General features: G+C 49.5%; 1 protein-coding gene and 1 long non-coding RNA gene across 3 annotated transcripts; one reads left to right on the top strand and one right to left on the bottom strand.

Moving 5' to 3' along the window:
- Positions 1–24,767: 24,767 nt before the first annotated feature.
- Positions 24,768–43,018, bottom strand: Ets2 (ETS proto-oncogene 2, transcription factor). 2 transcript variants are annotated; one of them, XM_042687313.1, is made up of 10 exons: positions 42,956–43,018; positions 38,848–38,919; positions 36,715–36,826; positions 34,436–34,555; positions 33,915–34,115; positions 32,025–32,108; positions 30,715–30,939; positions 29,770–30,033; positions 26,831–26,949; positions 24,768–26,176 (listed from the first exon to the last, which is right to left on the bottom strand). In XM_042687313.1, exons 2-10 carry the CDS (start codon positions 38,917–38,919, stop codon positions 25,961–25,963), a joined length of 1,413 nt encoding a protein of 470 aa, XP_042543247.1. In that variant the 5' UTR covers positions 42,956–43,018; the 3' UTR covers positions 24,768–25,960. The 2 variants fall into 2 exon arrangements, with proteins under 2 accessions (XP_042543247.1, XP_042543248.1); XM_042687314.1 differs by having other exon boundaries at positions 42,961–42,984.
- A 786-nt stretch (positions 43,019–43,804) lies between these two features.
- LOC122114299 lies at positions 43,805–45,692 on the top strand. The gene is made up of 2 exons (XR_006148556.1): positions 43,805–43,876; positions 45,400–45,692. It is a non-coding gene; the product is annotated as an uncharacterized LOC122114299 (long non-coding RNA).
- The last annotated feature ends 25,172 nt before the right edge of the window (positions 45,693–70,864 follow it).

Here is a 70,864-nt window from a genome sequence, read left to right as displayed (position 1 = left end):
ACTTTACAACAAAACTAAACCAAGCAGCCGACACTTAACTGGAAATGACTAGGCAGGAAAGGCTGGGGCAGTAGACCTGTGAGTGGGGTGCTGGTGGTGCCCATGGCTATGCCCGGGCATGGCGTGGCTCAGCTCCCAGAAGCACCCGTGGAGCAGGACCTGGGGAGGCAGCCAGGACGAGTCCTGTCAGGCTGCCGGAGCCTTTCCCGAACATGGCTGGCATCACAGAACATGGCTGGCCTCTGGCCGCCTCCCTCAGAGCTTATCTAGGCCTTTTAATCTCCCGGGATCATCAGCCTCTATTTTTATTCTTGGACAAAGATGTGAATCAGAGTTGTGGCCAATACACTGGGCTTGTAGAGGCCTGTCACCAAGCGCCAGGTTCCCTGTAGTTTTAAGCAGATTACGGATAGGGCAGGAGACAGGCCGACAGGATCGGGCTTGCTCTGAGCCAAAGGAGTTTGGTACGTAGTAGGCACTCAGCAAATATTTGCAGGACCAAACATCAAGGCCTTCTATTAATTCCAAGTCGCTTTCTTCCCCCGCCCCGCTGCCCTGTGGAATGCCAGGTGAGAGCAGCCAGCAGGTTGTTTTCTGCATGCCTGTGATTTCCCCAGAACCAAAAGCTTGTGGGCGTGGCTGGCTGTGGAACAGGTCGGCATCCTACCGGCTCAAGACCCTGGCTGTCCTGTCCTTGCAGATGGTTGCTATATGACTTTCCCCTGTAGACCCTGTGAAGGAAGCTCTGGAGCCTCTGCGATATCCATTTCACTTTCCAGTGCTTTCTTGGTGCTCATAGAAATCCGTTCTGCTTATGGTCCAGCTGGGAGGTCAGCCTGTCCTAGATGCTCTGATCTAGCTGAGGTTTACTGGGTGCCAGCAGGACTGTGCAGTAGTGAGAAGATTCTGTCACTGTGAACACCTGCCCTAGCCTAAAAGCTGGGTTTGGACTGTTGGGAAGACGCAGGAGTAATGTGTTCCAAGTGAAGTCCAGAGACTAAGAGCCTGAGGCCTGGGGTATTTGGGCCAGCACCATGAACTCTTCATGGCCTGCAGATCCTGAAGAAACCATGTGATCACACACAAGCCCACTGGTAGGCCCCTCTCCAGTTCCTGTGGCCACACTGATGATGAAGTCATGATTCCCACACCCATCATGGTGGCCTGGTCTCCTGGAACTGGTCACCTACAGCGTAGCTTTGAGAGAAGCAGGAAGTGGTTTCTGTTCTGGGGAAGCCATGTTGGAACTGGCTCATGTGGTGATGGAAGCTGAATAGTTCTGAGACCTGTGGTTGGCAAGCTGGAGAGCCTGGAGGAGCTGGTGTTTCGGCTGAAGTCTGAGGCTGGAAGCCTAGTGCCCCAGCTCTAGTAGTCAGTAGGGGAGGGATTCCCTCCTGGTCACATGCTCCTCCTGTCTACCCCGTGCACCTCGTTACCCCTGAGTGAGTGGCGATGACCCCTGGCATGCACTAAGGAGGACATTTGCTATACTTAGTCCAATTCAAGGGTTAATTTTTAGGGGAAAACCCTTCAGGATATGTTCAGAATGTTTGACTAGTGGTCTTGGCAGCCTGTAGCCCAGTCAAGTTGACACATAAAATTAATCACTACAATGTTCTAAAACATAACTCCCAGTTTTGCAGGGGCTAGACGTGATGTGGGGGCCTGCTCAAAGCAAGGTCATCATTGTAGGCTGTGTGATGACCTTTGAGTGCCAGGGATCCCTAAGTAGGGACCCCAGGAATTGACAAGGACAGTCATACCCCTCCAGTGTAAATGTGAGTAGCACCTGTCAGAGAGTGCTAAGAGGAGGAAGACATCTGGAGAGAGGTGGCAGCCACTGGACAGTCAGAATTTGTGCTAATAGAAGGCCACAGTGCAGAGTCAACACTCGATCTAGGGGTGACAAACAGCTCAGGATCCGAGTCCCCCAAATAGTCTTGAATGACCCGAGGTCTGCTCTTTATGACATTACTATGAAGTTTGTCCTAGGGGTTATTAATCTCAGCACCAGGGGCTCCTTAAACCTCTTTATCTCTCATGACCAAACTAATACCACGATCTTAACCCACTTGATTTTTCAGGTGGATTGGAGTTGAAAGACAAGAAAAAACCCACTCAAATGCTTTGTGTCCACCTCCCGTTGTTAACTTGGTAAGCACTGCACCAGAAGTAGAGGGTGAAGAACGTGACAGGGAACCATGGCCTTTGCAGACACAGCTGTTCACAGATGCCATCGCAGGGAAAAGGAGCTGTGGCCCTTGGCACTCAGTGTCGCCGTTGAGCCTTTCCAGACCACTCAGTGTAGTTTTCCGTGAGCAGAATCACTTTCTACAAATCTCCCCTGAGCTGAGGGGTGAGTGAGTGGGAATGGGAAGAAGACATGGGATGAGGAATCTTCACCAAGGTGTGTTGTAGCTATGACTTAAGTGATCCAGGAAGACATAGAACACACATCTGAGCAGTTACAATGCATCAGGCAGCAGCCTCGGTGCATAAGAGGTGCTGATAAATAAAATGGAGACTGGAGCTGTAGGCACTTACATGAAGAGTGGGTTTCATAAGATAACACTATGAAAGGTAAGAAGTATATTCTAATAAATATACATGCTAAAGGGCTGGGAAGGTGGCTTAGTGGTAGAATGCTTGCCTACTACCATGCATGAAGCCCTGAGTTCCATTCCTCAGTACCATATGAACAGAAAAAGCCATGAGTGGAGATGTGGCGTAAGTGGTAGAGAGCTTGCCTTGAGCAAAAGCAGCTCAGGGACAGTGCTCAGGCCCTGAGTTCAAGCCCCAGGACTGGCAAAAAATATGAAAAATATACATGTAAGTGAAGAAATGCTGTGTTGTGTTGAAGGTGACAGTGCCTTCAGAGCAGGGAAGGATGGCGCAGGAATTGGAGACAATATAATTTTAAATAGGGATGGTCAACCACCCCCCTGAACAGCTGAATCTTCGAGAAAAGGCTGTGGAGATGGGGCGGAGTTGCCCTCAGGACACCGGGGGTAGAGTACCTGGGAGATACACATTCCACAGAGATCTTCAGGCAAGAGTATCTCAAGTGCTCAACAACAGGGTGGCTGGGAGGGAGGGAAGGAGGGAGCAGAAGGCTGAGGTAGTGCTGGAATAAACCGGACTGGAAGTGTCTGGGAGAGAAAGAGAAGAGTCAGAGCATCCTCAGACCTGAGCAAAGGCTCCTAGTGGTCCTCTCCTCGCCTACATGGTTTACCCTCTGGCTCAATCAGCAAGCATCATGGTAGAAGGAAACTGTACATCACAACCCACCCCAACCTCCACCCCTGGATCTTCACACCATTGCTCTGCATGAGCAGGGCAGCCTCATGACACCTTGGGTACTGATGGGTAATGCCATTCCTGCTGCTGGCATGTGTTGGGGCAGAGGCACGCCTGAACTCCAGTGTGGGAAACACTGAAGGTGACTAATGTCTATTATTGCCTAACAGGTGTATCATTCATCATTTGTAATGCTGTAACAAAACTCCTTGGACTGGGTAGTTTATAAACAACAGAGAGTACTGCTCAGAGTTCAGGAAACTGAAGAGTCCAAGGCCTAGACACCAGCAAATGGATAGTCTGGTGAGGGTCTGTTTCCTCCTTCACATGGGACCCCTTCTCCCCATGTCCTTCTGTGGAGAGGGACAGGGAGGGCCTTCAAGCCTCTTTCCTCCCATGAATCACTTCACAGAACTGTCCTCTGGGGGATCAAATTCTAGTATATGGATTTGGGGAAACGCCAGCAGCCAGACTTTAGCAATATGGAAACAGGCAAGCTCTCAAATAATATATAATGATATTTATATATATAATGGTATGTGTATATGTATATCTATATATCTACAGTTCCACGAGGTATGTGGTATAACACTATACTAGGCACCATGGTAAAATTCTGTGAAGTCTCCTAACAGGCAACTACCAAATGCAGCAGCTCTCTGTGGAGCTACTAAACACCCCAGCAGAGCTTCCTGTGTGTTCAGTTGAGGTCACAGGACCAATTTAAATATGTAGACAAGACTGTGTTCTTTCAAGATTGGGGACTATAACCTGGGTAAATGTCTCATGTGAAATCTTTCTGTCACTATTTTATTATTTTATATGTTTGTAGTACTGGGGATTGAACTCAGGAATCCTTTGTAGCTGGGGCATCTGTTATCTTCTTAGAGATGTGTCCTGGTTGCTTTCAGCCATCAGCAATTTGCCCAGTGCCTGATGGTACTTCCATTTTTTTTCCTACTCACCCTCTCAATGAAAGGCTTTTTTTTCTCCATTTAAATAAAACAATGAGCCGGGCACCACTGGTTCACACCTGTAATCCTAGCTACTCAGGAGGCTGAGATCTGAGGATCACGGTTCATAGCCAGCCTGGGTAGGAAAGACGGTGAAACTCTTATCTCCCATATACCACCAGAAAACTGAAAGTGGTGCTGTGGCTCAAGTGGTAGACCACTTGCCTTGAGCTGAAGAGCTGAGGGACAGCACCCAGGCCCAGAGTTCAAGCCCCATGACCAACAAAAACAAAAAACAAACAAAAAATAATGATAAAGACTCTTGCATATATCTTTCTGTAGATGGATGCTTTAGTTTTCCCTGGGTAAATAAAAACCTAGAAATGAAATTTCTGGATTAGGGGCGGATGTGGATTTAGCCTTGAGCTACCCAGCCTTTCCACACAGCTCCTGCCCTGTTCTCCTCCTTTCCTCCCTCCTCGTTCTCCCGGTGCCCCCTCCCTCTCCATTCTCCCCCTCCCATCCTGCCCGGTTCAGCTGTGGGAGTTCCAGTTGCTCTGCATCCTGGCCAACATTTTGTGTTGTCAGTCATCTTTATTTTAACCATCCTAGTGGGTGTGAAATGTCATCATGCTGTAGTTTTGATTTCCATTTCTCCTGCACCTATTAACATTGAGCAAAATTATAATGTGCTTATTCACTAGTTATTTGCTTCTTTACCCCTTGTTAAAAAATTGGTTATTTGGGTTTTCATATATGAGTTATGTTATTTTTTTCTGGCTTGTCTTTTCTCTTTGTTGCTTTCTATAATTTAGAGATATTATCAGTTGTTTTTCTCTAACACCTACTACAATATGAATTCAATATTTGTTAGAATTTTGGCTTAAAGACACACAACCTGATGACTTTATTAAGATAATTCAGTCAGTTTTAGTATAGCTGTTTCTTTTCCTTCTTTCTTTCTTCCTTTCTTTCTTTCTTTCTTTCTTCCTTCCTTCCTTTCTTCCTTCCTTTTTTTCTTTCTTCCTTCCTTCCTTCCTTCCTTCCTTCCTTCCTTTCTTTCTTTCTTTCTTTCTTTCTTTCTATTGGCAGTACCTCTTTTGTTTGGGATTTGACCTGATACTTTTTTAGTATGTTGATTTTTTGAAAACTTCGGGGTATTCACTCACAAGTGTATTAAGCCAATCTGGCATATACTTCTTGAGCCTGGAAATGATTATAAACAGTGCAGTGAATGGGAAGACTTAGAAGAGCTGAAACTTCCACCATAGGTGGTCTCTGCTAGAAAGTATTTACAGCTTTAAAATCTAGAACATTCTGTGCTATCAACTCCCGATGTTTTCCTTCTCTTCAGAAGTTCACAAGACATTTCGTGGGGAATAACCACAGCCCAGGGGCAGAAGGAAGAAACAGAGATACTTTCATTTGAAGATAAAGTTTGTTGGCATCCACAGAGAAACTATTTGAGGCTTTTTAAACACCTTGTTCCCCTTCCAAATTTGTCAGCCCGAAGCATGATAAATTTATGTTCTCTTTGAAAGAACACCTGCAGGGACGTCATCTGCATTTTCTTAAATTAGTTTCTAGGCAGACCAGCCAGCTTGGGAGGCCAGGGGAAACAGCACCGCCACACCATCACCAAGCTGTGTCAGATTCTGTGCTGAGGCGTTACACTGCGTTCTGGAAAAGTCCCATCCTCTGCGTGGCTGAGAGAGCCAACATCCTGAATCTTTAAAAGTATCTACAACCAAGGAATTGTTAACTTTCAGTTGATTAATTTTAAACTCAAGCCAAGCCATTCAATAATATATGTATGTATGTATGTGTGTGTATATATATATTCATATCTAAGGTTATAGGCTGAGTGGTATAGGTCTGTAATCTCAGCTACTCAGAGGAAGAGATGGAGAACATGACAGTTCAAGGCCAGGCCAGACAAAAAGTTAGTAAGACTGCAACTCAACAAACAAGCTGGGTGTGGTGTTGCGTATATATATTTGTTATATTTATTTATTATATCTAATAAATATTGTATTAAATGAAAATTTTCTCATCCATCACAATTATGCCATTTGCACAGAAGCAGATGGTCCTGAAAGAAAAAAAATCATGTTGAGTAAAGGGAGACAGCCTCAGAGAGACAAAAGGAGCACATGCTCTCTTATATGTGGAAGTTAGATGTAAAATGCAAACATATGAAAAATACACAGGACCATCTAACCTATGTGTATACTCAATTAAACTGACCTGCAGGGGTGGAACAATGAACAGACAGGTTAACAAAGTGAACACCAGAAAATATGTTGGGGAGGGGGGGCTTCACAGGGAAACAGAGGAAGGGAGAGGGGAATGGTGGTTGGTGTCAGTCGTATTACCCCATGTACATGAATAAGAAAGCCTGAGGTAGAGCCGGGACAGAGGAGGGGGGGAGGGCGATGGAAGGAGTGACGTGATCAGATGCACCTTCAGAGCAGCTGCGAGTTGCTCTGTGCAGCGGGACCCTCAGGAGCCACCACTGTCTGCTCACCAGCCTTCCTCCTTGGCCACGGCAGCAGATGCTTTCCCTGTGGAGCACTACAGGAGTCCTGGAGGAGGAGAGATCAGTCAGAGCCTTCCCTGGTGTCATGGGAGAAGTCATCATCAGCAGAACTTCTGGGCTAGATCCTATTCTAAGAGTCTTAATTCAGAAGAGCTTCCAGAACCTTCCAGGAGAAGCCAGGTATCTGTGACCAAGTCCACACAGACCTCTAGTCTCCCTGAGCACAGAGAGTGGTCACACTGCCTGGAATCTGCTAGTCTCATGTGGGCATGTGCTTGGCAGTATCTAATCCACTAGTTGTATTCAATGGGTTTGTGTGTGTGTGTGTGTGTGTGTGTGTGTGTGTGTGTGCGCGCGCGCGTGCGTGCGCACGTATGCCAGTACTGGGGCTTGAACCTCAGGGACTAGCACTCTCACTCAGCTTTTCTGCTCACTGGCTAGTGCTCTCCCACTTGGGCCATACCTCTACTTCCAGTTTTTGTTGGCTAATTGGAGATGAGTCTCTTAGATTTGTCTGCCTACACTGGCTTTGCACCATAATCCTCAGATCTCAACTTCCTGAGTAGCTAAGATTACAAGTGTGAGCCATCAGCACCATTAAGTTGATATTTAGTTAGTTATTTAGTTCAGTTCTGGAATCTGTTACACTAGAGTGACAGCTAAGTGGGCCAAATCTGTGGCCCTAAGAAAGTTTAGGTCTAAAGTCCTTTTTCCACAGTGGCCTATTGTACTGTTTTTTCTGGGGCTCTGTCAAGAAGGGATATTTAGAAGTCATAATACCATTTTATACCAACTCTAGGTATTTTCCTACCTTCTCCTTTAGAAATTTATTTTCTCAAATGAAATGTGTCACCAGCAATCTCCCTCTCTCACCAATTAGTTTTTTTTTTAAGTTTACATCTCTAGTGAAAAACACAAGTCCTTGGGGAGAGAAAGGAGAAAGGAATTGGGAATTTTCACTTGGTAGAAAAGCAGCTACATAGCTCCAGGATCTGTACTCAGCCTGTATGTGTGTGAACTGGGGACAGAATTAGGGCAGGGCTGGCTTTGGGAAACCATTTGGCCTGCTTAAAGGAATTTGGAATAAGCTTCCTGTAGGAAGAATGGTAAAGTTAGTCCTAGGAGTTTATAAAATTATAAAACCATTTACGCAGTAGAAGAGGATACTTTTCCTTGGTGAGAGATGAGGAGGATGCAGGGTTGTGTAGCAAACAATATTGAAACAATGAAGAATTACATACAAAAGAACACACTTAGAACTCCACATATCACACAGGAAAGGCAACTCAAAATGAATCACAGACCTAAATGTAAGAGCTAAATAGGTAAAAAGCAAACAAACAGTCAATAAGCACATAAAAAGCACATTAGTTTTTCCAGAATCATTAGTATTTCCAGAAATGCAATTCAGAACCACCCTGTGACACATTTCATAGCCACTAGGGTAGCTGATTGGGGAAGAGGAAGGAAAAAAGACAAAATCCATTCATTTTGTAAGGATCTAGACAAACTTGAACACTTATTCACCGATGGAGGGAATTTAAAATAATACAGCTGCTTTGGAAAACAAGTTGGCAATTCTTCAAAACACAATCGTAAAGTTACCATACAACCTAGCACTTCTGTGCTGAGAGTATTGAAAACACATGTCCACACAAAACTTCATACAGACATGTTTGTAACAGCATTATTCATAATAGCCAGTGAAGTAAATACGTATGCATTGATGAGTGGATAAACCAAAGGGGGCTATCACTCACTAGGAAAGAGAATGGAGCTGCTCAGGAGGCTGAGATCTGAGGATCACAGTTTGAAGCCAGCCCAGGCAAGAAAGTCCCTGTGAGACTCTTATCTCCAACTAACCACCACAAAACTGGAAGTGGCGCTGTGACTCAAAGTGGTAGAGCACTAGCCTCAAGCACAAGAGATCAGAGACAGTGCCCAGGCTCTGAGTTCAAGCCCCCCATGACTGATGAGAGAGAGAGAGAGAGAGAGAGAGAGAGAAGAGAGAGAGAGAGAGAGAGAGAGAGAGAGAGAGAGAGAGAGAGAGAGAGAGAGGGAGGGAGGGAGGGAGGGAGGGAGGGAGGAAGGGAGGGAGTGTGTAGTTATGGTGTATGTTGAGCATGATGGATCTTGAAAATGACAGGGCAAGCAGAAGGAGCCAATCACAAACACTGCTTACTATAGGATTCCATTTATGTCGCAGATCCATGATAGGCAAATCCATCATCACAGAAAACAGGTCAGTCTTGTGGGAGCTTAGAGGAGAGATACCTACACCTGCCTCTGATACTTATAATGCCAGTCCTAAGGCTTGAGCTCAGGGCCTGGGCACTGTTCCTGAGCTTTTGTGCTCAAGGCTAGCATTCTACCACTTGAGCCACACCTCCACTTGCGGCTTTTTTGTGGTTAATTGAAGATAAAAGTCTTATGGACTTTCCTGTCCAGGCTGGCTTTGATCCATGACCCTCTAATCCGAGCCTCCTGAGTAGCTAGGATTACAGGCCTAAAATGGGAGAGGTAAGCTTATGTGACTCTGAATACATAGAAAACCCCCACTGAACTGTGCATTTCAAAAAGATGGATTTTGTGGCATATGGATTATATCTCCATAAAGTGTTCTTTTAAAAAGTAATGTATGAAATCATTTGAATTTTACATAAGCATTGCTTAGTTAACACAGATTTTTCTGTGATATTCTCTTTGAATAGACTCCTAGCTTATTAAGTCAAATACTGATGTTCCAAACTAAAGGCAAAAGCTTAAAAACCAGCCACATAGGCATTGGTCTAGCCTCAAGTTGCTTAGCTGCCCTCCAAAACAAAGCCTGTACGCTGTAAAGGAAGCTGGTCCCTAACTAGACCCAGAAACACACCACTTATGGTGTCAAGCCAAAACCTACAAGATACACAAAAGGTGCCCAATAACTAGGAGAGAAGCAAATTGGAAATGACAAGTTGTAGAATTCATGAGCAGGAACATCACAGTAGATACTATCACTGTGTTTAAATATTTCAAAGAAAACAGAAACATAATGACGATAGAAATGAAACAAATCTGAAATAACTAACTGGAACTTATGGTCATGCAAATGCTGAAACTGGTATAAAAAACAGAGGAAGGAACAGTCATAGGTTAGATACTTTGCAAGTAAATGGTAGAGAAGTAGATATGGCAGTAGAGGATGCGGGGCATGGCTCAGGTGGTAAAGCACAGGAATTATTGTCATCTGAAGTGTGAGAAGGGACGAAATATGGACTGAAGTTCAAAGATTTGTAAAAAAAAAAAAATCCCATCCTAAGAAATTCTAGAAAAAAATTAACAAATTATCTATGTTTCCAAGTTTGATAAAGTATTATCATCAAAAAACAACAATCTAACACAGGACACACACACACAATGGTGAAACATGATGATAAAATAGTTCAAAACAACATCAAAGTCTTGAAAGCGGAGAGGAAATGAGTACATGGGAAGAAAGTAGGAATGACTACAGACTTCTGATGAGAAACTATGAACCCTAGAAGACAAAGAAATGAGGTTTAAAGTTTGATAGCAGATAGATGGATGAATAGAGACTGATAAATAGAATCTATCTATCTATAGTTACATAGATCATGCTAACCAATATTGTATATTCATGGGGAATAATCTTTTGAAAACAGAAATAAAATCTTTTTCAAATACAAGCTGCAGAATTCATTTTCATGGGACCTACTCTATAATACACTTAAGTCACGTCAGCACAGGAATAAGAAACCTGTCACCACATGGAACTTGAGTCTGTAGACAAAAATAAAGTGCTGGAATGATAAATATATGGAAAAATGTGGTGCCTGTACCTCATTAGAAACTTCTTTAAGCAGCATTTGCGTATTTAAGTCAAAAAATATCTAGAGGTTAAACTTGTGTGAGAAAACCCACAGCTATGGTGGCTCATCTCTAATTCCACCTGGTCAAGAGCCAGAGATCTGGGGATAGTGGTTCAAGGCCAACATGAGCCTAAGCATTTGCAAGATTCATCTCAACCAATGGCTGAGTGCACTGTTGTATGCCTGCCATCCCAGCTAGGGGGGCAGCACAGTGGCTCCATGCAGTGGTGCATTCGTGGATGCACAAGCAGGAATATCACAGCGCAGGTCGGGCAAAGTGTGAGACCCTAGCTCACATGTCACCAAGACAAAAAGAGACGGGAAGTGTGATTCAAGTAGCAGACCACCCATATAACAACCACAATCCCACGTTCTATAAGAAAAAACAAACGGAAGAGAAGGAGGACATCATTAACACGGCAGGAAGCAGGCAGACACAGAAGCAGAGTGTTCTGAGAGTTGTACACTACTCACAAAGTGACCGTGTGAATTCTACTTGGGCTATGTTAAATAGAAGTTGAATGTTGTAAAGCTTATAAGCACCACTTTAAGAATAATACAACAAAAGGAGATAGCTTATCACCTACTGGTGAATAAAGTAAACCAGTAAAAAATATAAATAACACCCCCCCAAGTCCAAAAAGTTAGAATTGAGCTAAAAAAAAAGAACTGAAGGAGGGTTGTGTCAAACAGAAAGACAAAACAAGAGGGTAGATATCTAAACAATTTTAAAATTACCTTAAATAGTTGGACCAAGAGGATTCGAGCCAGTGATCAGTGTAAACACTTCCATTGTTTCCCCCATCTTTCCCCATCTTGATTCCTGTCACCCCTTCCCGCCAGCATTCTCCCTCATCTCTCCCAACCCCACCCAGATTGCACTTTTAAATGCAGGCATACTTGCAACAGAGTCTCATGTAGTTGCTATGCACTGACTAACAGTGTGTAAGACTGCAAGAAAGAACTGCCTGTGATCTGCACAAAACCTACCTCAAATTGACAACAAAGGTAGGCAAAGTTAAAGTCTGGATATAGACGCATGATGCAAACAGTAATGAGTGAATCAGGACCAGCTGTAATTCCAGGCCAACTAAGTTTCAGAAAATGATACTATTAATAAAAATGAAGATAGGCATTTCATGACAGAGAGCCAATTCATCACAGAGACCTAACAGTCCCAATTCCCCCCCCCCCCTCAAGTTTTCTTCCTCTTACACACACAGTCACACAGACACACACACACAGACACACACACACACACTGATAGACTCCAGTGAAATATAGGCAAATCAACATTTAAAGTTGAAAATGTGTGCAATCCTTTCCTCATGGTTGTAGAACACGTACAGAAAGTGAGAATACAGAAGACTTGAGCGATGCTGTTTACCAACTTGACTAATGCCTGTAAACATATCTCCCAGCACCAGAAGAATGCCCACTATTTCAAGTGCACTGAGAGACCGCATGCAGGGCCTGAGAACAAGCCTCAACAACTCCAAGAGAGTTGAAGTTGGGCAAGGCCACAATAGAATTTAATAAGTCAACAACAGAAGAAGCTGGAAAATCCCCAAATATTTGAGAATTAGACAACATACTTCTAAAATAACCCATGGATCAAAGAAGTCCCAAGCAAGAAGGATTAAAAGTATTTTGAATGGGGCTGGTAAGGTGGCTCAGTGGTAGAGCGCTTGCCTTGCATGCATGAGGCCCTGGGTTCAATTCCTCAGCACCACATAAGCAAAAAAAAAAGCCGGAAATGGTGCTGTGGCTCAAGTGGTAGAGCGCTCGCCTTGAGCTGAAGAGCTGAGGGACAGTGCCCAGGCCCAGAGTTCAGGCCCCATGACCGGACCCCAAAAAAAAAATTTGAACGAAATAAAAGCAAATATAGATAACATTAAAATGTGCAGGATAAGAAAAAAACCCCTAAACTTCTACCTTAAGAGTCTAGAACAGAAAGACAAATCTCAAAATAATAGGAAATAAAAGTAGACATCAATAAATTAAAAAAAAACAAAACAACTAAAAACCAAATAACTCTTTGGATGAGAGTCAGCAAGATGATAGTCAGTAGATAGATGAATGCTTAACTAGACCTGCTTGAAAAGAGGAAGACAAAAGCCAAATGAAGCAGACCCCAGAGACTCAAAGACACAACAAGGAAGTGTTCTGACCAATTTTATTTCAATTACTTCAGTACCTCAAATGCAATACATTCTTTGGTATAATGCTACTGTTGACATTCGAAACGTTTTTGTTCTTAGAAGATAATTGTGAAAAAAATTTAAGAAGTGTGACTCAGATTCACATAGTTCAGGCTCAGAGTGGGGGAAATTGTTGAACCTAAGTAGCCCACACGAGTGTTTCGAGAGGTCTTTCTTTGCCTCTTCTGTCCCCAATTGACACCTTGTTGTGAAACGTGTGCATCCTTGGATCTGACCAGATGCCTGATGGAGAATGTTCAAGGCAAAAACCGTACCTGTCCTGACATGCGCGGGCTTCTTGTCATGGCTTTTCTTGAACAATATAGGAATGGTTTACAGAATGTTTACATTGTATTAGATAATGCAAGTGATCCAAAAATGATTGAAAATATACCAGAGGAGGGTTGGACTCAATTGTGCAACCCTGTAATCCTACTGCCTCCGGAGGTAGAGGTTGGATTGCAAATTGAGGCCCAGCCCAGGAAAAACATAAAACCCTATCCAAAAAACAAGCTGAGAAGGGGCTCGGTTGGAGGGTGGGGGGAAGAGGGGAGGTAGGTCAAGTTGCACAGTATATGCTAACAAGCATGGGGTCCTGAGTCCACTCCCAAATACTGCCAGGCAAAAGCAACGTAAACAGTAAAGCATGCAGGATGACATGCTTAGTGTTTTATACTATAGCTTTGACATTTGACAGGAAGGGGCTTGAGCACCTTGGGACTTGGGTCCCCATGCGATGTCTTCTGTGAATTTGTCAGGCTGGGGTACTGGTCAGCGGAAGGCCATCACTCTGGGAAGGACAGGGTTCCGACCTTTTTCTCTCAGGGCAGGACTGAGATCTTCCTTCTATGTCAGGACGAGGCTTCCTGGCGATGCTGGGGGCGTGGGAGCTCCCGCAGGATAAGGATGTGGGCAGGGAGGAAGGACCTGGGGTGTCAGCCACCCTTTACCAGCAGCAAGGACCGATAGAAAGGACTGGAGAATTTCATTTACTCATTCAGCTACTCAGAAAGAGCTGAAAGAAATGCCCGGGGCAGTCAATCAATGCCGTGCTCAGTAAACAGAGCCCTGACCTGTTTAATTCTTCCCAGAGGTTGGAAAAGAGCTTGACTCACACTGGCACGCAACTGTGGCCTAATTGGATACTAATTACTCAGAAGAGCTCTGTTTACCCAAACTTCGCATAAACCCTAAAAATGAGAGCATGCATAAAAATGCAAAGGGCTGGTAGAAAAATGACATGAATAGCTGTATCAGAGTCCTTTTTCCAGAAATAATATTGCTAATTGCACAAGAATAAACACTCAAGAGTTGATAAATCCCACGATTGGAGGATGACTTACGTACATCTCCAAGGAGCTGTATGTTGGAAATATTTGGAAATGTGGACAGCTACTCAGCCATCTGGAGCCAAGGAAACAAGGATGATTTCCTGTGTGTTGACAAATCTCTTTGCGAAGAGACCATCTATAAAGGAAACAAAATACTGTGTGCTTGCAGGGATCAGTACAGTGTCAGGAAAGAGGTCCTCGGGGTGGAGCTTCTGGCCATTTGACAGCTCTGAGCCTGGGCCTCTTTGCGGCCCCACCCATTCATCCACGTGTGGTCTGTGGCTGCCCCACCACAGCAGATAGGAGAGTTGAGACCAGAGGACTGACAAACACATAGAAATCGTCCCACCTTCCTAAGCTAACATGCAAATGAGGCCCATTACACAGCCTTTGGAATGGCCAAGACTGAAGACTTGACAACAGCAAGTGTGGGCAAAGAAGGGGAACTGTGGAGCCCTCAGGCACTACGGCTGAAGTGTAAACTGGCTCCACTTTGGAACAAGACTTGGCTAAGTCTGTTACAGCAATCCACCCCACACCCAAGGCCCATCAATTCCCCTGGAGCCAATCAGAAAGAGACAGGCGTGGGTGTGGTTCTGACAGCTGTATTCGTCACAACTCAAACCCAGCACCATCAAGAAGCCTGCACTGGAGGAAGGAATTCAATAAGGTGTGATATTTGCACCCGGTGGCAGGACACACTGCGGTTTAACACGTGGGCCTTTCCTACGCACACTGCATGAGTCCATTCGCGACACTACGTTCCACGAGGCTTCAAGTCAAACATCAAATCCCTGTGGGTGGAAAGGATTGCTGTAGGCAGTGAAGAACACAGCTCCTTTTAAATCTTTTTTTTAATCTATATAAAAACACTGTCGGTCCTTTTGAGCTTTAACCTTTTGTGGCAGTGAATACTAGAGAGCCACATTTAACAGGAAGTCAGACTGTGATACTATTTAACTTTTGTGGTAAAATGGATCCTTTTTTTTTTTTTTTGTCCCTTGAACTCAAGGCCCAGGTGCTGACCCAAACGCTTTTGCCCAAGGCTAGTGCTCTACCACTTTGAGACAGCTCTACTTCCAGTTTTCTGGTGGTTCCTTGGAGATAAGACTTTTCCTGACCGGCTTTGAACTGGGATCCTCAGATCTCAGCCTCCTGCACAGCTCAGATTACAGGCGTGAGCCATGAGTGCCCAGCTCACTGAAATGGATTCAGTCTCGGTGTTTAAGCATCTCTTGGGGAAAGCTCTGTGGAAAAACTCACACGTGCGGTTTGGGGAGCAGAGGGCTAGTCCTCCCTAGCACAGACACACCAAGCAGCAGCTTCTCATTCCCAGCTGCCCCGCAGGTCTGAGGAGACTCTCCATGCCCCACTCTAGCCTGTGAGGCATTGCTGGAGTTCATCGTCAGCAGGGGGAAGGGGACAAAAGGTTGAAACACAAACCAGTGTGGACTTGGCTGTCTTGCCAGCAGGCTTCGGCCCAGCGAGCATTTGCAGGGTGGTGTGACAGGTGCTGACGGACATGCCATGTGGGGCGGTGGGGTGCAGAAGGCTCCATGGTCAGCAGGCGGGGGTGGGGGGGGAGGGCATGGCTGCTTTCCTGCTGGGAAGGGAAGCCACTCCAGCCAGCCCGGCCCTGGAGCTTTCTTCGCTGGTTTGATCCGATGGGCTAGGCAGCACTGGACCCACCAAGCTCTGACCCAAGACAGACTTTGCTCACAGGGAGATGTGGTATAAATGATGTCAGTGAGATTCTGTCAGTTCAACATGGCAGGAACTCAGATGAGACTGGCCCGGGGAATTTATAATAAGGCTTAGAACAGTTGGATCCAGGCCTGGGGGGAGGGGGAGGTGTCAGGGCGGGGGGCATCGGGATTCTGTAACTCTTAGCTTTCCTGCTTTCTCTGCATGACTCAGTTCTCACACAAGATCTCTAAAGGGGATAGGGTGGTCTTGAGCGTCCAGACCCCAGGATGTTTCTTTCTTTCTGATTTTTAGAAACAGGCAGAATTTGCACCCATGGGGTCTCATGTCCACCCAAGGTGCAATGTTGGAGGCCATCTCAAGTAGAGGAGAGAAGTTATCAGAATGTTCCAGAAGGAGGAGGAGATGCAGAGTGGCCCCAGCGCCAGGCTGTGTATCACCGGAAGTTTGAGACTAGCTCCCAGACAGGGCTATGAAGCGATGTGTAGCATCGTAGCATTCAGGAAAATGCATTTGGCCCTTGTGATCAGCAGATGTTTGAGAAGGAATACACTTGAGAGAGAGACAGAGACAGACAGAGACAGAGAGACACACAGAGAGAGACAGAGAGACAGAGAAAGGTTTGAAAGACCTTCCGCACAGACAGCTGCCGACTCAGAGAACAAAATGTTTCCTAAATCGCAGTAACGATGGCAGGTCCCTCCGGTTCCCCGCCTGCTGGCTCTGGGGTGAACGCAGAGCCCTCGCGGGCTGGGCCGCCACCTCACTGTGGATGTGGCATTTGAAGAAATGGTCTGCCCACAGGTTTTCTTTGTGAGACAGGCTTTCCTCTGAACTTAGTGTTCAGATAAATAAAGGGCTGGGGTGGGGGGGGGGGGGAATTACCTGCTCTGAACAGTCTGTCATTTAATGCCTGCTTGTTAGGAGCACTGCAGGAAGGAAGCTGAGTGGTAGAATTTTCCTGTGGTATCTAGAACTCACCACATGGTTTTCAACAGAGAGCAAGATGCACATGTTTTCAGTCAGCTAAACCCTGAGACCCTAGGCCTGGCATTCCTGTAGAACCCAGGGGTGGGACTCCTCAGGGAGAAACAGGCCCTTAGAAACTGCTTTTGCTAGAGTACTGGCTCACATCTGTCATCCTAGCTACTCAGGAAGCTGAGATCTGAGGATCATGGTTTGAAGCCAGCCCAGGCAGGAAAGTCCAGGAGACTTTTTTGTTTCCAATAACCATCAAAAACACTGCAAGTACAGCTGGAGCAATAAAGCATTGGAACATCTCCCAGAGGTCTTGAGTTCAAGCCCTAGGATGGGCACCAAAAAAAAAAAAAAAGTAGGGATTCACTTTTAGGTGTCCTACAAATTAAATCATTAAAAAGAGGAGAAGAGCTTGCGTCTGCATTTTGGATCTGTCTCTGCTCTGAGCTGTTCTCCCTGCAGCCACTTTGTCGTCAGCTTTGGAATGGGGAAGGAGGGAACTAACTGATGGAGGCCTTCTTCACACTGAGAGCTAAACTCAGCTCCCAGGACAGTTGGACCTGGGAGTGGGCAGAGCCCCCTCCCCCTCCAAGACCAAACCTCTGGGGCTGAGGCTAGCCGAAGAGCTTCCCTGGGAACCAGAGACCAGAGATCGCTTCCCTCAGGGGATGATAAACAGCTTCCTGGACCTAGGGCTGAGATAGTGCTGGCCAAGCCCAGCGGTGACTCTGGAGGTTTAATGATGCACACCTTCACCTCCAACCTCGAATCCCTCCCCTCCCCCGCTCTAGAGCTACAGCTCTATTTACACCTAAAACCATGGCCCAGGATTGAGCTGCCTATGTTGCTAATCTCCTTGGCCACGCTCCTGGGTAAATTACTTCCCTCTGCCCTTTGCCACTACATGCCTCTTTATTTGATGTGTTGGGGTGACACCAGACATTAGAACCCCTAGATTTAAGTTTGAGTGTTCAAAGTTTAGTTTTCTGTTCTTTGTTGTTGTTGTTTTAATTGCTAGTACCAAGGCTTAAACTCTGGGCCTCATGTTTACTTTCTTGATCAAAGCTGGTGCTCTACCCCTTGAGCCAAGCCTCCAGTCCAGTGTTTTACTGTTCAGTTGGACATGGAGTCTCTCAGACTTTTCTACCCAGACTGGCTTCTAATTGACATCCTCCAGATCTCAGCCTCCTGAGTTGCTGGATTACAGCTCCAGTTTCGAGTCCAAGAATAAACTTGGATGGGGAAAAAATACATTTTTATTTTTACTGACTTCTAAATGATCTGAAGCAGTTGTTGTTGCTTTTCAACAATGGAAGTGGGCTGGCTGGAGGTTCTGTTAGACGGTTTTGAGTGGGGGCACAGGATTGGGCTCCTGCTTGCAGTGGGGGTGAGGGGGGCTGACTCCGCCCCCTACCCCTGCAGTGACACCTTTGTGGGGTTTGAGTCACACTTTCCTGTCCATTAGCCATGGTATGTGTTTTGAACATCTGAGGACCTTGGGTGTCTTCAGACATGTCTATTCCGATCCATTATTCAAAACTGGAGCTGGAGGGATCTCCAGAGCACAGGGCGCATTAACCTTTAGAGGCACTAGTCAGAACAGGAGCTGCTTGGGACAAGGCTCTGAGACTGCCAGTGACAGTTTGGAAACATATGCACTAGAGATGAAGGTTCAGAGTATTTCCCATGGAAACTGCAGGAAGGAAATCCTAGAGTGTTTACACTGAGCTTACCTTGGCGGTGATCCCAGGGGGGACGTGGGGTGAGAGGCCTGTGGATGGCCTCCAGAGGACTGCTTGCATCCTGGTCGCTGGGCCAACAGTGGGGAAAGAGCCAGTGAGTGGAAGGAGCCAGGGGGAAGCGGTAGGGGTCAGGGGGGAGGGGCAGTGGGAGCTTGGAGTCGTAGTCTGAGCAAATACTCCAAAACAGTCTTGGGCTGATCACTTCTTTTCTTTTCTTCCATTTCCTAGTCTCTTCTCCGCAATTAAATTTGCATATCTCAGAATTTTATCTCAGAACTTAAAAAAAAAATCAGATCCATTGTCATTTGCACTTGAGGTGGGTTTTTTGTTTTGTTTTGTTTTTTGTTCTGGTCCTGAGGACTGACCTGGGCGTTGTCCCTGAGCTTTCTTGCTCAAGGCTAGAGCTCTGTCACTTGAGCCACAGCTCTACTTCCAGCTCTGTGTGTGTGTGTGTGTGTGTGTGTGGGGGGGGGGGGGGGGTAATTGGAGAAAAGCGTAGCCTGGATTTTCCTGCCCAGGCTGGCTTTGAACTGCAGTCCTCAGATCTCAGCCTCCTGGAGTAGCTAGGGTTACAGGTGTGAGCCACTAGTGCCCAGGTAAGATGTTGATTACTCCAGACATGGAAGAGTGGAGGAGGTGTGCCAAGCCCCTGACCATCTTGAAAGCCACTGGGGACTGAGGGGGTGAGGGGTGGACAGTGGCCCCACGGGCATTGCAAACCTGCCGTGAGGCCAGTGCTGGCTCTAGACTACTGCCCTCACCAGGCAAAGCCCCGGTCTGGCCTGCAGGCCTGGTGGACCAGGGGCCACAGAGAGGTCTGAGCTGGCCCCTCCAGTTTCACTCTTGGGGTCCTCCTACCAGATGGACACCTCTTAGGGGTGACATGGAGCTGACTGTGGACTTGGATGTGGTGGCTCATTCTGCAATGATTAATGACATGCTTGCTGCGGGACATTTTCCCAGCAGATGGCTTTTCATTTACTCCGTGTCTCTCCCTCCCACTGCACGCTCGTCCCCGCAGGGCCCTGGGCCTCAGCAGTCCCGGCCTGTGACCTCATGCGTGGTGTGGCAATCCTGGCCGAGCTCGGCCTGGGGACAGGCCGGTAACTCCACACGCAGAATGCAGGCCGCGTCAGTTCCAGGCCTAGAGATGTCATCACACCAGTCATGACCAAACACGGCCTTTCCCCTAATGTGATTTCACGCAGGGCTCCATGCCCGGCCCCACCCAGCGCTTACAACACAATTAATTACCCCACCGTGGTTCCCCCACGGCTGCCTTCAGCCGGCCCAGCCCTTCTCTCTCATTCTTGCAGAAAAGGCAGATTCACATCTGGCCCAGATTACAGGATTCTTGCATCTGTTCAAACCCAATGAGCAGAGCAGAGGAGGTCTGCTGAGCCCTCGTGGGTAATTAAAATTCAGCCCAAGGGCTCGTGGGCTTGGCGTTTTGGGAGGAGGGACTGGGAGCTTCAGGGAGCCCCTGCGTAGCTCTCTGAACTGAATGTTTGCAGCTGGTAGAACAGAATCCCACAGGCTGAAAAGAAATGGATTCTCACCCTTCTGGGAAGTCCAGTGTCAAGCCTGGGCTGGGCTCTGTGTGTGTGTGTGTGTGTGTGTGTGTGTGTGTGTGTGTGTGTGTGTGTATTTCATGGTGTGTGTGTGTTGGGGGGGGGGTTGGTGCTTCTCACTGTGTTGTCACAGAACAGACCATGCAGGACACAAAGAAAAATCTGGATACCAATTCATGACCACAGTTGAGAGACAGCGCCGGGCTGCCTCCAGAGGTCAGCAGCCGACACACCATGCTCTGAAAGGGAACTGATGCGGCTAGCTGACCCCCCTCTGGCCTCAGAGCCCACCTCCCTCTTTTAATGCCCGATGTCCAGCTGCTAACACATCTGGCAGCTCTCCAGGCTTGTTTCCAAAAGGACTGGGGTTGTGGTTCAAGTGGTAGAGTGCTTGCTCAGTGACTTGAATTCAAACTCAATACTGAAAAAAAGAAAGATGGAAGGAAGGGAGAGAGAGAGAGAGGGAGAGGAGGAGGGAAGGAAGGAAGGAAGGGAAGAAGGAGGGAGGAAGGAGGAAGGAAGAGAGGGAGAAAAGGGAGGGAAGGAAGGAGGGAAGAAGGAAGGAAACAAGGAAGGAGGAAGGGTGGAAGGGGGAAGGATGGGAAGGAGGGAAGAAGGAAGGAAGGAGGAAGGGTGGGAAGGAGGGAGGGAAGAAGGGAAAGAGAAAGGGAGGGAAGGAAGGAGTGAGGGAAGGAGGGAGGGGAGAAGGAAGGAAGCAAGGGAGGTAGGGAGGGAAGAAGGAAGGAAGCAAGCAAGGAAGGGAAGGAGGGAGGAAGGGAGGAAGGAAGAAGGGAGGGAGGAAGGGAAGAAAGGAAGGAGAAAGAGAGGGAAGGAGGGAAGAAGGAAGGAAGGGAGGGAGGAAGGGAGGGAAGCTGGACACACTGTCAGGGATAGCCAGGACACAGTGTTAGCCCAGAGCAGCATCTGGTTACCTCTTCCCCTCTCAATTTGTGAAGGAAAAGGACTTCTCTAAAGGATTCATTTCCCCTCTTTATTTGGGGGGGGGAGGGAAGAGTAATTTTTAAAAATTGTGATAATGATTGACATGAATCTCAAGTACAGGATGCCTCCGTTGGTGACACCCTTAGAAACTAGAATTCCTTATTGTGAAAATGATTGATACTTTCCTGGAGGTGATGGAAATTGATACTTTACAATTGCATGGTTAAAAAACAATCAATTTTTTTGTGTATCTTCAGATAATACTTGAGAGTTTTCAAAGGCACAGAATGTAGTGTTTAACGATTCATTTCAATTCTCCCCACCTCCGCCCCCTTTTCAGGTGATTGAAATCAGGGCCTCAAGCTTCCTAGCAGGTTCTCCATCACTTGAGTCATGCCTCCAGCCCCTTTGTGTATTGACTGTTTCCGAGGTAGGGTCTCATTTTTTCCCTGGGACTGCCTGGGCTGTGATATGAGACACTCTTGGGTCACAGTTTATTTATTTTTTGTTATTCTGTTGGTATTTCTTGAACTCAGGGTCAGGGCATTGTCCCTGAGTTTCTCTGCTTAAGACTAGCATTGTACCAGTTGGGCCACATATCCAGTGTTGGCTATTTTGCTGGTTAACTGGAGATAAAGAGTCTCACGGATTTTTCCTGCCTGGGCTGGCTTCAAACTTGGATCCTCAGATATCAGTCTCCTGAGCAGTTGGATTACAGGTGTGTGTGCCACTGGCACCTGGCAACAGGTAATTTTCACAATAACACTGTACTCACCTTTCTCTGTGTCTACATGGATAGTGCAAAGGCCAGTGCAAGGCTGGGACTGTCACTTTGTCACCAGTCAAGATGAAACCAGCCTCAGCATTCTTCACCCCATGCACTTGCTGGGGAGTGGGGGAGGAAAAGAAGAGGACGCAATACCAGCTCCTTGCAAGATGTATTCAATGGAGCATAAAGCCAACTTTGCTGTGGAGCATCTGTCCTTCCTATTTTCCTCTCTCATAAAACACAAAGTCTGCTGCTTCCTGGAGTATGCTGATTGTACAAGGAAGGAAATGTGTATTACCAGCTAAACTAACCACCATGCTCACATACAGAGAAAAGTATGTCCATTTCTCAAGAATAAATGCAGCAAACACTCCAAAGAAAACAAATCTAAGGAGACATTTGTTGCTGATAATCTTTGAATACTTGAGGAAAGAAATGTGAAAAGTATCACTGTGAACTTGACAGTTCCCCATACTCTTCTGCTGAGATTAGTGTTAACAGCTCTAAGCATTGGTATCTGTTGAAACGTGTCAACATTTTGAAGTAGTGACCAACAAGTGGTTACAAAATCCATGTATGGACAAAAGATCTAAAGGCCCCAGCCATCGGAACTCACTGTCATCACAGGTCTGTTCAGGATTTTATAATCCAGTTACTTTTTTTTTTTTTCTGTCAGTCATGGGGCTTGAACTCTGGGCCTGGGCATTGTCCCTGAGCGCTTCAGCTTGAGGCTAGCGCTTTAGCACCTGAGCCACAGCACCACTTCTGGTCTTCTGTTGGCTAATTGGAGATAAGTCTCATGGAGTTTCCTGCCTGAGCTGCCTTTGAATTGATACTCAGATCTCAGCCTCCTGAGTAGCTAGGATCACAGGTATGAGCCACCAGGGGCCCGTTGCTACATGTAAGCTTTTGTGTCACATGAGACCATCTGCAATGGTAAATAAATATACCTTGTTTCCAACTCTGTCCTTAGGTCAGATTTTCCTCACATACTGAACCAAAATGTCAGAAGTGTGGAAACCAAACATTCAAGAAATTTGAAAAGTATAAAAGAAGGGGCTGGAAAGGTGGCTTAGTGGTAGAGTGCTTGCTTTGCATGCATGGGTTCAATTCCTTAGTACCACATAAACAGAAAAAGAAAAGAGCTGGGACTCAAGTGGTAGAGCACTAGCCTTGAGCTAAGAGCTGATATCACCCAGGCCCAGAGTTCAGGCCCCATGACCAACATACACACAGTATAAAAGAACTCCTTAGTGGAGAGGTAGAGATCAGGAGAATTGAAATCTAAGGCTAGTTTCCAGGCCCCCATCTCAACTAATGGCTGGGTATGAAGGTGTGCACGTGCCATCCAAGCTTTGAGACCAACAGGATAATAGGTAACGATCCAGGATAAGACCCCACCTCAGTATTAATCTTAGAACCACAACTGGAGCGTCAAGTGGTAAAGCAGCTGCCCAGCAAGTCTAAAGCTCTGAACCCAGTGATGCTCAAGAGTTCTCATTTTGAAATGAGAACTTCAATTTTGCATGGATAGATACATCCATGGTAAGCACCAGGGGGCTTGTTAGGGTCCTCCCAGACCTGAGGAGTGGGACGTTTTGCAGGCTGCAATATGTGCCCTAGGACCTTCTCTCCTCCCTTCCCTGGCCTGTTCCCTCACCCATGTCAGAATGCTGGTACTAGGATCTGGACAGCCATGGGGTCAAAGTCCAAAGGCATGAGCCCCTCTGGTGTAGCACAAACATCCCCAGATCTTCTCAGCGAGACTGTGTCCAGCCTGTTCTGCTAGCATCCTTTCTGAAAGGCCCATCTCCAATCAAGGAGCCCTGCCTGGCGGTTCCTCGGAAGGGCTGAGCTGAGCACCCTCAGCCCTGTGGTTTCTGGGTTAACTCGTAGCCACAGCCAACTCTGCAGACTGGGCTCTGGTCACCTGGGGCCAGAGGTAGGGAATGGGGTTTGAGGCTGGCATTCTTGTGCCCTTCCTCTAAGTCAGGAGTGGAGACTGGAAGACATGACCACCACAAGCCATTGACATAAAACAAGCACTTTATTATTTCAGCAAGAAAAGGCCGAATTATAAAATCTGCACACTTTATAGTCACTCATTACCATGCCAAAGTCTCCTTCACGCTTTGGTTTTTGTAACTGTATGCAACCACAGAACACTGCCATCTCTACTGGTAAAAACCAGCCTGGAGTTGGCAATTCCGTGAGGCTTTCCCTGTGTGAGTTGAAGCCATGGCTAGGATTTCTTTCCGTGGCCGCACTTGAAGGTAACACAGTTATACTTCGTGTAGTCTCATCTTGGGTCTGTAGGCAGAGTCATCCCAGGATTGCCTTTCGGGGGGGGTCCCAGTGTACCCTGCACCCACACATGGTATTCTCAACACAGGTGAGACTTCACAAATGTCAACCACTGGTCCACAGCCATCTTGCTAGTAAGATCAAAGCCTGCCTTCAAAGGCCACGTGAATGATGGTTTCTAAAACATCTGCAGAGATTCTGAAGCCTGGAAGAGACTTTACCTGAATCGGGGCCTTCTCTCTCCATTATGTTCTCTGTGCTTCTGGATGCCACTTCCAAGAGATCCAAGAGAGAAGGAGAAAAAGCCCAAACCATTTTGCTCAGAAGACAGAGGCCAAGTGGAGGTGGAAGAGCTGAGGCTGGGTAAGTTCGGGTGAGTTCACATGAATTTGTTCAAGCTTCAATGTAGACTCTGCTCACCCCCACCTCACCAGCTCAGTACGATATATATATATATATATATATATACATATACATATATTGGTTTCTGTATCTTTTACACCGAGCTGAGATAAAAATAAAGCTTTCGTACAAATTACGTTTGTTGTTGGGTTTTTTTTTTCCCCAGTGAATTACTTTTGCAGTAAAAATAGCTGCTACACAGATCCCTCCTGATCTCTGAAGAGGAGTCGCCTGTTTCCAAAAATAGTTTTCTTATTTTAATCACACAGAAGACCTCAGGGCAGGGGGAAGGAAATGGCAAGCCAGGAAAAGGAGACGGTGAGCTGCCGGGAAACGGTGACACCAAAAAATAAAATACATCTGTGTATAAACGGGTTTAAAGGCATGCACGGAAGTGGAAAACATAGGCCATTTGTCAAGAAAAATACTGCTGTACAGCTTTTACTTTACAGTGAGGGGAGTACTGAGGTCAGGCACACCCTCCAATAATATTAAGTTTCTTATATATATAAAAAAAAATCTCCCAATGTACAAAGGCCTTGCTGGGTGAGAACCAAGGCAGAACAAAACAAGCACAACAACAACAACAAAAACAACCAGGAATTAATTGTTACCCCTCAGAGCTCATTCCTGCAAGAGAATCACATGAGGTAATACACACTTTCTGATTCTCCCCGTTGACCAATGGCTGATTACCTCTTGGTAAAATTTGCCTGCTGTTAAAAAAAACAAACTTTTTTTTAATCCTACTGGATGCCTGCATTCTTATTTCAAATACAATTTATACATAATTACTTAAATTACAATATACAGTTTCTGTTAAATAGAACTGGTAGAAGATTCTGATTAACGAAGGTAAGATTACAATCTTATGTACAAACGCACTTCTGAAATGACGAAATCGTCTGTCCTTCCCTCCCCCTCCCCCTGCCCCTCCCCCTCCACAGAGAAGGCTTTCACATTTGCTATTCCTGTTTGCGAAAGGGACAACATTTAAAAAATAACATTTTTTTTAAATGGTTGTGAGTCCACACGCTCCCCACCTGCAGGACCTCTAGTTCCAGAACTGTCCCTGCGCCCAGCCACCTGGCCAAGGGAATCCTCCAGCGTCTCCTACCCAGCCACCCTGTTGGACGGCGGCACTGCCCGTCTGCAGAGCGGGCGTCGGAGAAGCCAAGGCTGTCAGTCCGCTCTGCCCCCAGGAGACGGCCTCGTGGAAAAGCAAGGCCACTGCTTCTTGGCCACATCCCTGGACAGACAGATGCCAAGGTCCTGGGAGCACAGGTCAGGATGGGCAGAGGGGTCTCCGCTCAGCCCCCCGGGGCCCCGGGCTGGCTCAGGGCGGAGCCCAGGCCTCAGTCCTCGGTGTCGGGCTGGACGCCCAGGATGGCATGCAGTTCCTCGGGCGTGAACCCCAGCAAGTTCTGGAGATCGCATACGAAGCGGTACACGTACCGCTTCCCCGACGTCTTATGAATGATGTTTTTGTCGTAATAGTAGCGCAAGCCCCGGCTCAACTTCTCGTAGTTCATCTTGGGTTTGTTTTTCCTCTTTCCCCACCGACGGGCCACCTTGGGGGACACGGGTGGGAGAGGGTTCAAGCTCATCCGGCTAGGAAACAGTAAGCAACACCTGCCCAATTCTCACACGTATGACTTGAGATGCTTGGCCAGCAGGCCTCTAATGGATCTCCTCTAGGTCCCGGCCTCTAGTTTGATCTCTAGGGACCTGCTGGTGTCACTCCTGCACGCCACTGCCTCCCCCCATTCTCGTTCCACGCTAAAACGCACAGCTGCTGGGAGGATCTGAGCCTCATGACATGCTTAGTCTCCAGGGGACCGGGGCGGGGAGAGAGGATGGGGCGGGGAGGGGAGGGGGAGACCATGCCTTGGCCCAGGGCTGCTCCGATGCTGCTTTGGCATGAGGCAGACATCTCCCAGGGCCCAGTGGTCTCTTAGCTTCCCGCCCTCCCGGCCACAGGCTACTGCACGGTTGCATGCCCCCCACGTGTCTGATCTGAAACACTGGGCGATAGATGGTCGGAAGAGGCGTCCAGTTTGCTGCCTCTGCCTTCTGATGTACCACAGCAAGGCAGGAGAGTCCCACATGGCCCCCACCCAGAGCCACCATCTGTGGGCAGCGCCACGGCTCCAGGCCAGCCTGGCACAACCAGGAGGCGCACCCGGCCCTCTCCTGCCCGGAGACTTTGCCCGCTCCAGCCATACCTCGTCGGGGTCAGCCAGCTTGAACTCCCATCCGTCCCCCGTCCAGCTGATGAAGGACTGGCACGACTTGTCGGACAGCAACTCCAGGAGGAACTGCCACAGCTGGATAGGGCCACTCCCTGGGGAGAGGGGACAGACAGGTGTTCCCACACCATCCAACGGGAGCAGTGGGGCCTGAGACACCCCCTCCTCCACCTCCGGCTCCCTCCCCTAGGGCTCTTCAAGCAAAGTTGTAGATCACCAACCCTCTGCACTACTATATACCTCAAACCCTGCTTTCATCTTTCCTGGGTAAGCACCTTGGATGTTTATTTCTAGAGGCTTCCAGTGGGGCAGGTATAAGACAGAATGTGACTGGGCAAAGCGCTGGGTTGGTGGACAGGACATTGGATGCCCAGCGCCTCCTGGGGTGTCCCCATCGTGAGGCTTGAACTCTGGGCCTGGGCGCTGTCCCTCAGCTCTTCAGCTCAAGATGAGCACTCTACCACTTGAGCCACAGCACCACTTCCCGTTTTCTAGTAGTTTATTAGAGATAAGAATCCCACAGACTTTGCTGCCCGGGCTGGCTTTGAACCACAATCCTCAGATCTCAGCCTCCTGAGTAGCTAGGATGACAGGCGTGAGTCACCAGTAACTGGCTACACATACTTTTTTTTTCTTTTAAGAGTCAATTCTTTCCTAATTCTTTTAACGAGTATATTTAGGGCCAAAGTTTGGAAGTTAGGGAATCACTTAAATTCTGGCTGACTAGCAGAGCAGTGGCTTGGCCGGGAGTGCGGGCGAGCGCAGCGTCCACGCCAGGATGTGCGATGGCCTGGGCTGCACTCTCACTGCTACAGAAACACAAAGAAACAAACCGCGGGGCACCTGAGCATGAACAATCCATATTTAAGCGTATCAGGTTTCCTGGATTTGTTCAAGCCAAGTTGAGTTGGCCAGGGTAATGGGCATTCTAGATAGAGTCGGTGGAAGGAGGCCCAGGGGCTAGATACAGGGGGCTGTATCACAAAGCAGAGGGGCGCACACCAGGGGATGAGGAAATCAATACAAGGCTCTGATTTCCAGGAGATACCGCAAGTGTCCACAGCGAGTGCAACACATTTTTAAGAGCGCTTCAGGGGGCCTGAGCTCAGCTCACACTTAACCCCATCCTGCAAATTACGGGTCTCCAGAGGCCTCTTCCAAGGCTTGGAGGCCAGGGCCTCAGGCCTAGATCCTCCAATGCCAAGTGGAGCCTCCTTCTACCCAATGAGCTATCTCCCCTCGAGTGCCAGGGCAGCCAGGGAGAAAGCACAAAGGGCAGGCCGCGTCCCACAAAGAGCCTGGGCCAGGCTCCCCGCCACATGGCGAGCTGCCTGCCTCAGAGACACAACACCCCCACACCAGGGGCTCACACCACCTCCACACCAGGGGCTCACACCACCCCCACGCTGGGGGCTCACACCACCCCCACGCCAGGAGACACAGGCCGCACCTCTCCTCAGCTACTCAGAACTGGCCTCATCCACGGAGGCAACACGGGTGAAAGCGGAAACCTCCACAAGAGCCCCGGGGCTGCCGATTTCCTCACTGGGGCCTTGAACTCCATGTAGGTTTACCCACCCAGCAACTGTTTCAGTACATTTACATGGCTGCTGTTTTTAGACTACAGAAAAAAGAAGGAATGGATGTCCACATATCCACACTCCCTTTTTCTTTTTCTTGGAGGAAGGGTGATACTGGGAATTGAACTCAGAAATTTGCCAGGCAGAAGCGCTACCACGTGAGCCACACCCCCAACGCTTTTTGCCTCAGTGATTAATGAGGTGGGGGTCTTGCTTTATTCGCAGGCCCACCTGGGCTGTGGTCCTCCTACCCCAGCTTCTCCACATACTGGGGGGATAGGCACAACCCTGTGCTCCCCTCCCCTCCGGGATGGGGTAACAGGTGAACACCACCCCACTCAGCCACTGGTTGAGATGGAGTCTTGTCAGCATCTTTTCACCAGGGCTGGCCTCAAATTTCAATCCCCAACCTCTGCTTCCCAAGTAGCTAGGATTCCAGACTTGAGCCTCTGGACCAGCTCACATATTCTCATTTTAAATCTGCGTTTTCTTATGTGCTGCTGGGGATGGAACCCAGGGGCTTGTGCTTGTTCAACAGGCTCTCTACCCTTGAGCATTAAAAAAAAAAAAAGTCCACGGTGGCTTTCTATGATCAGCATATGAAAAAAAGCACATTTAAAATCACAGAGGGAGGTACTAGTAGCTCACACCGTTAACCCTACTACTTAGGAAGGGGAGATCTAAGGATCACTGTTCAAAGCTAGCCTGGCCAGCAAAGTCTGTGAGAATGGTTATCTCCAATTAACCAAAAAGGCCAGAAGTAGAGCCAGTGGCTGGAGCGGTGGAGTGCTAGCTTCAAGCGATAAAGCCGAGAGCATGGGGCCCTGAGTTGAAGCCTAGTACCGTAGCACCTTAAAACAAAAACAAAAGCCACGAGAAGAACTGAACACGTCTTGGTTTTTTCACCCTCGTATGAGAAATATCTGCTTCTAAAAACAGCTTTAATATTTGTCCTCAGCCTAGAAGAGCTCTCATCCAAACGCGAAAAATCAAGAGCCAGGAAAGGCACACCGGGCTGGGACTACGGGAGGCCACCTGAGGGCCCCTCCTCAAGCCAGGCACATTCCTGGAGATCCTGAAGTAGGTGAGGACTGCACTGCGTGAGCGGCTGCCCCGCCCCTTCCCCCGCCCCACAGGACAGGAGGGAGGGGCCCGTGGCTTGCGGCCACTCTGCCCTCTCAGCCCATGAAGATTCCTGCCCAGCTGGCCGTTCTGGAACTCAGGGCTTGTGGGTGTGAACACTACGCTACCCTTGGGAAACACCTGCATCAACACAGCCGTGGCTGGGCAGGACCGGACCCGGAGCCCGCGGGGTGGCCAGTGGCGCTCACTCACCGGTGAAGCCGGCCAGCACGGCGGCGGGGATGACCGGCTTCCCCTGCTCTACAGGGTCACTCCTTTCCTGGATGTAGTCCTTGAAGGACATGGTGGGCTTGCTGAGGCACAGGGACTGGCTGCAGTCATCCTCGAAGCTCTCGAAGGAGGGCACTCGCTGCACGTCCAGCAGGGAGGACTGGCTGTTCCAGGACCGCAGCAGCGAGTCGGAGCTCTCGAAGCTGTCCGCGCCCTTCTCCACAGAGTCCCGCTCTTTGGGTTTCCCTAGGGAAGACAACCCAGCACATCCCATCATTCCTCGGGCCTGGCGTGGGCCACGCCCCACCTTCACCTCTTAGCACCCCAACCGGCCTCTCAAAACACAGGCACCTCTTAACACTCAGGTTCCTATTCTTTAGGACAATTGTGTGTATGTGTGCATCACCTTCCACTCACAGGAGAAAAAGAACACTATGCAGCAATGAAAAAAAAAAAGAACAAATGGCCACAACAGGGCTGAAGACTGCAAAGAGACAGGCCCCAAAGAAATCACTCTGTGTGATTCATCAATAAGTCCCAGAAGAGCAAGAACAAATTCATGATTAGAGACAGACTGTTTCCTCTTGCAGTTGATTGGGACATGCACGTGGATGTTTGTGCATGGTATGGATGTTACATCTCATTCAAAAAAACTTGTCACCTTCCCACGGGGTGTCCAATTATGCCCCACTGTGGAGGAACTCCAGCTTCAAGAAGAGCATGACAGTGTCTTTGCTCGTTCTATGGCTACCATCTGGGACGTGCGTGTGGATTCACCATCTGGTCGGTGGGGAGTTGTGCAGAAGAGACGGGTCCTTGGATGGCCTCCTCCAATGGCTGCGCTCACAACACATTTCTAAGAAACCTGAGTCTGATCTCATCTGTGGTTTGGCCCGGATGAAACAAGGGGTGTCTGCGTCTGCCTACCTGAATTGTTGGGCAGCAAATTCAAGTTGCCACCGGAGTAGTCCTGAGAGACAGCGCAGTAGCTGACATTGACGGCACTGAGCCTCGACTTGGGAAACATCTGGAAGTCCTGGTCAGAGCCAAGGGTGGTGGGAGCTGCGGAGGACAGGCCCATGCTGTCCAGGAGGCCGCCCTTGGGGTAGCTCGGCGTCTGCATTCCATACGGAGTCTGCTCCACACCAAAGCCTGCGACCGAACCACCGGATGGGGGTGCTGTTAATGTCACACACATCCCACCCTGTGGCACACCGCTGGACCCTTCCACAACTGCCTCAGACACAAGGTTCAGAGCACATTGACCGCTTCCTGCATCCCTGTACCCGTCTCCTTCACCTGTCTTACTGATGGATGCCCACAGGCCAGGCAGAGCTCACTTCTACCTGTGCCTCATTCTATAAAGTCCCTAGAGCAGCACTGAGCAATGGAGACAAAGTTTCATTCTATTCACATTTCCCAGCAGATATATTTAAAAAGTAAGAAGCAGGCTGGGAAGGTGGCTCAGTGGTAGAGCGCTTGCCTTGCATGCATAAGGCCCTGGGTTTGACTCCTCAGCACCACATAAGCAAAAAGAAAAAAAGCCAGAAATGGCGCTGTGGCTCAGGTGGTAGAGCGCTAGCCTTGAGCTGAAGAGCTGAGGGACAGCGCCCAGGCCCAGAGTTCAGGCCGCACAACCGGACCCAAAAAAAAAAAAAAAAAAAGTAAGAAGCAAGGAGCAGGGGATGTTAACTGTGTCTTCCAACTGAACGAATTGGCCAGCTCCACTTCCTTATGTGGCCAATAGGTCCTAACCCGTCGAGTTTACTGTACAGCTTGGTTCTGTGCTCAGACCTACCAGTGACCGCTGGGTCTGGTCACACCTCTCTGAGGGGACCAGGCACGGTCCAAAATGCTCACTTCTCACCACTGTACAGCACATGGTTTGGCTGCCCTGTGGGGCTCCATTAAAGTTCAAGTCCAGAACCTGGTGCTGGTGGCTCACACCTGTAATTCTAGCTACTCAGCAGACTGAGATCTAAGGATCGTGGTTCAAAGCCAGCCTGAGCTACAAAGTCTGTGAGACTCTCTCCCACTCACAAACCACCCAAGAGCCAGAAAGGGAGGCATGGCTCATGTGGTAGAGCACTAGCTTTAAGTGAAAAGGCTCACTAAGAGTGTGAGGCTCTGGGTTCAACCCTCAATACTGATACACACCTACGCACACACGTGTACAACTTCAAGTTCCCCGGGAGGGCTAAAAACTGAGTTTCTGGAGCATCATGGCGCAGACTTACCAAGGGAATTGCTGTTGATCCAGTGGGGGACGGAGTGGAGGTGTGCGTTCTCTTCATACTGTTCCTCCGTCTTTTCCTGGTTTTCTGAAAAGCAGACACAGGAGTCACCAGATGTCAGCTCCACAAGACAAGAAAAGCACCCGCCCCTTTCCAAACTACTGCAGCTGGGTGTGCTAGGATGACCAGATGCATCCGGAGGCCCCCATTTATTTTACCCGATGGCACCCCCAACTCCTCAGGTGTCTTTAGACAAACAAGGAACAGCTGCCCCCTTTTCCAGTAAGTGTTCCAAAGTTAGTGACCTCATTGGCAAAGTGACGTTTCCTAGCTAGTGCAAAACTCTATGGATGCAGATTATGTGTTTTAACATACTCCTATGTTTAAGAAACCGTGACACACTTATGCAGGTTAAGTCCTGAGGGGAGCGGAGACGGATATTTTAACTAAATGAACACAGCTCTGCGCCGAGCCTTACAGTCCACAGCTCCAACCCTGCAAGCTTCCCGGGCAAGTGGAGTCCAGAGCGGCTATAGTGGGACATGGGTGGGCGGAGCTTCAAGGGGGAAACATCCACAGGGTGTGCGTCACCACGGGGAACCAACGGAGACCTGTCCCAGCTGACAGAAAATCTCAGGGGCTCTCATCAAGGTTCCCTGGTCCTCAAAGCTGTCACCAAAAGCTGGGGGCTGAATCCCACAGGTCTCTGAGATTCTGAGTCTACAGTGAATGTTTAAACTCAATGTGTTTAAAATCCATTGAGAAATGTTTTCACCAAGTCAACAAATAAACATTCTCTATTATTTATATATATTCCCTCTCTCTATATATTCTCTCTAGGGAATGAATATGTGTGTGTGTGTGTGTATATATGTATACACACACACGTATATATATGTGTGTGTGTGTATACATCTTTTTTTTCTGGGTTTTTTTTTTTTTTGGTCAGTTGTGGGGTCTGAACTCTGGGCCTGGGCACTGTTCCTCAGCTCTTCAGCTCAAGGCTAGCGCTCTACCACTTGAGCCACAGCGCCACTTACGGCTTTTTTTTTCTTTTTTGCTTATGTGGTGCTGAGGAATTGAACCCAGGGCCTCATGCATGCAAGGCAAGCGCTCTACCACTGAGCCACCTTCTAGCCCCTCTTTTTCCTTCTTAAACTCAGCATTATTGAACACTGGTCTCCCCACTTTGTAGGTTCTGAGTAGGTACAATGTTTGCTGATCTACAGGAGGTTTCTGTACCAGTGTATGCATCTGTGTGTATGTCTCAACCATTTTTTCACGGTTTTTGCTTGGCTTTTCCACTCAAGTTTGGTGTTCTACCACCTGAGCCACAGCTGCACTTCCAGCTTTTGGCTGGCTAGAAATAGAATCTCATAGACTTTCCAAATCTCTATCCTCAGATCTCACTGAGTAGCCAGGATGACATGCATGAGTACCGGTACCCAATTACTACATTTTACATTATCTCCAACTCCTCTCCCAAATTCTCTGTTGGATTCTCTCTGGCCATGGGGTAACCGCTGTGAAAGAGGTAATCAGCACAGGCTCCTTTCATGGGGCCACCTTCTCCTCCAGCCTGCTGAGGTAAACACACCTGCCCTGGCCTACATATCTGAGTTGCCTGGGTTGCGGTGTGACCAGAGCAGTTTGGCAACAGTGAGTAATTTAGTGACTAAAGCTACAGGTGGCCACAGGGCCTCAGCTGTAGTCCGCACACACCCAGAGAGGAACACACCCCCATGCAGTCCCCACCGGGGTCGGACTTGCATCACTGATAATGGTGACCTCTGGGTTGATAGACTCTGCCCTGTGCCCCCCACCCCTGCCAGGCTCCCCTTGGGGGGGGGGGGGGGCGCTCAGTCACTCAGGTCGCATCTCCCCAGTCAGTACCTTTGAGCATCTGTTCCAGATGTTCCCACAGGATGTCACCCACAAAATCGGGCGCCAGCTCTAGAAATCGCTCCTTGCCGAGGTTGCACAGGGCCTGGCCGTTCATGCCGAACCTCTGCAAGTTCACATTCACCAGGCTGAACTCATTGGTCGCCCAGAGCAGCCACTGGCTCACCTGCTGCTCACTCCACAGCCAGGGGTCTACAGGGAGGGTGACAAGAGGCGTGAGTGAAGCGGGTGAGTGACAGTGAGACCACAGTGACCTCCCGTCCGTCCCCAGGCCCGGCTACGGCCCGGAGCCTGTGAGATGTGGGGTGCCACAGCCGGGCACTGTCAGGAGGCCCATGAGGCGTCTTCCCTGGAGAGTCCAGGGTGCCGGTTGTGTGGCTGGCTGGGCTGACATGTCCATGGCCCAGGGCCACCCCACTACAGTTGATGCTGGACAGAAGACCTTACCCTGCAGCTGCCGGCACCCTGGGATGGCAGCCCGGGACCCCCAGCAGGCTTGGGGCCTCACTTACTCTTGGGAATGCCAAGTCTCCGCTGCTCCTTCTGGAAGCCACTGAAGGTGGCCTTCAGGGCCTGGCTCATCACAGCCTTGCTGCATGGGGTGAGCAAGGGCAGCTCGCAGCTGGCAGCGTCTACAATGAAACCCAAAAATAGGGTTAAAATTCCAAACGGGGCACCCTGGGGCAGGGATTTCAGGAGTCCAGCTGTATACAATACTGACAACAATTCCTATCTTGATTCCTTAGAAAGCATGCCAACCTGGGGCTGGAGGCATGGCTCAAGCAGCAAAGCAGCAGTCTTGCCAGGAAGCACAAGGACCTGGGTTCTATTCTCAGTAATGCCAAAACAGATACAACAAAATCTTTTTTTGTGTGTGTGCACATGTGTTGGTACTGGGGCTCGAACTTTGGGCCTCTTGCTCTCACTACCTTTTTTGCTTCATAGCTCCACTTCCAGCTTTTTGTTAGTAACTAGATTTAAGAGTTCTCATGAGGGGCTGGGAAGGTGGCTCCGGGGCTGGGAAGGGGCTCAGTGGTAGAGTGCTTGCCTTGCATGCATGAGGCCCTGGGTTCAATTCCTCAGCACCACATAAGCAGAAAAAAAGGCTGGAAGTGGTGCTGTGGCTCAAGTGGTAGAGTGCTAGCCTTGAGCTGAAGAGCTGAGGGACAGCACCCAGGCCCAGAGTTCAGGCACCATGACTGGCAAAAAACAAAACAAAACAGAAAAAAAAAAGAGTTCTCATGATCTTTCCTGCCATAGCTGGCTTTGAATCTCGATCCTTAGATCTCAGCCTGCTGAGTAGCTAGGATTATAGGTGTAAGCCACCAGTGCCCAGTTAACACAAAACCTTTCTTTTAAGGTGGTAGAGCACTTGTCAAGCAAGGAAGAGATTCTGGGTTCCATTCCTAGCAATGCTAGGAGAAAAAGTGTACAAGTTTGTATGTGAACAAAAAGTTACACATCTCAGAAACTACATTTACAAGTAAAATCTTAAAAAAAAAAAAAAAAATCAAGCTCAATCCTATTTTGCAGTAAAATTTGGCAAGTAAAATTTCTAGCTGAGTTGATTTGAAATGTTTACCCAGTGAAGGGTATGGCTAAAGGTAAAAGGACCAATAGTTCTACCAATCAAAGCCAGCCAGGCCGAGGGGCCTGGGCCTGACCTGGGCAGGCAGTACTTGACAAAGCACACTTTAGTTTTTACTGGAAAAAAAGAAAGAAAGAAAGAAAATCTTTTCTGGCCAGGCGCTGGTGGCTTACGCCTGTAATCCTAGCTACTCAGGAGGCTGGGATCTGAAGATCATGGTTCAAAGCCAGCCTGGACAGGAGAGTCCGTGAGACTCTTATCTCCAATAAACCACTAGAAAACCGGAAGTGGCGCTATGGCTCAAGCGGTAGAGCACTTGCCTTGAGCTGAAGAGGGCAGGGACAGCACCCAAGGCCAGAGTTCAAGCCCCACGACGGACCAAAAAAAAACCAAACAAGCAAAAAAAAAAAACGTCTCTGGAAACTCTGAAAAACTTCAAGCGAGATAAATGGCTGAAGTCAGACACCAGGGGCTCATGCCTAGAGCCCGAGCTACTCAGGAAGCTGAGATCTAAGGATCACAGCTCCTAGTTGGCCCAGACAGCAAAGTCAGAGAGACACTTATCTCCATTAACTACCAAAAAGCCCAAAGTGGACGTTCAAGTGGTACAGCATTAGCCTTGAGTGGCAAAAGCTAACGGATAGACAGCGCCCAGGCCCTGAGTTCAAGCCCCAGCCCAGAAAAATAAACAAGTAAAAAAAAAGTGTGCGATGCCACAATATAGAAGCCTACAAGCTGTTGTCAAGTCATCTCTGAACAGTGCCAGTAGTAACGTTATGCCAGGAACTGTGAGGACCTTACCTGACAGCCTACACCGTTAAAAAGAGCAAAGCTGCGTATGTGCTGAGAGCCATAGAAACAGCCACAAGTGACAAGTGTAGTCTGTTACAGTTATTGCGTATGTCAGGGTGCGCGCACATGTGTGTGTGATTTCACTCATCACATGAGCTCAGGATGCAAAGCCGAGGTGCATATTAATTCCCATTGTCTTATGTTGGTTTTGCACAGCCCTCTGGGGTGACAGGAAGTGCAAAAAGCCACTGCGGGGGCCAGGTGCCCTCCTGCCACGTGCAGGGTCTCCAGAGACCCCAAGAACACAGCCAGCCCCAGAGCGTCTATGGGAGTTTTCATTCCCAAGATACAGGGCATCGCTACTCAGGGCTGACCACCTCTGCCCTCCACCGTGTCTATGGAATAGATTACCGTGGGAGATGGAGTCCAAGCCCGTGGGCACTTCTTGGAGTGTCTGCTCTTCACTGAGAGAGGGGAACACCGAGAACAGAGAGCCATCAAAGGTGTCAAATGCCGGCTGGCGCTGCAAATACAGAGGGGAAAACAACAGGGACTCATTAGGCTCCTATTTAAAAAGTGGCCAAAGGGATCAGCTGACCACCAACTCAACCGGATATAAACAGGGGCAATTACCACATCCAGAATTAACCACTTTGTACTGGAGAGAGAATTCCTAAAGCCAAAGTGATCACCCCCAATTATTTAATTAACCTCGTGGGGTCAGAACGGCTGCCAGTTACTTGGGGTCACTTAATCAACCTAAATAAAATGAATCTAAAAATAACCGGACCATAGGACCAGGCTGGGAAGCAAGTGAGACAGCCATGACAGCTTTCCCCACCTCTTGTAGAACAGGCGCAAAGCTCTGTGTCTGGGCAGGCAGGCAAGAACCATAACCCTTCACAGTGCTGGGGTTTGGGGGTCAGACTGGGGCTTGAACTCAGGGCTTCATGTGGTTCAAAACCAGACCAGGCAGGGAAGTCCATGGAAGACTCTCATCTTACAATGAACCCCCCCAAAGCCTCAAATTAAGGTGTGGCTCAAGTGATAAAGAGAAGCCCTAGATCATGCGCTGGAGGGTAAGACTTCCAAAAGAAATAGGCTGTATGGTAAGCTGTCTACAGGACAGGGACACACTTCAAGGTGACTGCTGACAATCTACACATCATGTATGAAAATCTAGCTGTCATCGGAAGACACACTGAAAAAGATGACTTTTGGATCCGTCACTTTCTGACGGGCTTAGGAAAATGTGAAGAAAAATCTCCTTTTCCCAATACAATATACCCTGGAAATCCCTGCTATGTGTAATACAGTGACCCATCTGTTGAGTCATGGGTAAATAAATGTGTAACACATTTACAAATAAAATAGGTTGTGCCCTTTCTTTTTAGAAATGCGGAAGGGGTGAATGACACATTACGAAAGAAGCCAGGCAAAGTCTGAGCCCAGACCCTTCCCGGGCTCCCCCTGCTACCTCCTCTCCCCCCTGCAAGAACCCCAGGAATTCTGAGATCCTGGTGCAGCCAACCAAATACCCATTGGAGATGGAGGACTTCGGAGCTAATTTTGGTATAACAGCTAATAGACGCTTAAAAAAAAAAAAAAATCCCACCAGCATTGTCCAGAGACCAGGAAGTGTCTTTCCGGATTCAAGTTCTTTTTTTAAAATCAGGAAGCCCAAGAACAATACAAAGTATTTCAACACAGGACTCTCTCTTCTTGGATCCAGAAATTGTGAAAAGCATCACCAAATTCCTTCAGTTCACAGAAGACTCTTTCAGAGGTGAGATGTTAATGTAAGAACCACCTCTTCCCACCACACTTAAAACACCCAGCCTCATCAAACCAGAAATCTCATGGACCTTCAAGATCTTGACAGATCACACAAATAATCCCAAGGGATCATGAAGGAAGCTAGGGCACACACCAGAAGAGTATTAATGTCATACAAGACACACACACCTGGTCACAGTTTCGGAGACAGCCCAGTTCTGTTGTCCTGTCCAGAAGGCAAGCAAGGAAACAGGTCCCCATAGGAACAGGGACCTCAGGGGAGTAGGCTCTTTGATCTCTTAATCTGGTCTTTGATTTGCATAAACAGGCTGGCTACAGGACTGTGCCAGGAAGGGCAGGCTGTGGACAGCCCAGGGGCATTCCCAATAATGACCAGAACAGCCAGGCTGCATCTTCTAAAAGCTTGCATCTCGATCCCTAACCAGCCTCTCAAACTCCGGAGTGGGTGGGAGGTGCTAGGAGCAGCATCTTATTGACAATCACAGGATTGTTTTTTCCTTCCTCACCGGGAAGGAGCCTCAGAAATACACCACAAAGGCCTCCCTGTCTCCAACCAGTTTCCTCTCTGGACATGGACAAGCACCAGCACACCCATTTCACAGAACTGCAAGCTAAGTCCCAGGGAGGAAGCAGACAGCCCCGTCAGTCAGTACGCTGAAAAGCTGAGGCTAGAACTAGCATTCTGAACCCCAGCCTAACTTTATTCTCCTCTTAGAGGTGAACTTTTGTGAAGACTGGCTCACTCACCTTGAGTGTACCCCGAAAACCGTTAGCTACAGGGGCCACTTGGTCCATGTTCTTGAGTCCAAAGTCATTCATCTTGAAAAAGAAAAAAAAGAAGAGTCAAAGAGGCCCCAGGTATCTACACATATGGGTATCTACACATACATTTTGAGAAGATACAGATACATGTACTTTTGTTTGTTTTCCGGTAGTGCTGGGGTTTGAACTCAAGAGTCTTGCACTAAGCAGGTGCCCTACCGCTTGAACCTTGCCCCCAGCCCTTACAGCACATTATAAAGAAGTCACTATTGGTGGCCATGAGGCTTGACTCTGGGGAGTTCTAACTAAGGTAACAGGTAATGTACCCTGTCCACAGGCAAGTTTTCTTCCTTAGAAGGCTTTCCTCCCAGGGTGGTATTGAAATAATAGCTCTGATCGCCTCTGAATTCCAATTAGTCGGGAGCCTTCTAAGGGTCTAAGTACCCTTCTGGCTGGCTGGTCGGCCCCTGAGCAGGGGACTGCCTCTGCTTTCCAGGGACTTTTCCAGGATCAGCTGTGGTAAGGGATGGAGTGGAGCCAGTGGAGTAGTGGGCCCTACAGAGGGTCCTTGTCCTTGGCAGCAGCCATAGGACCCAGATTGGGAAAGCCTGCCAGAAGGGGTCACAGAAGACCTTCCCCCCTCCTGCTCATTCCTCACCAAGGTGTAAGGGACTCCCCTCCAGACCTCCTGCTCTGAGCAGTATCTGACTTGGGGTCTCTCCGTTGTGCACTTCTTCAGAGGAAGTGAATGCAAGTGTGGCCAGGCCTTGCTTGCCTTCACAGTCTGGTCTTACTCCAGACCCCTGCCGACCAAGATGGTAGCTGCCTGACTGGAGACTTTGACAGGACTGGTGTGAGCTGAGATCGGCAAGGATGGATATATAGGGGATCTCGCAGATTTAGCAGAAAAAAAGGAAACCGTCGTAGGTGGTAATGTATCTCCCTACTGTGTGCCTCCATGGTAGTTTTGGAGATGTTATGTTAATGGAAGTATAATGGAATCAGTTTCACCTGCTGTCCTGTTTTTCCAATGACCACTAGGAAAGTTTAAACCAGGGTTGAACTATAAACCACAGCTTTGCAAACAAGACTTCCTTGGAGGTCATCAGATGTAATTGCTTGACCATGCAAGTTACACACTCAGGAGTAAAAAAAGGGGGCACCTGGAGACTATCGCCAGAGGGCAAAATAACAGACAACTTTACCTTCCTGGGTACCCACCCTCTGGCTGTCCAGGCCTTAGACCCCACTGGAGGTATTGTACATTCTTGGGGAATGACTTAAGTGTTCAGCTTTTTCGTGTTCTCTGGACGGTCAATATGATGGCTCAACCAACAGTATCTAACACACACTTGCCCAGAACAGCTTGCACACTAGAGTGTGTGTGCACACACGTACACGCACACACACACAAGCACACCTTGACTAAGAAGGCCACAGGGACAGTCGGAGGCACTGAAGAGGACTGTTGGAGTTCAGAGTTTCATGGAAAGGTCACAGTGACCCACCCTCAGGGGCTGAGGCACATTCTAAGAAGCATTCATCCTGGAGGGGTGAGGGTGTGTGTGGGGGGAATGGGCACAGGCCATCGACTCAAAAGTGACCACATATGCTCAGAATCAACACTCGGTGCAGGACGCCACTCCCTGATGGTGGCCATGACAACACGCCTGGTCCGCAGGACTAAGGCTGCCATGGTAGAGGGCAGGGAATACCACACCTCAGCCTCCCTGCATTCCTCATGGAAAGGTTCATACCACCTCCCAGTGAGGCACTGGCCTGGGACCACACAGCTATCGTGGGGCCACTGCAGGGCTGAGTGGGGACCAGATCCCAGGGGAGAGCACGTGGTCTTAGTGGTCTTGAGTCCTATGCCCCGGATGAGGAGGACCTGCTCTGACCCCCTCACAGCCTGGGGAGAGTACAACACACATCCTACTAGACCAGGCCCTCCTCTCTCGTCTAGCAGGAGAAATGTGCTCCACTTAGAGCCTCATGTCATCAGCAGATAAAGTTGGCCCTGCCTGCTACCTGTGGGTGAAACCAAAGCCACCAGCAGAAAACTACAGGACAGACCCTGGAGGGCTCCTGTCCTCCGTGTGGCACCTGATGAAACGGCATTTCCTCGGCCTTCGCGCAGAGGCTGGCTGGCAGACGTCTGGCTTCCCAGCCCCAACCCCCCAGCTTCTGGGATGGGCCCAGGATCGAGTGGAAGGCTGGGGAAGAGCTTAGCTGCCTTTTGTGTACAAACACCAGGAGAAAAGGCAGCTCACCACGCCCACATAAAGAGCTGTAATTAGCAGCTACAGAATAGAATTCTTTTGTTGTCCGGCTTTTAATGAGTTTCCTAAAAAACGTGTAGAATTAAAGTGCTGGGCTAAATGGGTTTCAGGAATGCTCTCTCTCTCTCTCTCTCTCTCTCTCTCTCTCACACACACACACACACACACACACACACACACACACACACACACACACACACACACACACACACACACACACACACACACACACACACACAGCTAATCAAATCTCAGTTCCCTTATTCTACTCAATCTGCTAGCATGGGGTGGGGGATTGCGTTCGTCTACATAAATTACTATCAGGCTTAGATCTTCAGATGCTGTAGGACGGATCCTCTCTCTCTCTCTCTCTCTCTCTCACACACACACACACACACACACACACACAGCTAATCAAATCTCAGTTCCCTTATTCTACTCAATCTGCTAGCATGGGGTGGGGGATTGCGTTCGTCTACATAAATTACTATCAGGCTTAGATCTTCAGATGCTGTAGGACGGATCCTAACTTTAGAACAACAAAAAAGAAGCAAAGAAAAGAGGAAGGGAAAAGGGAAGGAAGAGATGGAGGAAGAAAGGGAGGGATGTGATGAGGGAGGAAGGAAGGGAAGGAAGGAATGGAGGAGAAAGGAAGGAAGGAAGGGAGGGAGGGAGGGAAGGAAGGAGAGAAGGAATAGGGGAGTAGGGAAGGAAGGAAGGAGGGAAGGAAGAAGGAAGGAGGGAGGGAATGAGGGGAGTAGGGAAGGAAGGAGGGAAGGTGGAAAGGAAGGAGGGAAGGAAGGAAAGAGGGAAGGAGGGAGGGACAGGCCTAAGAGCTGAGAACGGAGAAACAGCTATTGGGCGAGTGATCACTTATGTAAGATAAGAACCCAGGTTCGTCTCGGTTTTCTAGGGGGAGGGTGGGGAGGAAAAGAAAACCTGGGAGGGCTCTGGGAGGTGGTTGGCTTTCCCTGTGAAAGCCGTCGGTTCGGGGGTGAGTGGCCGGCCCCGGAGCGGGCTTCGCGGCCTCCCCGCAGGCCGGCGCCGCGGGCTCACTCGGGACTCGGATCCCGGCACGGCTGGCGGGGTGCGGGCCGGCGGGGGCCCGCGGGCCGGCGGGAGCCCGCGGCGGGGAGCGCGCAGCCCCTCGCGGCGCGGGCCGGCGAGCGCCCGGCTCTCGGAGGCGGCACAACTCACTCCTCACTTTCCAAACCAGCAGCGAGCCACCCCGAACGCGGTCCTGACCAACACCGGCCTCGGGCGCTCAACACACCCCCAAACTCCACCGAAAGCCAGACGGTCGACATAAAGACACAGCCCAACGCCGGCGCGCCACGCGCCCCAACATCCACACGCGGGACCCAAGGACGCAAGACGAAGCCAGCCCGGCCGCTCGCTCCTACTTGGGAGCCGCCGGGGGGGGGGGGGGGACCGGGCCTCGACCCCGGGTCCCCGGCGGCCCAGCAGGTGCCGCGTCCGTCCACAACCCGCCGTCCCCCCCACGCCCCCGCTCTCGGGGGAGATCCGGCCCGCGGGGCGCGCCCCGGGCAGGACCCCGCAAGGCCCCCCGGAAAGGCCCGGACCTCCTTCCCCAAACAAAAGCCGGCGAACCCGCCCGCGCCCCGGCCTCCAGCGCCCCGAGACCACTCGGGAGTCCGGGAAACGAGTCCGATCGCAGCCCGGACGCGCGACCCTCGGGGCCGCCTCCTCGGCCCGACTCGGGCCTGGATCTCGGGGGGCGGAGGGGGCCCCCAGCCCGGCCCTGCGGGGGTCCTCCTCCCCACCTCCCCCGGGGAGAGAGCCGCTCTTACCGCGCCGCTGCCGGCAGGGCCGGACCGGAGGGCGGTGGCTGCTGGGGTCCGGGCCGAGCGGGGCGCGCGCGCGGGCGGCGCTCGGGGCTGGCGCTGGGCTCGGGCGCGGCGGCGGGGATCGGCGCGGCGGCGGAGGAAGAACCGGCCGGGCCTCGCAGCGCGCTCTTCTGGAGCAGAGTGGAGCGGGGGAGGCGGGAGGGGACGGCGCGGGGCGGGCGCGGGGGGCGGAGGGAGGGGCGGGGAGACGGCGAAGGGGCGGGCGGGGGAGGGGAGCCGGAGGCCGGCGAGCCGAGGCGGCCTCCTTCCGGCCCGGACCTCCCTCCGCCCCGCGCCCCCAGCCGGCCCTGGGGACGCCGCCCGGACCCCCGGGGCCCCGCGCCTCCCACCCAGCCGGGGCCCGAGGCGAGGACCCCGGACTCGGCCGGGCGAAGCGGCGGCGCCGGCGCGAGGCGCGGCCTGTTCCCCGCGGCGCGGCCCTGGCTCCGGCTCCGAGCCGCGCAGGTTGTGAAATCTGCGCAGGTTCCGAGCCGGCACCGGGGCCCAGGCCCGGCGCCGACACCGCCCCGGCGCCGAGCAGCCCGGCCGGGCTCTGGCGGCCGGCGCCTTTCTTTCCACTCTGCTTAGGAGGGAATCGAACCTCAACAGACCACCCCCCAGGCCCCGAGGCGAGGAATTCGGGGGCTTCTGCCCCCCCAGCCAACAGGCTGTTCTCTAGTTCGGTGCGTCTCCCGGCCAGGCCCGGCTCGGAAAGTTTAGATTCCTGTGCGCGCGCCACGGAGGCCCCGCGCGCGCGCGCGAGCCGGGGGCCAGGGACCCGGCACCGGGAGCCGGGTCGGGCCGGGCCGTCTCCAGGACCCTCCGTCGTCCCGGACAGGGAAGAAGGGTCAGCTTCCCTGGGACGCTGGGCTCGCGGTTGCCATGGTAACGTGGGATTGGGGGGGGGGGGGTTGAGGTGGCTGTGGCTAATGGAGATCCTGTGGCCTGTCACTATGCTCATGGGGTACCCCGGTTCCCCGGGTGGAGGCACAGCCCACCTGGCCAAATCCACGCGGTGGAGGCGGGGAGGCAGTGAGGTTGAGTGGATAGTCAGTCCCTGGAGACTGGATGGATGCGTGCGGCTTCTCAGATCGGAGAACAAGGGTCAAGAAGTCGCTCCGTAAATGGAATACAGATCCAGAGTACGTTGCCATGGAGACACAGAGCGTAGCTTACTTCTTTTTTAAAAAATCATAGCAGAAAGTATTGACTCTGTCTGGACTGTTAGGTTCACTTCCTACAGCCCCTTCCCCACTCCCACACCCTGGGCCTGGGCTGAGGAGCTTGTGAGAGAACCAGGCATCGCCAAGCAGGGCTGTAGACTCCCATCATATTTGGCCTCTTAAGTCGCTTGGAGGCTCAGGTCCCTGCGCATTCCCCCCGCCCCCCCATGTAACGTCCTCACAGGGGTGGCACCGGCTGGTGTCATGCTGAGCTGTTTCTAGCATAGATAAGCAGAAAGAGAGAAGGGAGCCATAGTTGATGAGCTGGAAGACAGGGGTCTTCCCTCTGCTCTGGCCAAAGGCCTCCTTAGAGAGAATTAATGGAATCGGTATCATGAGACTTTGGTTAGGCAGACACTGCAGGTGTGTGAAGAGTTTTTCGGCAAGCTGGAGCATATAGAAGTAAGAATTATATATGAATAGTTTCTTTCCCAAGTTCTTGGAGTGTGTGTGTGTGTGTGTGTGCTAGTACTGGTATTAGGGCTTGAGCTTGACCTCAAGCTCATACTTGGCTTTTTCCCCCAAGGTTAGTGCTCTACTACCACTTGAGCCACACCTACTCTTCCAGCTTTTTGCCAATTAATTGGATATAAAGAGTGTCACAGACTTTTCTACCTGGACTGGTTATGAACTGAGATTCTTAGATTTCAACCTCGTGAATAGCTAGGATTGCAGGCTTGAGCCACCCGTGCCTGGCTTATCTGATAGTAGTTTTTGAACAACTTTGGACAAACTGTCAGATTCTTCAAAACAAAACACCTCCTCTGACATCTGAATGACACTGTGAAACATGAAAGCAGTTAGAAGCTTCCAGGGACAGAACTAGCTTCCAGAGGCCTCTCCAAGGCCTCTCCTGTTGGCCAGGAGCACCCACAAGCCTGGACTCTCAACCCACATTCCCCACCCCCACCCCCTTTGTCCTCCCAATTCCATTCTCCAGGAGGAGGCCCTGGGCTCAACCCAGCAGCCCTGGCCTGGTCCTGTCCGTGGCCCACTCACCCCTGCTGGACCATTGTTTTCTTGGCACAACATGACATGACTGTTCTTGGTTCTGGGGCAACATTAGGGTTTCTTACATTTTTGTCCTTCCTGTTATTAGTTGGTTTCCTAGTTACTCAGCAGAATTAAAACCCAGCCTGGCTAACGCTTGTGATTATTCATTGACTATTATGGCTCAATTCACAGGGCGCACAAGGCCTTATGGTAAATTAAACCTCATAAAAAGTGCGATCCTTCTGCTCCCAGAGCAAAAGTCAGTGGTGCAAGAGGAAATTGGTAGTCAGAAGACATGCTGGGCGAAGGGATCAGAGGAGCCACAGAGTGAGGAAGGCTCGAACTCTTCACAGCGAGGGTGCTCCAGGAAGAGGACCTTGTAAGAAGTACTGGACCCTTGGAGAAAGTGCAGAGTTCTTAGCAAAATCATTAACTTGCTAAGTCATCCTTTTACAAAACAGCACAAATAAATCTCCTCTACATCCCCTCTGTGTTGACCCTGAGATGTACTTCAGCATTCACACTCAATTTTCACGCTTCCCAGATGCTGGGTGAACTCACATCACTCAGTCTGAGGTGTGTCAGTTATTCGTTTGGCAAACACCATGTCAGATACTCAGAGGACAGAGATGAGTGGAAGGTTTGGTGGCGCCTGCCCTTGGAGAGGTGAAAATGAAGTGTACAGTGTTGGAAGAATCTCCCATGGTGGGACTTTGGGGAGAAGAGGCGGGGATGGGAGCAGAAATGTACTTACAAGTAGAAATAAGTTACTTCATGGGTAATGAGGCCGTGCCTGATGACAGAGGTACGTGTTGGGGGTGGGGACGGATGGACAAGGAAAAGATAAAGTCAGCTTCCTAATCCGTCATTTCCCCTACCACCAAACTCATCCAGTGCCAGGAATACCGGGCACAGGTAGGGTCAGCCAGAAACTTTCCAAGTGGGTGGTTTGACCATTTCGGAGCAAACAGGGTTGTTTTTGCTTTTTATTTTGGGGGTCGGTGCTGGAACTTCAGTTCAGGGCCTGGGCACATCCCTGAAGCCTTTTCACCTAAGCCACTCCACCTCTGGCTTTTTGGTGATTAATTGGAGGTAAGGGTTTCATGGACTTTCCTGACCGAGCCGGCTTTGAACCTCAGTCCTCAGATGGCAGTCTTCCGAGTAGCTGAGTATCCCAGGCCTGCTCTTTGCTTTAAGACCCTCCAGCAGCAAATGGCATCTAAACCCTGGGGCTGGAAACCTTTTCCTCCTCCTGGATCATTTTGTTTGCTTGTGGCAGTCTCTTGAGCCCCTTGGGTGGCCTGGAGCGTGGAGACAGATCACTAGATAGCCTATTCTCCCAAACTGTGCAGGCAGCCTGCTGGGTCCAAAGCCCTGGGGTCAGCCCAACTCAGCTGCCCACTGGCTGTCCAGCTGTGGGCCTGGAGCAAGTTACTGACCCACTCCAGCCTCCTTTCCACCTCAGTCAGTTGGAGCACGTCTGACACATAGTGAAGTCTTAAGTGTGTTATAAGTAGCAGCGGTCCAGGGCTCTGGGAAGGCTCTGCTCTGCCTCCCTGAGTCACTCACAGTCAGAGGCGGGCTCCCAGCCGTGAGGGAGGTCAAGGCAAAGCTGTCAGTTGCAGTGTGCGTTTCTCTGGCTTAATTCTCTTGCCTTTGGTGATCAGAAATCCAGGGAATGAAACCTTGGTGATTGGAAAACTAGGAACCTGTGTGTACAGAGTTGGCAAATGAGGCTTGGCAATTGTTCTAGATGTAGAAACTGAGGCCTGAGGATGATTACTTTCTCGCCCAGGGGGTGATGTGGCTGTTTCCTGGTGGGGTTGGGCCGCTCCTGGCCCGCTACGCCAGATACAACACACTGCTGCCCAACCCTTATAAGGCAGTATTCCTGAGGTACGTCACCCACTTTGGGAAGTCACCGTGGTATTAACCTGCATGGTGACGTGCCTCAGGCATGTCTGGACAGCAGAGACTGAGCGCGACCTGTGACGTCCCGTAAAATGGATAATCCCTAAATAAATGTGTCTGCATTGAGTCAGACCTGTGCAGATGCATGATTTGGGGGCTGTGCACTTGTGTGTGTGTGTGTGTGTGTGTGTGTGTGTGTGTGTGTGTGTGTGTGTGTGTGTGTGTGTGTGTGTGTGAATTGCAAATGTGTTTGGAACTAAAGAATGCTCAGATGCCTCGCTACTCAGGGGGCAGAGATCTGAGGATCACCGTTCGAAGCCAGCCCAGGCAGGAAAGACCACGAGACTCTTCTCTACAGTTAACAAGCAAAAAAAAAAAAAAAAAAAAAGCTGGACAGGGAGGAGCTGTGGCTCAAGTAGCAGAGCCTATCCTGGAGCACAAAAACTGAAGGGACAGAGCCCTGAGTTCAAGCTCTGGTACAGTACAAAAAAAGAAAAATGAATGTTGACTTAACTCGGTGGAGGGAAAGCTTTTCTAATGGCTGCAGGACCTTTCTTCCACTGCCCCTCGCACACATGACTCTGAGTGTGTCCTCTTGTTAGCAGCTGGTTCTTGGTGTGCTGTGCTTCACCGCCCCGGCGTTTTATCTTTGCTCTGAACGTCAAGCCTCACCACCTCAAACACAACCTTTGGTGTAGGCTGAGCGGTAGGAAGATGGCCACCCTTCACTCTACCTGGAGGGAGATATCCACCGGCCCTCATTTTCTGGAAGGTTCTCTTGCAAAGCATCAAAATCCACTTTAATTCTCTGTTGCCATCTTGGAATTCATGATGAGTTTAGAACAAGAGGCCCAATTGTCATTTTCACTGGGCTTCAAAACAGACCTGAGGGGACATTTCCCCAGGTTTCAGGAGCCAAGAGGCACCTTGTCACCACCAGCCAGAGGGAGGTGTCACCCTCTGCTCCGCAGACTAGCAACTCTCTCTGTCTCTCTGTGTCTCTGTGTCTCTGTCTCTCTGTTTCTGTCTCTGTCTCTGTCTCTCTGTTTCTGTCACTGTCTCTGTCTCTCTATCTCTGTCTCTGTCTTTCTCTCTCTTTCTCCCTAAGCTTAATCCATTCAGGCTGCTCCAACAGAGTTCTAGACTCAGTATGTGCTGTGGTGGTTCTGGATGGGGCTTCTGTCCGGGTGGCGCTGTGGGGTCCCGTGGAGGCTTTAGGTGATGGGAGTTTGGCCCTTGGAGGGGTCTGTGGGGACCTGGGCTCCTTCGTTCTCCTCAAGTCCTGGCCATGAGGTGAGCAGCCTCGCCCCGCCCCACACGTCATAGACCCCAAAGCAGTGGGCCAAGTGACCACACAATGAGACCTTCACAACAGCAGCAGGGCAGAGCAAACCTCTCTGCCCACGTTGATTGGCTCAGTCAAGGAAGGCTGACTAGCAGAGTGGCTCGTTTCTACTAAACAGTGGGAAGTCACTTCTCACAGTCCTGGAAGTCCAAGATCAAGGACAGAAGAGGTTCAGTGTCTGGTGAAGGCTGCTTCCGGACTCACAGAAGAGGCTTCCTTCCTGGTCCTTGCATGGAAGGAGAGGAAGTCTCCCTCAGACCTCCTTGATGAGGGCTCAAACCCCCTCCACCAGCCTTTGACCTATGACCTCATTGCTTCCCTAAGCCCCTACCAAATCACCTAGGGGTTGAGGTACCTTTTCAGCCCCTCCCTCCTATAGTTGCACTTCCTGTCTCTGTAGAGTTGATTATTTTGGACTTTTCAGGTGAGTGGAGCCATACAATGTGTGGTCTCCTGTGTCTGGCCTTTCTCTCTGTCTCTGTCTCTCTGTGTGCCAGTACCAGGGCTTGAACTCAGGGCCTGGGCGCTGTCCTTGAGCTTCCTTTGCTCAAAGGTAGTTCCCTACTACTTGAACCAGAACTCCACTTTTAGCTTTTTGCTGGTTAATTGGAGATAGAGTCTTAGCCATTTCTACTTGGGCTGGCTTTGAACTCAGATCCTCAGATCTCAGCCTCCTGAGTGGCTAGAAGTACAGAGTGAGCCTGTTTCTGAGCCTCTGTGCCCAGCGAGTTTGGCTTCTTTCACTGATCCTGTTTTTGGAGTTCATCGATGTTGTTGTTGTTAACATTTCATTGTTTTTTTTTTTTTTTTTAATGGCTGACGTCCATTTTGTTTTACCCGAGACTCCAGTGTCTGTGTGCAGGTGTGTGTGGAGCTGCTGGCCCACGTTGGTGATGAATGGGATGGCATCTTCCAACCAGAGCAGGAGAGCAAGGCTGGTGCATTTCCTGGCCCTGCCTGGGTGGAGGTGAAGCAGCCAGGAGATCAAGGCCCAGGGCTGCATGATTCAGCCCCTCAGGAGCGTTTTCTAGGCCCTGCATGTCCATCCCTAGCCGCCTAGGGTGGGGAGAAAAAGAAGCATCTCCAGACATTTGCCCACCCCAAAACAGGCTCTGCGTGGGGAGAGAGAGGCAAGGAAGCTGTTTCTCACTCTGAGCTTAAGCATATGCGCTTCATGGTAACAAGAACAGCGTTTGGCTAAACTTAGCCAGCGCACCTTCCTTCATTTTCTCCCACCCTTGGATGTCTGTGCAGAAAAAATGAGTGGACTATATATTTTCTTTCTGTCAAAAAAACCCCACAAACACCTGCTGTACTTTAGGGGAGAAAAGAAAAGCAAGCAAAAGGGAGTTTTCTGCATGACTTGTGAATTTGAATACATCTGCTAACTTCTAGAAGCTTCTACGCCCAGGCCTCCTATGAGATCAGTCACCTGGCCCTTCTTCAGCTAAAACCTTCCTTCCAGTGGCCCTCATGTGACTCAGAGAAAACCCCTTGAGTGCTGACAAGAGCCATGAAGTCGGAGGCAGCTTCTCCATCTCTGTGATCTCTCCCCGGAGGTCTCCCTCCCCCTGGACACCTGGCCTCCTGCACACAGCCCTAGGCACCAGGAACACGGCTTCCTGAAGCCCTTCCCTTCCCCCAGTGACACTTGCCTCATTTCCACCTCAGCTCCTATGTGGTCACCATCAGCCACGCCTTCCCCGGCTGGCCAGAGAATGTCAACAACCCCTCGGACACAGCCTGTCCCCCATGGCATGACTCGATGCCCTCTCTGTTGTGGGTTTTTGTGTTTCAATTTGATTGCAGTACAAGGGATTAGACCCAGGGCTTTGTGCCTGCCTGGTGTGCGCTCTACCACGGAGCTAGGCTCCAGGCCTGTATTTTAATGCTGTGAATTGTTAACTTTGCATGTAGTATTTCCGCCTCAGGGCCAGGATCGTGTCTGTTTGATGACTACATTTTTGCAACCCCTCAGAACAATTGGTAACACAACACCCAGTAACTGTCTCTCCGATAAATGATACTACTTCTAGAGATAGATTTTTTTTTTTAACATCTTCCAAGTGAAAGTAGAAAATGTTGGCTAGTTCTCGCAAACACATCTGTTACCGTTTCATGAATTAAAAAGATACAGGTATATTTCATACTAACTGTCTTGATCTGTGGCTATAACAAGAGACTTGAGGCGGGTGACTGAGCGCTCTGCTATTCCCACTCATGTGACAGCAGACACTGAACAGAGACTTCAGGCTCCCGAGTTAGGTGCTTGACAATGCTCTGTGGCTGTCAGCACCAGCTCTGAAACCCCACAGAAGCTCAATTGCTCAGCCATTGGCTAGCAAGGAACCTCACACCCCGCCCAGCTTGCAAGAGACAACTCTCCATAGGGGGTGACTGTGTGTTCCTGGGTCGAGTTCCCAAGAAGATATGGCTATGCCCTAGCTAGCACCTGAAGCTGACAGACATGATCTTATTTGAAAATATAAAGGTCTTTGCAAAATTAGGTAAGGATCTCATGATGAGATCACCGTGTGTGATCATAGTGGACCCTAAATCTACTGCTAACTGTCCTGAGAAGAGACCTGGAGGATGCAAGACACCGGGAGGATGAGAAGGCCTTATAAAGATGGTGGCAGAGATTAAAGTGATGTCCCCACAAGCCAAGGAGTCCTGGGGCTATCTGAATTGACAGAGGATAGTAAAGTCTCCTACTCCCCCACCCCTCCAGGGGATGGGAGGGGGCGGGGAGGTGTTTCTTTGGAAGGAACAGAGCCTTGCCAACACCTTGGTTCAGAATTCTGGCTTGTGGACCAGTGGCATGATGAAGCTCTCTTGTTTTTAAAGCACTGGGTTTGTGGCAGTTTGTTACAGCAGACACAGAAAACTAGTATAATCGCCTTAGAGGAGTGAGTCTAAGATAATGCAGGAAAGCTGGCAGAGGAGAGGGAGACAGACGATTCAAAGCCGACTTAGAAAGCCAAGGGTCTGATCAAGAAACACTAGACTCAACTGGAAAAAAAGATGGGTAAAAAGAGTAAAACTTGGTGCAGACATGGCCTTGGATCTGTCATTGTCTACAAGAAGTTGCATGAGATGCTCATCCTTCAGCAACAGCTACAGGTTGAAATGTTAAATGTGATCCCTGGGCCATTGTGTCTAATTTATGCAGAAAAATAAAAAGATTTCAAAAGTTGAAGAATTCAGCAAAATTACTTAATAAAAGTGTGAGGTGTCTTCAGCGAGGAAAGCAGAAGGAACCGGAAGATCGCATTAACTCCATGGCTCTAAGGTCTCAGAACTGATTTTTTGTTGTTGGTGGTAGTGGTTGTGGGGCCTGAACTCTGGGCCTGGGCACTGTCCCTCAGCTCTTCAGCTAAAGGCTAACACTCTACCTCTTGAGCCACAGTGCCATTTCCGGCTTTTTCTGCTTACGTGGTGCTGAGGAATGGAACCCAGGGCTTCATGCATGCAAGGCAAGCACTTTACCACTGAGCCACCTTCCCAGCTCCTCAGAGTTGACTTTTTCAAATCTCAGTGAGATCTTCCTGTCCACTTAGAGATAGGGGCCAAAAGTACACCTTCCACCAGCTTGTGGTATGTTAGAGATTGATCTGCCTCCTAGCCAACCCTGGGTCACCCCTGGGTCCTCAGAGTTCTCTGGACTCTGCTTTGTTAGACACCAGAAACCTCCCTCCCCCTGCTCTTCTGGCTAGGGCTTCAGTCTTCATCTTGCTCCTCCAGCCCAGATGTTCCCTGCCTGTGTCTTTGTACCCCTCCCGGGCTGAGAAGTGCCCAAGTCCTGCCATCCAAGGACAGGCCCGCAGAGTGACCAGTCCCTCCTCTGCCTGCTTCAGTTACACTGGGGTTTCCACACAGCACATCCTTCAGTCTGGGAGTGGGTCACATGACCATCAGTCTTGGAGTGTGGGACAGGAATGGGGAAAGGAAAGGAGGTGACCACACATTTGGGTGGCCTGGATCAGAGTTCATGGCAGAGATGGAGAAAAGGGCTCCTAGGAACTGGCCGTAACTCCTCCAGTTGCTCCAGTCACAACTCTGGGGGTCATTCTTTTGAGTCCTCCTTTTCTCATTCCCTGCACCAGTGAGAGTTCTTAGGGCTTCATTCCATCATTTGGTTCAAGTTGAACTTCTCTCTCTTTTTGCCCCTGTCCTCTAGTCCTTACTATCGCTGGCCTGGACCACACAGTAGACACCTAAATCGGAATGATGAACAGATGAATGGATGGATGGATGGATGGGTGGATGGATGGATGGATGGACAGATGAATGGATGGATGGATGATGAGTAGATGGATGAATGGATGGATGAGTGGATGGATGGATGATGAGTAGATGGATGAATGGATGGATGAATGGATGAACAGAAGAATGGATGAATGGATGGATGAATGATGAGTAGATGGATGAATGGATGGGTGGATGAATGGATGGATGAATGGATGAACAGAAGAATGGGTGAATGAATGGATGGATGGATGATGAGTAGATGGATGAATGGATGGGTAGATGAATGAATGAAGGGTAAACGATCAAATGGAAGGGTCCAAATCCAGGGACATTTCTCCTAAGCAGAGGCCCATTCCTCCACTCACCCTCCATAATTCACCCTTCACGCCGCAGCCAATCTAATGTTTGAAGATGTGGATCCTGTGATCCTCCCCTCAGAATCCTCAGCAGTCATCACACTCCACAGAGCATAGGATCTTCCTCCACAATGTCCTTTCAGGGCCATTTCCTGCCCCCTACCACAATTTTCCAGGACAGCCTCTTCCTGTTCCTAAAGAGCCACACACTACTGATTGCCCCAAGGCTTGTGCATATGCTGTGCTTTGGAATTCCTCTTTTATCCACTTCTACTAGGCTGGTTCCTTTCCACAATCAGAGTTTAATGTCATAGGCAGCCTTTTGTTGTTGTGTGTTGTTGTTGTTGTTGTTGTTTTGTAATAGTGGAGATTGAGCCCGAGGCCTCATTTTCAGGGTCTAATGCTTTATCCTGGACCAGTTTGAAACCGTAATCTGCCGCCTTCTGCCTCCTAAATAGCCAGGATAGATAGCATAGACTACTGTGCCATACTTGTTTTTTTTTTTTTTGGGGGGGGGGTCCAGTCGTGGGGTCTGAACTCTGGGCCTGGGCTCTGTCCCTCAGCTCTTCAGCTCAAGGCTAGTGCTCTACCACTTGAGCCACAGCGCCACTTCCGGCTTTTCTCTTTTTGCTTATGTGGTGCTGAGGAATCGAACCCAGGGCCTCATGTATGCAAGGCAAGAGCTCTACCACTGAGCCACCTTCACAGCCCCATGCTTGTTTTCTTAAAGTGAACTCTAGCTAAATTTTTGCCAGGGTTGTCCTTGAACTGTCTTCCATCTCCATTTCCTGAGTATCTGGGATCACAAGCATGCACCACTACACTTGGCTCTATGGACCATCTTTTCTTCCTATCACTATCCTATGCTGATAGTCCTGTCGCCAAGATTGTTCACAAAGGGAACCCTGTGAGATCTCTGTTTTATTATCTGTCTCCCCATACGAACACAAGCTTGACGAGAGCAGGATCTGGCCATGTGTCCCAGCATCAGCATCCAGCGAGTCCAGGGGTCCACGAGTGCCTGTCTGTACAGTGAATGGATGAATGAGTAGATGGATGAATGGATGGATGGCTGAGTGGGTTAATGTATAAGTGAAGGGGTGAATAAATGGATGTGTGGATATTTGAATGAATGAACAGACAGATGGATAGGTGAAGGATGAGTGGGTAGGTGATTGAATGGATGGATGAATGGATAAGTAAATAAAGGATAGATAAATGTTAGATTGAATGGGTGAATAAATGCATGGATGAATGAAAGGGTGGAAAATAGATGGATGGATAAAGGGAGGAAAGAATTGACGAAGAGATAGATGAATGGAAGTGATCAGATTCAGGGTTCCATTCCCATCTCCTTGGTTCTTTATGACAAGTTTCTTATCCAAAGCAACCTCCATCACTAACCACCTGGTCCCACCTTTAACCCCAATAAGCTTTGAACAAACAGTGACTAAGGTAAGCCCACAGTGTGAGACTCGGACTCTCCCTCTGTGGTGATATCCCTCTGGGAACGATTAGCTCTTTCTGAGAGACTTCCCATGAAGATAAAAGACCTTGTGCTAAATATCCTGCTGAGGGCAAACAACATCTGCTGCCTGTCTTATCTGCATCTCCAATAAACCTGCGGGTTACTCTGATGTGACTTGCTTCCACCATCCTGGTGACTCAAGGCCTCCAGTCAGTGGGTGTGTCCCCCGGCTTGCCCTGCCAGAGCAGATGTGGCACAGCCATGCCTCCCCAGATGCAGGCTACACACCAGTGTGGCCTTTGTCTCTTGCTGTCATGTGCCGAGGACACCTCCAGCTACTCCTTAAGGTCCAGCAAGATACAGAGCCTGCAGCAGAGGAAGCGTGGCATTCCCTTAATGTACACCCAAAGCAAGTAGCACTAGAAAATAACGTCAGGAAAAAGAGGCGGTAAGAATAGGGTACATGAGGTAGAAGGTTACTGTTCTCTTCTAACCCTTGGGGAAGATGGCCCAAGGCCACTTTGGGTTTGGTGGGCCAGTGGCATTAGAACCTGTGCTCCTCCAGTCTAGTTCTTATTGTCTCACTACCACATTCATCTTCCTCCCAGAGAAAGGAAAAGAGGCAGAGGCATTGCTCTTAAGGCAATGGCTGAAATGACCTGGGCCAGTGATGACTATTCCCATTTGCCTAATTTACTCACATGACTTTGTATAGCTGCAAGGGAGGCTGGGAGATGTAGTTTAGCTAGATTGTGTATGTGGAGACTAGCATACAGCCCAGCAGCAGCAGAAGAAAGCCCAGTATATGAGGTCCTGACACATGCCCCTCCTTCTGGGCTGAGCAGCAGCAATTCTTAGGCTCCTCCATCTCAAGGCTTCACCATCTACCTGGATTTCAGCTCCTGAGTTTTAAAAAATCATCAGTCTCCTCTTCTTCCGTGTGTGTGTATGTGTGTGTGTGTGTGTGTGTGTTTGTGAGAATACTGGGGATTGAAGTCAGGATCTTGTACTTGACAAGTACTCTACTACTTGAACTATACATCTAGTTCTTTTTGCTTTAGTTTGCTTTTAGGTAGCTCTTGCATTCTTCTCCAGGACAGTCTTGAACCTCAATCCTCCTGTATCTCCATCTTGAGTGGCTGGAATCACAGCCTGGTTTGGTGATACTGCTAATTCTGCTCCTTCCCCTCCTCCCCCCCCCCCCCCCCCAGTTCCCCATACCCTGGCTGACTTCACTGGAGGGAAACAGGCTGTTTCTGAGAGCCAGATAAGTGTCCAGAGCTGGGCACTGGTGACTCACACCTGTAATCCTAGCTATTCAGGAGGCTGGGATCAGAGGATCACAGTTCAAAGCTAGTCCAGGCAGAAGAGTCTCTGAGACTCTTATCTCTAATTAACCACCAAAAGAAAAAAAAAAATCCAAAAGTGGACCTGTAGCTCAAGTGGTAGAGTATGAGTCTTGAGTAAAAAAGCTCAGGGACAGTGCCCCAGGACCTGAGTTCAAGTCTCAGGACCAGAACAAAAAAATAAAATAAAATAGAGTCATCAGGAGGACTGGTCTCCCACCTACCCTGTTCTTCTGTGCAGAAACCTTGACTTACAAGGTCTCTGAGAAAGCCATGACCTCTGCCCTCTGCCTTCTCCCTCCCCTTTCCTTCCTGCCCATACATGCCTGACACACACTGGTGAGCAACACTGAGAAATACCTGGGTGCTCCTGGAATTTGTGTGTGTGTATGGAGGTGGGGAGTGGGGAACAGGGCAGCTCACAATAACACCAAGCACTTGCTACTTACAGCTCCAGTTGGGTGAGAAGGGCTTAAGACAGAGTGACTGGAAGAAGGCAAGGGAGAGGCAGCTTACAGAACACCAAAGGTCCCCAAAGACAAGCTGAGCCAGTGGCTGATGCTCAATTTTGTTTTTTGGTCTCTAAATGATATAAAAAAAAATTTGAGGGTCTTAAATATCTCTTGCCTATGTGATTCCATCTACTAATATTTTTGTACCATATCAGAAATTAAAACTGAAAAGTTCTTGCCTATTTATCAAAAAGCAACAGCCATAACAGCATGAAGTGCTCGCTCAAAAGATGTTTTTGAGGACAAGCCAGGTGTTAAGGAATGAGGACCAAAGAGCCTGCCTGGAGAAAGGCATTGTGGGACATTTCTGTAAACCGGCCTTATGTTTGGCTTAAGAGCAGAGGGGTGGGGCTACGTGCCTGAATCCGGAAGGATTCTCTCCTTGGGGGTCAATATCAGATGTTTTTGGAGCACTTAATTCCACGTGTGCGCGTGGACCCTTGTGGGAAGCGTTTTGGCCTCACAGATTCACCAGAAGAGGCTTGGGAAACTCCGGCGCCCCTAGATCTTACTTTGAGCCTCTGGGTCCCAGGTTGAGCACCGTTGTTCTGAGCTCTTCCAATCTCCTCATTTTCCAGATGAGGAAACTGCAGTTCCGAATGGGATGAGAGCGTCTTCTTCTGTAGGCTCTGTCCTCAGCGTGGGGTGTCTTTCTTGCTTTCTTGCTGAGCACCAAGTGAATTTCCAGGTATCTCATTCTGCTTCTAACGAAGCACTGACCTAAGGAGTAGTGAAGACCAGCCAGGGCCAGGTCTCGCAGGCCCGAGGAGCTCAGCATTGTCAGGTATTTGCTGTTCATGGCTGGCGGCTTGCACAACACCCCTTTGTGCTTGCTGAAAGGTCCGTGTGTTTGGAGTGCAGCGGGTGTAGCCTGAGAGGAGTCATTACAATAACAGTGGATATTCGCTTTGGTGAGTGGAGCAAAGGTGACTCAGTGTGGACCTGCACGCTCGGGGGGTGTGAGTGGCCCTTGACGGCTGCCACGCTCCCGAGAGCACTGGCCTTGTGAACGGGCGCCCCTGGCACACCTGCACCTCCAGGCTGGGACTGCCTGTCCAGATGACATTCTCAGGAGCCACCAATCACCTTAGCCACGAGCCAGCGGGCATGAGTAGGTCAGCTTAGTTCAGGGAACACGGAGAGGTGGCTAGGAACGATTGAACATTTATTCTTCCAGGAAGAGGTGGCCTTGATCGACTGTGGCCTGAGCAGACAGTGCCCCGGCCAAGCAGCCCAGGTGTCGCAGATGTGAGTCACTGTGATGCTATCAGCAGGGAGAAAGTCCAGACAGGGCCACCAGTGTGAGTCACTGGATCCCAGTAAAGACCCGCTGGGTGTGTAGAAAACAAGCAGAAAAATCAGTGCCAACTGGGTCCTAGTATGCCAGCAACAGAGACTCCACCTCCCAGAGCGAAGGCCCTGAGAGGAAGGAATTGGGGGCCTCTAAGCCACTGGTACCCCAACACCTGATGTATTAGCCCCCTCCATCACTCTTGGTGGTTCTCAGGATGGGGGTGGAGGAAACTTCTGGAATGGCTCCACAGGACCAGCAACAGTGGGTATAGGACATGGCCAGTTATGGGAACCAGGAATACAAAGTTCAGAGGGTTTAGTTCCTTACATTTTTTGCTGGTGGGGTTGGTTCTGAGTCAGAGTTTTGATATGTAGCCCAAGATGGCGTCAAACTGGCCATCCTCCAGCCCCAGCCTCCTGAGTACTGGGATTACAGGCCTGTAGTACTGCACCCAGCTGATTTTTGTCATTGTAAAGTGATTTGGTAGGGTTTTTATGGCCATTATAGTTGTAAATTATTAAACATTCACATGGTCATTGAAACTCTGGAAGAAGTTGGGAGTGATAGTTGATGTACTGTTTTCTAAACACATCAAACATTCCGTTTTTCATGACTCAAAGCCCCAGGTTTGATCCTCAGGACCACAAGAAAAAAAAATGAATTTTTTTCTTCATTTATCCCTTTAAAATTTTCAACTGCTTCATAGATTCTATTCATACAGCAGCACTATAGGCTGGGAAGAACCTGGTCTATGAATCCCACCACTTTTTAGGGCTGATACTTGTACCAGGTTAAAATACTTGTACCAGGTTAAAAAGACAAACTGTTGCCTTAAGATCCAGAGAAATGATGTAAACAAGAATTAGACTATGTGAATTATTAATGCCGGCATCCAGTAAAAATGTCATGAATGATATTTGCTGAGCTAGCTTGTGCAGGGCAATAAGGAGCAGCTATTGGAGCTGGTCAGTATAGCAACCATCTTCCTATGAATCATGGGAGCCCTTGCTTAAGTTGCCATTTTCCCTTTCCTTTTCCCTTTCCTTCCCTTCCTTTCCCTTTCCTTCCCTTCCCTTCTTTTCCTTCCCTTTCTTGCTGGTTACTAGAGCTTGAACCCATAACCTCAAGCTCTGCTTAGCTCTTTTGCTAGAGGTTGGCACTCTACCACTTTAGCCATACCTCCATTTCCAGCTTTTTGGTGGTTAAGTAGAGCTAAGATTCTCATGGACTTTTCTGCCTAGGCTGGTTTGGAACTGTGCTGCTCATATCTTAGCCGCCTGAGTAGCTAGGATATTAGGTGTGAGCCACCAGTGCTTGGTTCAACACACTATTTTCATAAGAACATTCTAGGAGTAGCTGAGTTAGGACTCCACATTTTTCTTGTAGTACAGTATGGTGAATGAAAAGATAGCGTCTGCTTAATGCACAGCTCCACTTTGCAAGTATGCACTGCAGGAAATCATGTGACCAGGTGTGGTTGCTCAAGCCTGTAACATCTATAACTCTAGCTACTTGGGAGGTGGAAATCAGAAGATTGTTGTTCAAGGCCAGGCCGGGCATAAAAGTCAGGAGAGTCCATTTCACACTCTATCTTAGCATGGCGGCAGGAGCCTATCATCCCAGCTACAGGGGAAGCATGTGGCTGGGATCATAACGTGAGGTCCACCTCTGAAACAGTCAATGGGATAGAAAGACGGGAGGGCTCACTCCGTGCTATGCCTGCCTAGCAGGATGAGGCCTGAGCCGGCTCTCCTCTACCCCGCTGCTCCATCAATACACAAAGCAAAAATAGTGACACTGGTAGGTGAAGTGTTCCAGATGTTCATCGGTTCTTGGGCTCTGTGTCTAAGATTAGATGCTCAATAAATGTTTGCTAAACAAACGCCAGAATCTAGAAACAGATTGCAGATGGAAAAATACAATTTATTATGGTCTCATTAAACCATAAATTTTGCAATTAAACCTTCAACTCAATAGAGAGATCCTTTTGGTTTGCTCTTTTTATGGGGAGGGAGCAGTCCTGAGGTTTGAACTTGGACTTCATTCTAGGCAGGTGCTTTACCACTGAACCATACCTCCAGTCCATTTTAACACTAGTTGTTTTGAGATCGTGTTTCACTTTTTGCCTGAGTTCACTCTTGGACGACGGTCCTCTTATTTTATTCTTCCTCTGAAACGAGAATGTGTCACCAAGCTCAGCTGTTGGTTGAGAAGGGGTCTCATGAGCTCAGCCTGGCCTCAAACTACCATCCTCCCAAGCTCAGACTCCTGAATAGCTAGGATTACAGGCATGTACTACCAGTGTCTGCCTGACAACCTGTGTGTGTGTGTGTGTGTGTGTGTGTGTGTGTGTGTGTGTGATTTCATGGCAGCCTCACAGCTGTCACAGTAGGCAAGCATTTTAGGTCCATCAGGGATAGTCAGGTGTAGAGAGCTGCGTGCAGCCGCACCTTGAAGATGGCGCCGGCCTCCACCCTCCGCCTTCCCATGGTGAGTGCTCTCTGGTAAACAACTCCTTATATGGCTAAGGCATAGAATCTGGCTTGCTTCCGCGCACCTGGACCTATTGATGGCTCTCACATGGCGTATCAGGGTTGGCTACCCAGGGGGTACTTAAGGCTGTGGGGGATTCTCTCCGGGGTCAGAAGATTGTTCAAAGGTCCTGAATAAACTGCGGAGAGAAGAGCTCGGTGTTGCGGTGTTGCGTCTTCCTTGCTGGTCGAGGTGGTCGTGACAGTCTGGTGTAGAGTTAAGCACACAGATAGGGTATGACGCACAAGTGCCTGGTCATTTCAGCTTGATTCTCCTGTGGCAAGACTGCATGAGCCTGCAGCCCTCTTTCCACTCCCCTCTGCCTAGAAGACCAGGGTGACTGCTGTCTCCGCAGCCACTGGTATCCTTGGGCTCCAACTATAGACCTGGGAGAAGAATCCAAGAAAGATTAAGTTTTTATTTACAGCCTTAAAAGAAATAGTGATACTGGAGCATGGGGTGCTACAGGAAGTCCTTGGTTCTTGGGGTATGGTGTCTAAGATGATGATGCTATCTGAGATATGGCAAGAAATCCACATAGTAGCAAAGCAAAAGTACACCTTGAGGGGTAAGGCGGGGAGTTGGGGAACAGTCAATTGCCCTGGAGACTGGGTTTTCTCCAGTCCAAGAAGGTAGGGTTGTATGAGATTGAGAAGCTGAGGGGCTCCCCTTTGGGGCCCTCCCCAAATGGAGCAGCGGCTGCCCAGATGTGGGAAGACATGCATCCCGAAGTTTTGTCCTATGTGTCCTATCCACATCATCCTCTCTGAGGCCTGTCTGTCTGTCTGTCTGTCTATCTATCTATCTATCTATCTATCTATCTCTAGCTACTCATTTCTATCATCTATGTCTATCAATCAATCTACCTACCTATCTAATCTATCTCTAGCTATCCATTTCTATTATCTATCTCTAGCTATCTATCTATCTTTGATCCATCACCCATCATCTATCAATCACACGTTCTATGGATGTGCACCCATACACCATGCACTAGGAAGATCTGTGCTAGAAGGACTAATGGCATCCTTGGCCGGGGTGCCTCCACAAATGACCTTGTGCATCTCTGTAGTGTAGGGTTGTTTACTTTTCTAATTTGAAAGCCTAGTAGGATGATGGCCATTGGAGAGTCTAGGAAAACATCATGAAGTCAGAAGACAATAGAACAGTAAAGTCTCCTTTCCCTGTCTCCGTTGCTATGGAGAGCAGTCCCCAGTCCATGCAGCCATGTAACAATCCAGCTGAAGTCCAGAACCTCTCTGCAAGGCAGTGGGGAGATGTTTGCGCAGAACCCATAACAAATCTGGCTTCTTTCTTCTCCAAAGAGCTTCTTTATGCATGTAGAGATTACTCTGGTTTCAGTAGAACCTTGGTTAACAATGAACAATTTATATGGTGAGCCCTGAGTAAGCCAGCGGTGAGGAAGAGTTCCTGCCCAGAGCACCATCCCCTGCTTTGGGGCCTAGCTGCCATTTGTCCGGGTCTTTGCCAAGCACACGAGATGGAGGCCAATCTCCTAGCTGCCGCCATCTCCCAGTCACTAGTTTGGGCTGTCTTCCTTGTCTATTCCACGCATGCTTGGTTGTTTGGGTTACCATCGATCAGTGTTTCATAAGCAGAACCTGTGGACTCTTGTCAAGTGGACCGGGAATATTTACTAGCATTGAACACTTTACACAAACGCTACAGAACAAGCCTCAACCGGTTTCAAACATTTGGTAAATACAAGACTATATTCTCTAGCTACCATGCTAGTAAGTTATCACAATGTTATCTGTAAGGGGCCAACAGTCAAAATCAAATGATAGCTGCTCGAACAAACTCTGGCGACTGGATTTTTTTTTTGGGGGTCCGGTCATGGGGCCTGAACTCTGGGCCTGGGCACTGTCCCTCAGCTCTTCAGCTCAAGGCTAGCGCTCTACCACTTGAGCCACAGCGCCACTTCCGGCTTTTTTCTTTTTGCTTATGTGGTGCTGAGGAATCGAACCCAGGGCCTCTGGCATGCAAGGCATGCACTCTACCACTGAGCCACCTTCCCAGCCCTGGCGACTGGATTTTTAAAATGACAATAATATGTAATGCACAGAGAAATGAGTTAGAGCGTCCATTAACCTGCTAGGGTTGCCATGCCAAACTACATACCACCCACTGGGGAATTTAAACAATGAATACTAACTTCCACTTCTAGAAAACACACTCTTTCCCCTCCCTCCCCCCTCTCCCAAGACCAACTCTTCAATGGGGTTGGTTTATCTTCAGCCTCTGACTTGGACTTACAGCTTACCTCTGGGTAACAGGGACATAGTCCCCCTCATTACAGACTGTCTTTCCAGGCCCAAGGGTGGCTCGTGTGTCTTGAAGGCAACTTTTATCTTTATGGCTTATTATGAGCTCTCCAGTGTGGAGATAATCCAGCCCATGGACCTATATGCTGAAAGCGTTTATCATAAACCTGGAAAGCCCCTGGGAACCCATATCTAGTGATGAGATGTGATGAATCTCACATGATGATAGATTGACCCTTCCTGGCAGCCATTACTTCCCTTTTTATTGACCTTGAAGGCTCATTCAGGTCAATCCTGTGATTGGTTAGGCCCTTATATATGCATTGTAGCAAATGTATTCTCCCGCTGGCTGGGCACAGGACTGGGATGCGGGGGACTTTCCCTGGCTTAGCAGAGTGGCCAAGAGCATCACAGACACTCAGGGCCCCAGATAGGGTTCGCAGGGTGGGACGGAGTCTCTGGTTGCTGGCAGAGGCTGTGAGAGGCTGTGTTTCCCGGTTGTGCTGAATACTCCAAAGGCACTGAACCGGTGGAAGGGGCAGTGTGGTCCAGCATGGTGAGGTGACTCCAGGTAAACAAAGGCTGGAGGAGCAGTGCTCGCTATGAGCACGTGGTATCCAGGGATGGCTGCGCCCAACTCAAATGGGATCCGTCAGTGTACTCTAGTCGAGGCAAGCCGTATCTCCTGGCCTCAGTGGGATACCAGATAAATGCTGCAGAATCGGGGAAGAGCTGGGAGCTCTAGAGAAGGGAACACAACCCACGGGGGTATCCTCCAGCCCCGTTCTCATCTTAGGACAAAGACGGCGATGTGGAAGCCAAGTAACTGCAAAGTGCTTTGGATAGCAAATGCTTCCAGCCCGCGCAGCTGAAGTCTTGGCTGTCATCAAATCAAGCTCCAAAAGAAGAGGGGTCTCTCAGACGGGACTCGGTGTGGATGGCTTCTGGGGAAACTGGTATGGATGGCTTCCTCTTTGTAGTGTTGAACAGGTTGCAGTCACAGCAGAAGAACAGACATGAAGACAGCTAAGGGAGATACTCTCTGATGCAGGAGGGGCGCGTGGAGCATGTGAGATGCGTGTTGACTATCTGAATCCATGTTAGCATAACGTGCACGAGGCTTGCTCAGTGCTGCCTCCACTCGGGAAGGAGGCGGCAGGCCAAGTAGCTGCTCCTTCTCCAGGTGGTCAGTGACAGGAAAAGCCTATGACGGGAAATAGGATGGAGCCAGGTGTCCGGCTGAGGAGCAGGCGTGCAGGGGGTGAAGCGGTGCTCCGTCGGTGCTGTGACACCATCAACTTGCCTGGTGGAACAATACAGGTGTCAGCAAGGCTGCGCTCCCTTCTGGAGCCTTCCCGAGTCTGGAGAAGAGACAAGGTATTCCTCAGCACTCTGTGCCTTCTGCCACGTGCAAAGACCAGAGGAGCCCCTGGTCCAGTCTCCTCCCCTCTCCTCTTCCACAACCGAGAATGCTTGAGATTCCTGGTCCTGTCTACATGAGCAAGCGGCTCCCCCCCCCCCCATCTCATCAGCAGCCCGGCCACAGCCTTAAAGCTCCCGCCACCTTCGTTCCCCACTGCAGGAGAGACAGGAGGTGCACGGGTCCCGCCTGGACGAGTGGGATCGTCGGGCAGCCACTGACCTGCCTGATGGAGTAGGAAAGGAGACTGTTTCCAGAGTGGCTGGGTGTCTGGGGCCGACTCTGCTCAGATGCTCCCCAATGCCCTCCATCCTCATCCAGTAGTGTCTGTGTTGGGTATTTATAAAAATTTGGATGGAATCTGTATCCTCAGAGTTTGTGGAGACCGGATATGGGATGGAGATGCGGTCAGATACAAGAGGTAGATGTAGCAGAGGTTAAAATAGTCTGGGCAAGAAAGAACTGAGGGCTCTGCCGGCAGAGACCGCAGCTCTTACTAAATGCACTTGTCACTCACCCTGAGTGTTCTCCCTGTGTCCTCGATGGGGCCCTTGGCGACCGGTGCTGGCAAGAACCTCCTTTTCATGGCACTGCCAGAGACCTCGTACTGTGCACAAGACGGGTGCCCAAATGCCTTCGGGGCTCCGGGCTGACCGCTTTATAGGATACACGCCATCGGTCTGACATCGAGAGGCAGCTGATGTTATTTGTAAGGCTGTTGGGATGAATTACCACACTGCATGGCTTAAAACAACACCCACGTATTATCTTACACCCTGGGAGGTCAGATGTCCTGGAACAAAGGTGCTGGCAAAGCCACGTAACTTCCAGAAGCTCCAGGAGATCCATGTCGTTGTCGTACGCCTGATCCTTCCCTCGTTGCCTCGCTCTCCTCCGTCTCTCACTCTGCCTCTCTCTTCTACTTTCAGTGTCTCTCTGTCTTGTCTCTCACTAGGTGTCTGTCTTTTCCCTTTACTCTCCCTCTCCCTCTCTGTCTGCTGTGCCTCTGCCGAATGTTCACACTTGATTCTGCACTCCTATCATGCAAGGAAGCTCGTGATTTTATTTAGAGACAACCTAGACAACCCAGGCTCCTCCACTGTCCTTCCCTTAATCCTGCCTGTGAAGTCCCCTGGACCATGGAAGTAAATGTTCTCTGGTTTCAAAAGTTGGGACATCCGCAGAAGGCTGCCATCCAGCCGGTCAAGTGTGCTGAGACCCGTCACCCTGCCCTCCATCCCCCAATATGCCCACAAGCTGCCCTGCTTTACCTTGCCCTATGGTCCTGGCTGATCTACAAACTTCTCTCCTGAGTTCCTACTTCCTCATCATCTTTTAGAGCTCTTCAAGTCCGCCTCCCCCAGGAAGCCTCTCTCCCCACCCTTCAGCTTGGAGTTCATATCCTCCTCTTCCTCAGGTCCCTCTCATTTATTAAACAAGTACTAAGACGCTGTTAATGCTTTTATGTGGATATCTAATCTATTTAGGGCAGAGACAGCCTTAGGAATGACTAGGTGGAGTAAATAAATTAAAAAGTAATTTGTGATTTCAACTGGAGAGTCAAGAATGATAGGAAATCGATAGGGTGCCAGCAACCAAATAAATGAAGGTGTGCAGTGTTTCCTTGGTGGGCAGAATAGAAGGAGCAACAGGTAGCCCAGCTGTGGACTTAGCTCAACATCCACAGAGTCCGACGACCCCCCCCCCCCCAAGTTCTGAGTCACAGAATTAACTGGCTGGGCTGTGGGATTTCCTGCTTGGCTGGGCCGAGGAATAAGGAGTGGAATCTCCCTCCAGAAAGCCCTGCGTACAGCTGAGTGCAGGACCAGCAAAGGCGCTGAACAACTTTTTGGCTCCTTTTGCTCGAAGAGTGCAGTGGGAATTGGCCCCCAAGGGAGTCTCACGGCGCCCCATTTGTTCCCCACGCTCATTCTCTTCCCCGCTGTGACTTTATGGGAAGACTGATCCTTGAACTTCACGTTGGAGCAGGAAAATACTGGAAAGCAAAATGACTTGGAAGTACCCTGGGTGTAGAGCATTTCTACTTCTCCATGCTATTAGATAGCGAATCTAGACATACACACCGGGGAAGAAGCATACGCTGTCCACACCTCAGTCTTCTAATGGGGCTTGTTTCTGCTCCTCACAGCCAGCTGCACTGGCCGATCCCATCTCCTGACCCCTCGTGAAGCCGCGGTCTTCCAGGCATGACTCCCGCAGTGGTTGGAGTTTTGACATGAGGTGGAGCTTTGGAGAGGTGACGGCATGGTGGGGATCTGATTTCATGAATGGGTTAATCCATTGACAGAGTCAGAATTTGCTGGCACCCTTGGGCGGTGATGTTAATGTGAGAGGGCGTGGCTTTGATCCCCTAACCCTTCATCTTAACCTGTCTCTTACTAGGCTTCCTGACTTCTCTGAGATGAATAATCTGGTCTCTACCCACCCCTGCCACCACGATAGCCTGCCTCCACACAGGCCCAAAGCCACAAAGCCACAAACCTTGGTCTGAAACGCCCTTTAGACTCGTTCCGTCAGTGATGCAAATTCTAAGACAGATGAGAATCATCACCCCAGAGGAAGAAAGACTGTCAAAGAGAAGTCAGGGAGCTTCACAGCCAAGTCCACACTTATGCCTCCATCCACTGGCTAGAACCCAAGACCATGGTTAACATCGCCAGAGTGGGAAATATCTAAGGTGGGAGATGTCTTCTGGCATGACCAGGATGAGGACCTAATGTGGCCACCATTGTTGCTCCTAGCATCACCTCGTTGGAATGTGGGATTGACATGGCATTTACCGGGCAGCATAGAGATCAGACCTTTAGGCACTGGCTCCCCTGTGTCCTGGTGACTAGCCAGTCTTGCTTTTGCCACTCCTGAGTGCGTGCCCAGCCTGCACAGAGTCAAGGTGTGATTTTCCATCAGTAAGAAGGCTCAGGTGCACAGATTAGGGAACCTGTGTCCTAGGGAGATTATAGTTAGGGCTATGTTCAACTTCCTTATTGCATGGGCCGAGAGAGAATCAAGTTCTAAACCATTTGGCTTCACTTCAGATGACATAAAAGCTAGGCCTGGCGCTGGAACGGGCCTGCTGGGGGCGTCAGGAGGGCAGCCGTGCCTGGGAGGGGCCGCTTCCCTCCATGCTCACCATGGAGCTGGGCCTCGGCAGCGCTGCCTCTGGCCTGTTCCTCCTTCTGACATCCTGACCCACACCCAGCCACCTTTAACCCAGAGTCCCTCCCTCTTTGGGGCAGCTCAGCCCAGAGACCAGAAAGGCCTTGGCTGAACTCTTCCAAAAGGAAGGCAAGAGCTGTCTTTGCAGGGGTTGGTCGAACTTTCTTTTACCATATAAAGGGTGGTGTGATCAAACTATGCAGGGGCCTCTGTCTGTCTGCAAATCCTATGATGTTTTTACATTCTTTACTGCATTCAGGGCGTGAAAACGTTTTAGCACAATGCCTGACTCAACAGAAAAAAGTGAATTTCTCTATTTATAAATGACCCTGTGCCTGCTTCTAACTTCCTTCCTTCCTTCCTTCCTTCCTTCCTTCCTTCATGCCTTCCTTCCTTCTTCCTTCTGTTTTGTTTTTCTTTCTCTCTTTCTTTCTTCTCCTTTCTCTCTCCAACTTGTCTCAGGTTTTGAACTCAGAGTTTGAACTCAAGGTTTTATACAGTTGGTGCTCTACCGCTTGAGCCTTCCTCCACTTCACCTTTTTGTGATTGATTGATTGATTGATTGTCTGTCATGGAGCTTGAACTCAGGGCCTAGGTGCTGTCCCTGAGCACTTCTGCTCAAGGCTAGCACTCTACCACTTTGGGCCACAGCACCACTTCTGGTTTTCTGGTGGTTAATTGGAAACTGGAGTCTCACAGACTTTCCTGCCCTGGCTGGCTTTGAACCACAATCCTCAGATCTCAGTCTCCTGAGTAGCTAGGATTATAGGCATGAGCCACCAGTGTCTGGCTTGTTAGTTTATTAGAGATGGAATCTCCTGGACTCTTCTACCCAGGCTGGGTTTGAGCAGAGATCCTCTGGATCTCAGCCTCCTGAAGAACTGAGATTAAAGATTTAAGCCACTGATGTCTGGTAATGCTGTATTTTTGGTTTTTGGTGGCATTGGGTTTGAACTCAGGACCTTGTACTTATTAGGCAATTACTCTATGACTTGAACTCCACCCCCTCTGGCTTTCTTAATAATCTCCCGGGAAGCACCTTTCCCATAGAAACTCATTTCTGGTTGCTGTCTTTAGATTTTGGGTCCTCACTTCAAAAAGCTGTGGTGCAATCCCATGATCCTCTTGGCTCTGCGGGCTGGCTGGCTTCCTTTTCTCATTGACGTCAGCCTGACTGACCTCCTAGATCCCAGTGACGTGGGCCCCACTTCGCCCTCCCTGAAAGAATAGTCTGAAGACTGTTTAAATAAGCCAGTGAGCACCTCAAGAGCGAGCGAGACACAGCGCATCGCAGCCCACGGACAGAACAGCGTCTTACCACCCCTGCTCCCACACCTGTGCCCGAGGCTCCGTGGTCCTTTTGCTGGGGAACAGAATGCCTTCTCTCCAGCTGTCGCAGTCCAGTCATACTCCAGTGAAGATTCACCTGCGGAGGAAGACACGAAAGCCAAGACGTCTTTGAACTTAAACTACTTTATGTGTTTTCTTAACATTTTGCTCTGGGACAGCTGTCTTTGCTTAGAAGCACATCTATTTATATCAACAACTGTTTACATCCCATCCTTGAACACCAGTGCACCCAGATGTTGCTTGTTGTGGACACACACACACACACACACTTCATTTTGAAAAAAAATGTGGAATTCATTTCTACCCTGCTCCTTCCTCAATAAAGTTAACTCTCCTAAATTTGCAAGCCTTACATTTCTGTGTACACAAAATATATCCTTTCTGCTCTTCATAATGTGTGACTCACGGCTTTGCTGGGATGGATGGACTAATGAATCATTTTTTGTATGGTGAGGGCTGGAAGACAGTAGCTCTGAGGGTGCCGTCTTGTTAGAGCCTTGGTAATGGGATTACTCACTCGGATGGAGACCAGAGAGAAGGCTGGGGCTGTGCACATAGCCATGTTTCGTTTCGACCACCCCTGCCTTGGCTCCAAGTGAGTGGCAAGGGTCCACTGGGAGTGACTGGAGGATTGGGTGTCAGAACGGAGCCCCAGTGACAACAGGCAGCAAGCACTGTTGGTGGGTCACAGGGAGCGACAGAGCATGAAACCGCATGCCACGGTGCATCTGGAAGTTGTTCAAGAAGAGCTTTCTGCACTAGTCTGCAGCCGTGTGAGCGGAAGCGTTCTGGCCTCTCTACCCTGGACCCTGCTGGCTCCCAGTAGAAGGGGGTAGAAGGGATTCCTGACCCGGGGTCTCGGCAGGCAGGTCTGCAATGCCTTGCATCCATGGGTCTCTGGTCTATTTTGCTCTGCCTGACTTTTCTTTTTCCCCTCCCCTCTGTTCCTGGATAGGAGGCACACAGCACACCAATCCTGTTCATCTTATATTTATCTTCTGCTGCTGACGGAAGAGAGTTCATATGGACTGACTGCCTTGGGGCAGCCATTTTCTTCTTATACTTTGAAATGGATGTCTATACACCTCTTTTCTCGAAGGCCCACTTCTGCTGAATCTAATCCAGTTAAGATGAATTTTCTTCAAATGGGGCATCCCTCTCCAGAGGGGACAACCACGGGACAGCGAGAACTTCATGTTGGAAAGTGAATGTAAATGATAAAGGTTGGGGTTTTTGTTTGTGTTTTGCACTGATGACATTCAGGTTATAATTGTAGCATTGGCTTCTTTGCACATCGAGCAGTTCTGGAGATGAGATCTTCTGTCTGTTCTGTATGCTGACAATTCTCTCTCCATGCCCACAGCGTCTTCATACACATAGCCAGGGCGCATTCCTGCAGGAGGTGATTGGCTAGAAACAACAGAAACTCAGCCCTGGGAGTGACCCTCTCTGGAGGTCAGCTGCTTTGTGTTCCTGGATTTGAACAAGAGGACATTGCCTGTGACAGAAGTTCCCTCGGGCAGGACAGCATGTGCAGCATTCGGGTCATTGTGCCCAGAATCTTTGTGCTGTGTCTCTGTGGTCGGCCAATGGCAGATCATCCGCAGCAGGCCACGGAGACCATCTGTACTTGTGTGGCTCATGAGAGACCCTGGGAATAATTTTAAGTCTTCTCTGGGTGTCAGGGCTTCAGCATGTACTGTCAGAGAGATACAACTTGGATGGACAGAAGGCAGTCGGTCTTTGTAAGTGGGACAGCTTTGTGTTTGTTTTTACTTAGGGTGAATGCCTCTTTGATGATAAAAATCACGTTAGAGGGAAGACATCTGGGAATGCGAATCTCCCGGAAAATCAAAGCCAGGACATTCCAACTCAAAGTGTTGGAGACACAAGCTTCCAGTCAGCTTGACAGCAGCTCCGAGAGCTGGGCTGTGAGGCGGCGGCGTTCTAAACGCCTCTACCTCAGTAGGCACTCATCTCCACCATCAGCCATCAGCGAAGTGTAAGATACACCGAGGCTTGACATGCACCATCAACGCACTGCAAACCCCATACTTAGTGAACTAAATTCCAAGCCTTGCTAATCATTCATGTCGGGTGCGTGCTTGGATTTGACGCAGCTACAATTAGGCCTAATTAAAGCCACCCACTTAGAGCATGCTGAAAGGCCAGCTTTTAAAAATAGGAGCTGAATAATTAGGGTCATTAATAGGAACTGATTATTTAGTTTATGATAGCTTAAAAGAGGTAAGGATCAGCACTTTTCTCAGTATGAATTCAAATGCACTGGGCAGAGACAAGCTGGTAGGAGTTCCCCCATTGTACCTCAGTCAGCTTGATCGCAGCTTGGCACTAAGTGGCACAACTCGTGAGGGTTAAGAGCACAGCAAGCCAGGCACAGGCTGGAGCC

The sequence above is a fragment of the Dipodomys spectabilis genome, unplaced genomic scaffold (genome assembly GCF_019054845.1).
Source record: "Dipodomys spectabilis isolate Male_0828 unplaced genomic scaffold, ASM1905484v1 ptg000107l, whole genome shotgun sequence".
NCBI lineage: Eukaryota > Metazoa > Chordata > Mammalia > Rodentia > Heteromyidae > Dipodomys > Dipodomys spectabilis.
The sequence above is the reverse complement of the archived record's forward strand: the minus strand, read 5'-3'. Positions and strand labels throughout refer to the sequence as shown.

Coding starts and splice junctions, on each gene's coding strand:
- Ets2 (XM_042687313.1), bottom strand. CDS start 38,919: ATGAATGACTTTGGACTCAAGAACATGGACCAAGTGGCCCCTGTAGCT. Junction 30,940..32,024: donor GATCAACAGCAATTCCCTTG/GTAAGTCTGCGC, acceptor GTTCGGTCGCAG/GCTTTGGTGTGGAGCAGACT. Junction 26,950..29,769: donor CGTGCTGGCCGGCTTCACCG/GTGAGTGAGCGC, acceptor CCCTCTCCCCAG/GGAGTGGCCCTATCCAGCTG.